The 72,089-nt window shown below is 32.4% G+C and overlaps 2 protein-coding genes across 5 annotated transcripts in view; both read left to right on the forward strand.

Annotated features, from left to right (window-relative positions):
- LOC129803849 (uncharacterized) overlaps positions 1–1,380 on the forward strand; it is a 1,595-nt gene extending 215 nt beyond the window's left edge. The window contains exons 1-2 of the mRNA XM_055850658.1: positions 1–34; positions 105–1,380. The exon at positions 1–34 is cut by the window's left edge and continues 215 nt beyond it. Coding sequence (XP_055706633.1) covers positions 1–34; positions 105–1,036 — 966 coding nt within the window. The 3' untranslated portion in view covers positions 1,037–1,380. The remainder of the gene's footprint in view (positions 35–104) is intronic.
- Positions 1,381–14,396: 13,016 nt separating this feature from the next.
- Positions 14,397–40,808, forward strand: LOC129803850 (glutamic acid-rich protein-like). 4 transcript variants are annotated; one of them, XM_055850659.1, is made up of 8 exons: positions 14,482–14,800; positions 22,473–23,239; positions 30,462–30,506; positions 32,940–33,790; positions 35,264–35,356; positions 39,702–39,961; positions 40,027–40,228; positions 40,290–40,808. In XM_055850659.1, exons 2-8 carry the CDS (start codon positions 22,483–22,485, stop codon positions 40,485–40,487), a joined length of 2,406 nt encoding a protein of 801 aa, XP_055706634.1. In that variant the 5' UTR covers positions 14,482–14,800; positions 22,473–22,482; the 3' UTR covers positions 40,488–40,808. The 4 variants fall into 4 exon arrangements, with proteins under 4 accessions (XP_055706637.1, XP_055706634.1, XP_055706636.1 ...); XM_055850661.1 differs by lacking the exon at positions 35,264–35,356; XM_055850660.1 differs by lacking the exon at positions 30,462–30,506.
- Positions 40,809–72,089: the final 31,281 nt, after the last annotated feature.

Consider the following 72,089-nt stretch of genomic DNA (forward strand, 5'->3'; position numbering starts at 1 on the left):
GACAAAATCAGGAGCAACGATAAGATCAAGCCTCGTAAGTGAGAACATAACCTCAATTTCTTATGTCCCTGAAAATACACGAATCAATTTTTGCTTTATTTCAGAAAAATCTTGGATGAAGTTGAAATGTCAGGTAAAGATGAGAGATATCGCCTCCTTCGGAGAGGCTGTTCGATATGAAAAAGCTCTCAGTACTGTAGACACTGAAAATGAGGCGGAAATAGTGGAACACCGCAAGGGGAAGCAATCTACATGCTCTCTCGGACAAGGTACAGCGTCGCAAGATTTTAACTTTTTGGTCTCTAAAACTGAGGGATGCAATGCAGTGCACTTCTCGGAATCAGCAGAAGATCACTATGAGACGTCATTAGCAAATGAAACTGGTCCTGATCCAACTTCAATCAAAATTGTCGAGTGTCTAGAACCGGAGTACTTTCCTGAAAGAGCAGAAGAAGACATAGAATCAGGAAACGAAGCTCCAGTCGAACAAACTTTGTCGCAATGCGACAATTGTGCTGTGTTTCTTGAGGAACTTAACCAGATAAAAGATAATTTGAAATATCTTTCACTTTTGCCTGCGATTGATGTAAAGTTGGACAGACTGTTGGAAGAGCAGGAAAATCCAAAAGGGGGTATAAAGAGGAAGAATACACCAAAAATAGATATTTTTCCAATTGGAGATGAATCAGTTCTGGAGGATTTTGAGGCGCACCTTGCAAATAAGACTTACAGGGAGCAATTTGTTCATCAGATGTCATCCTTTGGAGGTACATCAGGCAATCGTGATGGTAATAAAATTGCATTCCGGCTAATTGATGAAATTTTCACAAGGGATTTATTAACTAACTACTCATGGACAGGCGCTAAGACCAAATATATTAAGAAACAATTTTCGACCTATACTCACTTTATTGAAGCATTTTATGATATAGTCAAGCTTGCTGATGAAAGATACTCCACCATCGAAAACGAGAAATTTTTCAAAGAAAAGATCCTCAAACATAGTTTGGCTAGATCCAAGCAGAAGAAAAAGTAAAATATTCAGAAGGTTCGACAAACGCTGATTAAAAATATTTGTTTATGAGCGATCAATATCTATAGCAAATATACAGTAAGGAAGCAAGATTTGTGAATTATTTCTTGTAAAGGAAACAATAATGTGTGAAGTTATAAGATTTTATTTTTGTTCGGGATATTAAAGCTAATCAATAAGAGTATGAAGTAATGGAAAAAAAATTATTTCGTTTGAACTATGAATTGAAAAAAGTTTGCATTTCAAATCCTGGATTCTGTACAAACTTTGTCTTTCACCAGTAACAAATTTAGTGGAATAAATATTTAAATGAGATGATCTTATTGGTTTTTCAAAGCAATCCCCACATTTTCTAATCTCTGTGCCATATATATTTATCTCTCCATTGAGCTTAGTTGCATTAATCATTTGAACAATTTTGTTGCCCTTTGTTAAAAACCATTTGTTTTTTAAATCATTTTTCAAAAACAAATCATGAGTAATCAGGACGCAATTGAATGATCCACTACAATCTGGAAGATCGTGATCCTGTGATATTTTTCCTTTCAAAATTGGATAGGTGATTTCTGGTACGCTTTCATTTTGTCGACGAGATTTTTCAATAATTCTCTTTGCTGCTTGTGTGAGTGGTTTGTGTCCACCCCTTACCATTTGAGTAATTTGATGGAGGTAGCTCTCGAAAGGATAGGATGATATTTTATCCAAAGAGCCGTGATGTCTCACATCATCTACAAGATGAGTGAGGCCATGTAAGTTGCTCCCAATTGCATCTATTCCATAGACATTTATGTAAGTCTCAATGAATTCGGCGAATAGAACTTCAGCAACATTAAGCAAATTTTTGTAATAATCTGATGAACAGATGGTTACTGCACAAAAAAGCAACATAAAGTTGAAATATGCATCGTCTGGCAAAAGGTTTCTTAAAATCACTGGACCCAAATATAGAATAAATGTACGGAACTCTGTTCCTTTCCAATTTTTGAGATGTGAAAGAGGCCTAGCGCGTCTATGAATTTCTGATGGCATCGTGGAATTGACTTCCTTTAAAAAGGCAGACATTGCTTGAATGTCTCTGCAGCAAAATTTTGTGTTGTAATTCTTATTCGTGACAACCCAGGTAAGCAACATTTTCTTCATTACACCTAAATCAATTAGATGAAGTGAATCAGCTATAGGGAAATCACGCACCATATCAATTTTGAGGCGTTCAAATTCTGATATTTCCCTGTGATGGAACTCATCTCTTCTTCCACGAAAACTTTCATCTGTTCTCTTTCGGGCATTCGATCTGACAAAAGACATATGTCTCTCATGTTTGTAGTAAGTACCCTCAATCTCACATTTACCACAACCATGTGAATGATTGAAATAAACCGTCCCTGGAAATAAAAAAAAATTCAAAATAATCAGTGCAATAAATCAATATCAACAAAAATCAACATTAATTGATATTTAAATAGGCGAAACCAGGTTGAATAGCACACGTAGGAATCTGACTTTTTTGATTTTTATACTAGATGTAAATCTTTAGAAGGCAATTGTTCTAATGTGAAGTAAGTTTGTCAACATATTTTAAGTAGTTCAAGAAAATATGTATAATTTTCATTGATAATGTAATATAAAAATAGGATAATTTATCAAAATTACTACAGCATAATATTTTATTAATGTATTATTAAAGAATTTGACAGTTTTTTTTAAATAGATTTAGAAAACGATTCAAAAGGACAATTTTCTCACAATAATATATATGTAAAAGTGTTTGATTTTTGCACAGATAATTTGCTGTATAAGACCCATACTTAGCGATAAAATATGTAGCATTTTTCTAAAAAGTTCTAAATATTTTGTTGAAAAATATTCAAATTTGCAATTTCCGAATGTGTACCAGACAGTTTCTCTAGTTCGCCCTAAGTAGAACGAATAAAACAATAATGCCATGCACAATGACATTAATTTAGAAATTTTACCTTTAATAAATGCCCTTGCAGGTGAATCGCAGATGACACATTTTATTTTGATGGAAAGTGTGTGGTTGTTAACTACTAATCCATTGGCCATAAGTTCTTCCAGCTCATCAACAAATTGTTTGAGGAATACAGAACAGTTGTCTGGCTTTTTATCTCCACAATAAATAGCAACAACTTCCGGTGAAAATTCTGGCTTCTCTTCAATCATGTACAATATTGGCCAAAAATCTACTTTGGAGCTACGGTATATTTGTACACCGTCCACGTGAATTTTGAGGGAAATCTCTGTGTCTTCCCTTATGTCACAGAATTGCTTCTTCAAGTTTATCGCCAGTCCATTGTACCAAAATTCACCATCAGATCCCATAGAAGTGATGTCTACGTGTTGTGGAGATTTCAGCAGAGTTCTACTATTTTTCGGAAGATACTCCAAGCATTTATGAGTCCTCAACAAATTTAAAAGATGATCGACTGAAGCACGAGTCTCATTGTGCTCAATTGCCCAATCAGTTAGTCCCTTTTTAAAACAGGATTCCTCGTCTTCCGATGATACTCTACGAACTTCATCAATCTGATTCACTTCTGAGGAACTACAGTGGTCTGAAATGGGTAAAAGTAGCAGTGAAATTCTTTCTCAAGAATATAATTTTAGTACGGACCTATATTGCTTCGACTAATTGAAGAAGATATTGCGCAAATTTCCTCTTTCGAGCTGCATCCAGAAATCTCAGTGTGATTTTCAGAAAGTTTCTTTAATTTTCTATAATATGTTGAAGAGTATTTGAACGGTCTTTTACTCATTTTCAGAAGATTTTCTTTGTGTTTTGCGACGAAATGTCAATTTCACTGTTTGTACACTAAAATTACTCAAAATAACCGTTGTGTGACACCGACGTAGTCGGAGTCACATTACTCGTATTAAAGTTTCTGTGTTGACGACATTCTAACGCGTTAAATAACAGTAAGGCAAAGGACGTTCATTTTGAGTATTTTCGATTACTTTTTAATGAGTAATATTTTTCATATAAATCGGACGAAAATATTACGCACATTTAGTGACTCCAGTTCCAAGTACTTTTTTGACCACTTATTGTTCTCCAGAAGCGCGTCACAATTGAGTCAGAGTAATCTTTTGCCCATTGGGTATAGTCCATGTCAGGGGGTGGAATTAGCTCTGAAAAATGCGACCAGTTTTAGTGTAAATTTTCCCTGTTTTCGTACACATTTCACGAGATATACATATTCAAAACTACGTAGATTGCCAATTTGGAGTTTTCGGTTGCCTCTTCGTTATTAAATTGGCTTTTATTTTGTAATAGTATTTTTTCTAATTCATTCTACAATGACAGAAAACAGCTAATAAACTCAAAAGTTTTTTCGGCGCTCTAGAAACACATGGGAAGCATAGGAAATGTCATGCCCCTGGTCCATGTCATTTTTTAAAATTATCAACGACTTTTAGTGTTGAAATTGCTCGACGGCTTCCACTTTCTTTGCGATTGTGGTACTTGTCTTCGCTCTCTTCATTATGGATCACAATTATCACAACTACTCAATAAAGTTTGCCAAAAATATTAAAATAATTATGACAACATTTCATGACGCGTACTAAAAAACATAACCTCACTTTAAATCAGTATTTTGAAATCAATGGTCCATAAATTATGGACTACAGAGCGATGGCCTATAGCGGGGTTCTACTGTAATTCAATCGATTAGCCCTCATTTCTCTGACGGTTCTAACAGAATTATATATTGCAACGTTATTAGTCATAAATTTCTCTAGCATATTTTTCGAAATATTGATAGAAAATACTCTTGCACTATTTTATTCCCCCAAGTCACGTTGAAATGTTTGCATTTAACACTTCAATATTATTTTTCCTGTACGAAAATATTAAGTTTGCTCTTGGTACTCCTGCTGATGTAGAATTTTGCTATTTTCCTGTCATTTGCTTTACTTGTAAGCTTTCCTTCATCCATGGGAACTCTTGCCGTCCCGAAGACTTGTCTGGAATGCATAAATATGCAAAATTTGTTATAAATTGTATAACATAATATACCACAATTTTGAAAGTCATTTTTATTTGGAACTTCAACAAAATATCCAGAGATTTTTTCAGGAGCATTCTGTGTTATTCTCCGTACAAGTCTTTTGTATTTATAATGTTCACCCAGACATACCCCGAAGCATCTCCACAAGTTCATCCGGAAGTAAAGTTCTGGTAATTGTGTTGTATCAAATTTTAAAAGAGTAACTTCACAAGTTAATTGGCATTTCTCATATGACTTTTCTAAAATTGTTTTTCATGTACATCCACTGGAGCCTGAAGCTATTTTTCTGTTTTCTGTCGAAGAATTTTCTTTAGTATGTGAAAGCTTTAATTTTAGAGTGAGTTAAATCAGTTAATGCAGGCATTGAAGATGACTGATATGCGGTCCTATATCAGCAACGGTTATACTTTGGCCGTTTATGGATCTAGGGGATTAGAAAAAAAGTATCAGATCAATTGAGAATTAATAAGACAAGATGACATTGAACAAAATTACTAAAAAAAAAAAAACTGAATGAACTGCATAAGCTGTGATGTTCTATAGAAGTTCAGGATGAAATATTTTCTGGCGTGAAGTGATGGGGGGACAATAAAAACATTTCCAACCCTTGTTCCAACCTTCTGCACCATTCAAAAGGACCCTGGATGTCACTTATGGATGGTAAACACTTTAATTCTCGTGGGAAATTAAAAACTTTAATTACAACAGAATTGAAAATGTCTAACGCGAAACTTTCTGAATAAGAATGGGATACTTTATGGTACTCTCACAGTAGTACTACAGCATTATAGATTTGAAATGAGTTAAATCTTGAATTGTACAATACGGGCGGCACGGGCGGTCTACAATAGACTTACCAGATTCTTCCAATGCGAGAATTGAAATTGTAAAAACGATTACCTTGTATATTACAATATTTCGATATGATTAATAAATGAAATAAATAAATCCATTTTTCTTCGATTGTGTCATTTACATGCTGAAAATTCTGTCTTTCGTACTTAGGATTTGTTCTTATTCCTGGTCTTTTCTCCTTTCCCATCTAAAACAATAAGAAAATCTGTCCAAAAATATCATATTTCCGGGGTTTCCTGTTGAAGCATTTGCAGACACTTCAGAAAAACCATTTTTGTTCAAGAAATAGGTAATTATTTCATTTGAAAAGTTCACGTACCGTTAACAATAAAGATTAGCACTGAATTTAACTAAAATTAGCCAGGAATATAACATAAATGTCAAACAAAACGAATAAACAATAGTCAGCTCATTTTTTTCATTGGAAAACATGGTCGATCGATGAAAAATTTGATGGTGGAAAGGTACACTTTTAATTTTTCTGAGAAATTAACAAATTAAAATTTGTGAATATGAATGAATTTTCACTTTATTTTAAACAAACTTAACTAAATAATGAAACTGTTGTATATAAAATATGTAAATATAATTTAGTGCTGAATTTATCATGAAAACAGTAACGTTTCCATTTGGAATAGCTAAAAATTTCCATTTAGAGCAGGTTTTGAATTAGCTTAATTTACCCTATGTGGATTAGAAAATTTTCTGGAATGTGTTTTAAATTTTTGTCCATATTTCAGACAACTCATGCAATATTTATTTTCTTTCATTTTGATTTTTTGAATATCACATAAATTCTTGGAAATACTTTGCCGGATCAAGTTTAACGACACCGGAAGATGATTTTATTATCTTCATTCATTCAGTAACACATGAAGATCGGCGCTGTGGATTTTTATGGTCTTTCTGTCCTCTGAGTCGGAAACTCACTTTCGGAAGTTTTAAAACAATTTTCGTAGGTAGTTCTCGATAGAGCATGTTCGTTGTACGAAAACTCGCAAAGAGCCTCCGATAGGACAAACTTTTCGATGGCGACCTATGCCACATTTCTTGAACGATCTGACAGAGAGTCACCAGGACTGGAAGAGGTTAGTGCAAGAAACACCGTTCCTTAAAGGGTCGTTGCAGCCACCTAAGTAAGTAAGTTCTCGGTAGCGCAAGTTCGATGTAGGCCTTTTTATACACTGAGAAAAAACGGGTGCGATTAACTTTTTTTCCTCATAACATTAATACTTTTTAGGTGTAAAAATATTTCAACATTTTTTAATGTTAATTTTATACCTTTGTAAGGGTAAAATTAACACGAAAAAAGGTTACTTTAACTTCTAATACACCTAAAAAGCATAATATTTACACCGAATTCGGTTCAAAACTGCAGGGTAAAATAAACATTTCCGGAATGTTATTTTAACTTTTTCGGATTTCTCTCAGTGTACAAATGACGTGCATTAATTGATATTTTTCTGAAATTAAATTGCTGAAGCAGCACATCCCGCAAATGCTATTATTTGTCTAAAACTCAATATCTTTGTTTTTAGATTTTTTGAGGATACGTTATCTGTATTAATAATTGTGGCTCGACATAGATTGACATTTAGATAGATTATTCTTTCTTTTGGAGTCTGACGGGAAACTTTATGCTCTCAATTCTTCCGGTGTTCGTCAGAAGGATATTCCTCTTTCAAATTAAGCAAATCTGGTTTTTCTCCAAAGCTTCCAAACAAATAAATATTTTCTCAGCCCACTGAAGAAGACCCATACCAAGGGTTGAAAGCTTTGGAGAAAAACCAGATTCTTTTAATTTGAAAAAGGAATATCCTTCTGATGAACACCGGAAGAATTGAGAGCATATAGATAGATAGATTTATTCATCAGCAATTTTTATAAAAAACAGCACAATAAAGGCAAAAAGTACATTGTAGTTTTTAGCGACTACCACCGTCTTAGCGTTGATGACCAACCCTAAAAAAAATGTATTACAAGTTTGAAATACCAATCATCAAAAAGATGTAATGTAATACAGTCTTTATATACAAATTTACAATGTATATCAAAAAAGTAGAATAAAAACCGTTAATAGGGGAAAGCGCGCTACCTTAGTATGACTCAAGCTTCGGACACTACAATTTTTTCTATGTTCTTAAGGAATTTGAAGCCTGCATGGTCCTTTTCGGGAATTTTGGGGAATTGGACTAGCTATTAAAATGACTCATTATAATGGGTCAAATTCATTAAAGGTAGCGCGCTGTCCCCTACTGCTCTGTGTAATCTTGGAGCCCTAACAAGGTAAGAGGAAAAGGCTAGCTCTTGCTGAGCTGTGAGTCATTGGAGATAGAATAGAAAGACACAGGCTATCCACGAGTAGACTGTATCTATTTGATTCCTTACATTTAATAGTACTTCTCCGTTTGTTTTTCCTTGTCAATCTAAAACAGAGAGGAACATTAAAAATTTTGATTCAGAAACGATTTCAAAAGGGACAGATAATCCTAACCGGCTTATGTAGGTGAGATTCTTAACGTGAGCTAACTCGGAGTGCATGCAAATTCGATTTAGAGCTGAAGTTGGGAAACGCCATTCAGTTATCTTGAATCAAATTCGTGAAATTATACAAATTTTGTATTTAAACCAAAATATCAAAGATTTGGATGGAGTGACAGAAAAGTGATATATGGGTGAAATGTAGACCAGAATGTACTCTATAATTTTCCTATAGAACATGATCTCATCGATTACTCAGAAGCCAAGATAAGCGAGGTTTTTTGTTTCTTAACTCGTTTTTTCATCCAGAGTTCCCCAAGTAGTCATTTGTTGAACTTCAACTATATCAAGGAATTGTTGTATTTTGTGGGACTTTCCATTTAAAACCCTATTTTAAGTGTCTTGGTGGAGTAGAGGCAGTCAAATTGGCATCTGAGTGATTTCAAAGCGTTATTATGGGAAAAATCAATTTTTTCACACTTAAACGGCAAAATCGAAGTGATAGCGTAGTCTGAGCGGAAAATGATGTATGGACGAAATGTAGAGACAAATGTGCTCTACAATTATGTCGAAGTAATCATCAAAATCGGTTCAGCGACAGTCGAGATAATTGAGGTTATGTGATATTGAAATTGGTTTTTCGACTGTGGCGCCCCTGGTGTTGGTCCCACAAAGTTCAAATGTTCTAGAAAGTTGTAGCATTTGGTGAGATCTTTCGTTTAAGCCCTCATTCATCAAAATCGGTCACATAGAACCGGATATATGATTTTTTGAATTTTGTGAACTTTGACCCCTCATATCTCCGGTTCTATTGAAACCACAGCGCGCATACGCACCATTTTGGAAACGTCCTAGACTGGACTACAACATACTAAAATTTCATTAACTTGCACAATGCCGTTTTTGAGAAAAGTGACTTTGAATTTCGATGAATTTTGACGCTATCACAGCGCCACCTGTGGTGACTTTTTGAACTTCCATCTGAAAGTGCTCATCGAGACGAAACCAAAAAGGTAAAATTTAGGTCGATATGTTAATTAGAACCGGAGATAGAGGCCGGTCAATGTTCGAACTTTGACCCCTTATAGCTCGGGTCAGGGGTTATGGATCGACTTAAGGTTTTTTTTGTTTGATAGGTATAATCAACGGCTACAACATACTAAAATTTCAGCCCGATGCACAATGGAATTTTTGAGTTATTTAACTTATAAGATTTAAAAAATTTCTTTTTAATAATAGCGCCCCTAGCGGTGGTTTTATGAACTTGCGATGTTAGAAGGGAAAGTGGCATTTCACGAGAGCTTTCCAAAAAGCCCTCACTTTTTAAATTCTGACAATTAGAACCGGAGTTATGGCCATTTTAAGAAATTTTTTTTGGACCCTTATAGCTCGGGTCTGGGGGGTCGGGGGTCCTTAAGTTTGGTATTGATGGAAAGCTCTAAGGCCCAGCTATAACATACTAAAATTTGAGCTCGCTCGATGCCATAGGGGCGGAGCTATTGAGAAAACAAAAAAAGGGGGGTCTTCAAAATGGCGGAAAGAGGGGTGGGGGGTGGGGGGTCAATGCACCAAGTTGCAATTTTCACCCGATATATAACCTTTGCCGAAAACCGCAAGTCGATATCTTTTTTAGTTTAGGAGCTATTAAGCTCCAAAGAGCGGCCGGCCGGGAACGTAAATTAGCCACATATATTCGTGATCAGGAAGTGCTGAAACACATTTTGGCCAAATTTGAGGTCGATCGGACGACATGAAATTTTGTTAGGATTATAGTAGGTGAGATTGTTAAGAATCTCACCTAATACCCGTGCCTTAACTTCAACCTCATGAGATTGGGACTATCCCAGCCTGGATCATATTCCTATAAGTTTTTCGAAAACTTCTCATGTTATCTATTTTGTTTTATAGTTACCTCTATACAAATATTTTTCATTAGCATAACTTTTGGCATCCAGTCCTTGCCTGTTGATGTATGAGGAAATATACAAGGCAAACAAGAGTTTGAATACACCACAAATTGAGAGGAATTGATAATAGATGATTTATTTACCTAAATGGAAAACAGTGAAGATGTATCTCTCAAGTTATGTAACCGCATTTGCCCTAAATTGATTACTTTCTCAGCTGTGCAGCATCCTCTCCTTTCGCAATACCTGGGCAAAGTTGAGACGGTGAGTTGACTTGGGTGATGGTTTCATATTTATTTCACTTGGTGCATTGGGAGTAGTGGGTTTCATGGTGGAAAATGTGAACACAAAAGTCCGTGAATCAGCGAAATAAATTGAATCAGGCCAGTGCCATGGCGGCGATGTATCTCTTCGTTTGTGTATTGTTGCAATTTATCGTTGGACGCCCATTGATATGAGGTTGTTGTGCCCAACATTGGCATGGGGAAATTGACTTGAACTACACGAGACGATACATCGGGCTATATACACAATGTTGGGGAAATCAAGTTTTGGGGTGGATTGAACATCCGTAAAATTTATGTATACGGACTCATCAACAGAATTCGAGAACTTTTGGCGCGGGATAAGCTGTTATAGGGGAGAGGGGGAGGGATGAGTTGCGAATTCACAAAATATCACCAACAGGAACGTGTACCAGCCCTATTGAATGATGCACCCGATGCACCAATGCATTCCTCTTCCGTTTTCAGTCACATAAAAGGCACCACCCAGCTATAATTTGATAGACTTGTGTCCATCAACATGCTGCAGTCATGCTACGGAGGTCATCTTGGCGTGCTAAATGATCAATGGTACTGGAGAGACGTTGGAGAGATGCTCGAGACTTGCCAGATGTGAAATGGTGCTGGTTGTGAAATATTCATAGGACCTATGCATAACATCAATCAAATCTCTTGTCCATTCACCTCCCATTCATGCATTAATTTTTCAATGATGTCAATTTGATCCGAGGTCTTCATATACACTCTCTGAAAATTTCTCCTTTAAAATAGCCTTTTGTAGCTGCTGCACCATCGACAAATAAGGAGGAATAATTCCCTGTACCTTGCGGCTATCGCTGTCTTATCGTTTTGAGTTGCCGAGAAAAGACAATCTTTCAAAAGATTCAAGCTCAGATTCCAAATCTCTGAGAACCACTAACAAAAGCTTGAAGTACGAGCCTAAAGCTTCGGGAACTTTTTTCTGAAATACCTTAGCCGTCATCCATTCTCGATGAGATGGACTACCTTTTTTACATTCAATATTATACCTATACAGATATTTCCCGCGTATATGAGAAACAAATTAATTACTTCCGGTAAAATTAATCTGTCAGAACTACAATTAAATGCAAGTTTCTAAATTCGATCAATAATTTAGTTTTGTGCTTACAGACGTACCTAAATTTTGCCCAATGTAATTGACTACACGGAAATTGCATCCCCGAATGACTGAAATCGACAATTTTGTGAGAGTCTTCTGAGTAAATATGATCCAAATGCATTGTTACCTTTCATCTATCTAATTGATGAATGTTGGATTAGGGCTAATTCCCAGTTCAATTTTAAAATGCCAAAAGGAAGTACAGTATGGCAAATTTCTGGTAAAGTGTAAACGTCAGAGATGACTAAATTAAAGCCCATGATACAGAGTATTCGGTGAGTGATTTTAATAATTAATTATTGATAAAAGCATCGTGACAATAATGGTGATAATGTAAGGGATTTTCGTATTTTGGTGTGTTATCAAATGCAAATGAACAACTTGAGGAGGGCTAACATTTTAGCGGGATTTCTGTGAAAGACAAGGTATCGAAATTCTAGAGTAGGGGAAACTGGGGTACCACCAAGCACTTTCTGGGGCACTAGTAAACACCTCTTTTTTTCACCCATTGAAGCTATTTTGGTCATTCACCACACTTCTTCATTATAAAGAAGATATTAAAAATGCGAATAATTCACAAAAAAACACAGAAACATTTAGAATTAATGACTAAAAAAGCATAAATCTAAAGCAATGCATAACGAACATATTTTTCCATTGAATTTTTCGTCATTTTGACAACAATCAACTTCTTTTTGATAAGCAGCGCCACTAAATCGTGGCGAACATTTTAGGTAAATTATATTTCTCATTATACTATATTTCTTAATATATAATAATATTAGTCATTAACTAAGACTATATAATAATATTAGTCATTAAACTATACTTCTCCTGAATTTTGAATGCAAATTTCATGAATGGACAAGGAGTTACTCAAATTTGGAATATCGACACATTTTTTCGTTCAAATCCATAGAATCCACGGAATCACTCGTAAGATACTAATAGAATCTGAAATGATATTCCTTTAAGAATCACTGGAATCAAATGAAATCACAGAATCATTCTAACTGAATATTCCGCGATAGATGATAAGCCATGGTACATTACAGATTTCTATGGATTGTTTTTTTTTTTTTTGTATTTTCCAAAGAAGATTGGACATTTTCAACTAAAACAACAATTATAGAATATGTCTCATTCGAAAAGAAATACGATTTGTCCCGCGGCGGATACAAGATAAAAAATCCAGTCAGCAAATGCGGTTAAGGAGACCCCTGGTATACCAAGAACAAAATTGTGAATTGTGAGGTACTACATTTTGTACTATGTTCAATGCTTTATATAGATTGAGTTGTCCAATATTTAGGATTGATGAGAAGCTCTATTTAGAGTCAAGGATGCAGCCAGGATTTCAGCAAGAGGAGAGCCGAATTGGAGAAATATCCCCAAAAGTAATCGTATTTTTTTTTAACGTAAAGAACAAAAATTTCCTCAAAAAATTGTAAAAATAAGCTTAATTATTATGACTTTAAGCATAATTAAAAATCAGTAAAAAAAAGCGTTTTCATGGATCTGACTAGCCTTTTGTTCATGGCACTTGCATTTTAAGTTTGAAAATGGCACAATTTAGAATCACAGAATACCGAATTGAATTACTAAGAGAAGGACACATTTGGAATCATTAGAATCACATGGGAATTCCATGGAATAAACGGAATATATTAACACAAAATTTCGATCTTGAGTAACCCCGCGAATGGATATAAATTTCGGAAGTCGAACAAAGAGGAAGAGGAGGAGTAAGACAAAGAAGAGAAAAATTTTGCGATTGAAGGCTCGCGACATCTACAATTGTGAGAAATTTGCCTGTTTGGTGGTGCCCCAAACTCTGTTTTGTAATTGATTTTTTATTCTTTTAAAAAAATGTGAACATTAATTTCTTTAATAAATACATAAATATTATTCCATAACATGTAGGAAAGTACTGGTGTAGTGAAATTTTATTTAACATATTTTAGTTTCATTTTCTAGGTAGATATATAAGTGACTAAAATTATAAGAAGCTAAAACTTTAAATTTATTTAAAGTTTAATTTAGAACTTTAATTTGTTTTATGCTTCAAGAATATGTTCATTGTAGTTAAAAATCTTAGAATTTGTCTATTGAAAACTGTCTTTCAGTAAATTATGATACCTATAATAATTTTATTAAAAAAAGTAATAAAAACTTTTAAAGCTGATTAGATGAATTCAGGAAAAATGCAGTCGAAAACCAGTTCATATTCATCCAAAAACGGACGACTGGTGATCTACGACGACCCTTAATCAATTGGAACGTTCCGAATATCAATCGTAGTTTTCTTCAATTTACGTAAATAAATCTAATAATTTAGATATAAATTATTATATAATAATAATAATTCCTTTGGAACCTAAGAAAACTGGACGCAATAAAGTATTTTCTCTAAAATAAAATGAGACCATCAATATTTTTCCCACTGAATTAATATTTCCATCAAGACGTCGTGACACTTTTCCACCAAGTATGTTTCTTTTAATCTTTCTTGCTCAATTTATTCTCTATTGTATCTGAATTTGTTGGTTGTATTGGTGAATAAATCGGACACGAAAAAATGAGGTGAATGCCGAAAATAGCCCCTTGCGCATGATCATTTGGAAGATCGCCTATTCCTTTGCGCCACAGTGGAAAAGTCTTCGTGGAAAAGTGGTGACGATCTTTACAGAGGTCGACACGTTCTATGAGCCAAACGCCCACCAAACCCATTTCCACCCATTCTGATCGTGTCTTGGGAAATTTTTCATCAGTTGCCGATTCCTGTGGCTCTGAGCGAGAGTCCACTCGCGATCGGAAAAGAAAATTGTTCTGGGAAAAGTGCTCTATCTGTCTCTCCTTTTCTCTCCGTAACACCCAAGTGATATCAGTGTTGGTGAAATAGAGTTCAAGAAAAGCTAGAAAATTCTATGCATAAACTTTCTCAATTAGTGGAAAAGTTTTCACGAAGCTTTCCTTTCTTCTAGCGCAGTGGAAAAAATAGAAAATTCTCATAAGTTTGAATAAAACTGGAATAATATCAAGCAGGAATCTTCTTACTAGATAATCTTTAGGTAAATGAGAAGTGAATGTCACAGAAATCCCTAAGAACCATCTTTTTTTTTATCAATAAGCACCAAGATAAAGGATACCAAGGAAATGCTGATGAGAAATTACTAAGTGATTTAGAAAGGATAGATTATTGATAATACATATAATTTTATATAATCATCATCGTATATTTATGTCCATTGGGATACAGTGAGTTGCAAAAATAACCAATTGAATTTGAATTGGAATTTGTTTGGCAACAATTACAACAAGATTTACAAAAACGTTTTTTTTAATTCTAAATAATTAAGCACCACTTAATGCTTATTTTTTATAAATATTTATTTTTAATATTTTTTTTAATGTGATAAATTGATTAAAAAATGTGAAAATTAGTCACACTCTAATTTTTGGGTGCTTTTTGAAAGTTATTCAGCTGTTTGTTTACATCATTTTCCAAAATATTTTTCTAGATATTCAACGTTATGACCAGCGCACAATAACTTTTGTTTGTAAATATATTTTCAAAATTGACTGTGAGAGTGAGCGAGATGACTAGATCTAGATCTCACTCACTCTTTTTGAAATGTCAAAAACATGTTTACTAAACAAAAGTTATTGTGCGTTGGGCATTATTCAGCTCTAGAGAACATGTTTCTCAACCGATTTTGGCAAATAGGCCTTTATTTGAAAGGTCTTGGAAACCTATAGAAATTTCTGATAAAGTTTCAACCGACCGGATACAAATAATTATTTTTTTTTTTATTGAGAATTCAATTGCAAGTTCAAACATCTTCCAAAGTGTTCGAACTTTTTATTGAAATAATTTATTTGTGAGTGTTAAACCGTTACGAAAACCAATTTTTTACAAATTTGGAATGCTTTTGCTATTTCTTTATCTTAAGTTCTCAATCGCGTGCTTGCTCAATATTCTGGTTTCAAAAAATCATTTTGTGAATTTGAAAATGTTTCATAGAATGTACCATACTGCAATACTTAGCCTCACTCCTGATTCTCGGGGCCTCTGCCAGGGTCCGCGGATTCTTGGTTCCTAGAGCTAGCTCGAATCAGCTCTCCCGCACGCTTTTTGTCAAAAGGATAGTTTTATATAATTCTATTCCCCCGAATATCCGACTATCCGTTGACGGAATAACAGGCTACTTCCAGTCTCAATCCTAATAATTTAATTTACTTTTTTTCTTTTTTTCTTATTCTTTTGCCAAACATTGTAAGAGGGGCGAACCCTATTTGTTTGAGAAATTAATAAAAAATAATAATAAAAAATAATAATAGTCTTTTTCAAGCTTTTAACTTCGGTCGTTTATAAAAGTTTCTAAACATTTATTTAATATCGTTCGTAAATTCATGGAAAAAGAAAAAAAGTCATATTTCAAAAGTTAAATTAGAATAAATTTTGGATAATACAAGTTTATTCTCACATTTTAAAAGCATTAACGATTCAAAATATTCATTCATTCATTCATTTTCAACCGCTTATCCCTATTGGGGTCGCGGGCCCATGACATCCAATCTAGCAGCCCACGCCTGTCGGTCCTCCGCCACTTCAGGAAGATGTTCGGGTTCGATCCCGAGGCGTTCCAAGGCAAGATTCTGAATTTGATTCAGCCACCTTGTCCTAGGTCTGCCTCGAGGCCGAGGTCTCCTCACAATGGCTTGCATAGCTTTTCTGGGGAATCTTTCGATTCAAAATATTTCATAATAATTTTGTACAATGTATTTATTAATTAAGTCAATTGCACTATCTCAATGATTTTGCAACATACTGTATACATAATATCCAACTACGCAGTAGCAGTCTGAGAATTTTCATTTGGTGTTATTTTCTTTTCTGTTGCTGTATTTGTTTCGTTCCAAAAGTGCCCGTAGGAGAGAAATCTTAGCAATTTTTGCTTGCGACAGCAGCACACAACTATAAATTTAGAAATTACATTTTCTCAATAAAAACCACAAAGCTAGAGAATCCTCATGAAATTTTCGCTCACGAAGAATTTTCTCGAGACTTCCTTTTAGAATGCACATTTTTCTCCTTTCCAACCTATGTGAAAAATTCTATCATGAACAAAATTATTTTCATTTTTCTTCTCACTTTTCTTTTTGTTCATGAGCAATTTGAAAGATATTCCATTGAAATTTATTTAGAAATGAATGAGAAAAAAATCTTAGTGTAAATAAATAGTGAGAGAAAATTTTGTACTGGCTCAGTTGGGTGTGGATCCTCCCAAAAAATCATCTCAATTCACTGACAGTGTCTCTCTAAAATGATGATCTTTGATGACTGAGTGATGACGTTATTGGGAGTCAGTCTGAGGCGTTTTCCGAGCAAGTGTTCACAAATGCCAGTTAGACATAAAAATTTTTGTAAATAGCACTATGTGGACTTTCTCAAAATAAATCCCTCACACTCTATGTAGTCACGACCGCGAAAGTTTCTCCTGCTAACGTCAGGCGCGAAGAAAGGGTAGTTTATTTTGTCTCGATGAAAAATTAGCCTTACTTTCATCCACTCCAAATAGCATAAAAATATATGCTCTTGAGAGATCGATGATCTTCAAGTGAAGAACAAGAGCACAAGAGAATTTAGCAGACGAGACTTTTCATTATCAATAGTTGCGTATTCGCAATACCAATCGATTGAGTGACAAGTCTCACCTTCGGGCTAAAATAGCAATGGGAGAGGCACAAGTTTCATTATCAAATTGGCATGTCGTCCTATTTACATAGATTAGTTCGAAACTCTGACTGACAAGCTGATTGAATTTTGAGAAAGCAAGTAACAATTGGATCTCTTAAATTAAAAGCATCCATACCTTAAGCCGGTTCTGCATTTTAAATGGATTATTGTATTGCAAATGATTCTTCCTTGATTATTATTAGTTTAGCTGGATTGTAAAAAGAACCAGAAATGGTTTTCCAGGCTTTCAGGCTTCGAACAGTTCATATTTCTATCACACTCCCTTAATGAGTCTGAATAAATCTATTAAAATATATTGCCACTAAGGTCAAATTCAATAAAATAATATGGGAAAAATATAAAATGTTCGAAGCCAGAATACGTTCGAAGAGTAGGGGAAAGTACTCTCCCTTCGAGCGTTCATATCTTCGAGTAATGTGAATTTTCTTTTAGTTTTCCTAAGAGACTTACATATTTCTATTAAATATTACTTGGCTTATCATCAATTGTTAACAATTCCGTGATAATTTAGTGTAAATTCCTTACGAAAAACAATAAAGAAATTCACATTATTCGAAGGCAGGAACGTTCGAATGTAGAGCACTTTCCCCTAGCCTTCCTATTAGACTATTCTAGATTAGGAGTAATTTTGTTATTTTAATATTTGATGTTTAGAAAAGTTATGAGATAGATTGAAACTTTTGAATGCAATATTTTATATAAATAATGAATATGGTTTTTCATAGAATTTATTCAGGGTTCGTTGAAACAGAGATATTTCGAAATGAACTTATTCCATTTATTTATTAAAGGTACATTTACGAATATTTTTTTTATTCAATTATCGGTTATTTTAAATTTGAAATCTCTATTTCGTAACAAAATACTTTTTAGAGTTCCAACACGTTTTAATTCAGTCGAATTTTCGGGGAATTTATTTATTTATTTTTTTGTTAACGAATATTCGAAATATTTCGAAGATTCGATCTGGTTGTAATTAGTAAACTATCATAGAGAGATCTTCAATGTCTGAAGTCAAAGTCAAAGTGTTAATAATATTTTACGAATTTATTTATAAACTAAATATCCGATAATAATCAAAATTTTCATTTTAAGTTTCCAAAATAGGCTTAAGGGGTTACATGGGTCTCTCAGGTCAAAAAATATGCCTTTTTCTAATTATAATTTATTGTGTAGAAAATATTTTAGAAATTCCAACTTTTGGGATATAAAACAGTAACTTCAGAACAGAATTAAAAAAATAGAAAAATTTTGAAAATTCGACCGTATTGGTAGCTGATTTTTAGAACCATTCCTCGAAAAACAGACCTTGCGGTAGGTAGGATTTCTCCCAGTAGGTTCATCTGAAATCAAAAAACCGAATATACTCTGTTTAAGGATTAGTTGGACCAGTGGATGAACGAAGGATTTTACAAAAAAAAAAATAAAATTTCGATTTTTGGCAAAAGTTTTTGTAAAAAATTATCAATTTTACCTTATTATTCAACACATTTTGTATTGTAAAAATGGTTCTGATTGAAAAAAAAACTGCAAATCCTTCGTTCAAACAGTAGACAATACTTCTCCAAACAAGTATGCAAAATTTCAGAAAGATCGGTTCAGTAGACTCTGAGTAATCTTGACTACTGCATTGTAAAACGGTTTTTTGAGTTGAACGCTTTTAAAGTTTTACAACAATATGCGCGCGCGGGCGGAATGCATAACTAAAATTGCTCTACTTCCGAGAGCTTTACTCCGATTGACTTGAAATTTTCAGAAAATATTTTTCAAATGTTATACTATAAAATAAAAAAACAAATTTTTTTGAGCCGAGAGACCCATGTAACCCCTTAATACTCTACGGTGATGTGGGCTTAATGCAGAAGATGGAATAATCAGCCTTTCTCTTCCGTTAACATTGTTAAAATTAACTTAAAGTATTATTTTTTACAATACAAATTCGGCTGATAAAGCACTCTCTTAATAACATAAAATAATTTCGAAATAAAATAAAAAGTCTCAGAGTGTTTACAGCCGCAGTTTCTGCGAGAGAAAAGAAATTCGAAAATGGTGGCTGAAGTTCGAATCTCGAAGTGTATCGATTATCCACAAGTTTGTTGTAGCAAAAATCCACGTTTTAATTATTTTAACCGCATGTATCCGGACATCTGCCCTGAAAGATTCTTTAGGAATACCAAGACTTATCGCGACCAATTGCCCGGCAGCGACCCAGCTCTGTACTCCCATCCGAACTCTTCTAGGCCATGTTACCAGTTGACTGATAATGTCGCCGGTTTCACCCAATTACCCACACGGCGAGTAACAAAACAATACTGTCAGTGAAAGGTCTTGCTTGGAGTGTCAGCTTTTTAGTGTAATAACAACTTTGCTCGAAAATTTATTATAAAAACTCAAAATCCATTTGGTTTTTCGAACGTCAACGAAATTGTGTATAGATTACCATTTTCCTTTAGCAAAGACACTTGAAGAAACAAACTCTGGATGTAGGCGGTGACCATCTATAAGATTTTTTGTTTTTATCGTCATTATCTTTAAGAATTATAACAGACATTGTCCCCTTTTCCAGCTGGGAGTTTGAATCTTTAATAGTCTCTTGGTCGTCTTGGATAAAAGATAAATGAGAATTTATTTGCACATAATCTCGTTAATTTCAGGAAAATTCAAACCCAATTTCGAATTTTCAAATGAAATTTTCGTACAAAGTTGGAAATAATTGTGGAATATCGTACTAAAGGCTATCAAAAGAATTACTCACTCAGTGATTATGCAAAGAAATATAACGGACAAGAAACACTACGAACCTTGTTGCATTGATTTTCCTTACAATAAAATGAAGATTGACACATATGTTGACACTAGAGACAGTTCGAAATTGAAAAGTGAAAATACTTAAAAAATATCTTCTCTATGGCTTTTGAAATCCATCTTCGATTTTTGAAATTTGATCTGTGAATGAAGCAACTAGGGATATTTCATCTCAATAACGTACCCCTAAGTAAGACTTTATACGACATATTAAATATTGAGTGCATTTTGAAAAGTCCAATTTTAAACAGGCCCTCCCTTGCCAAATATAATCTGATAGACCCATTGTTTTATAATAATTCGAAAAGTTATGGGGTTGTACTTACGAAAAATTTAAAAAAAAAGCAAATAAATAAAAGGATTACTTGATATTAAAGATATAAAATAAGTAAGTAAGTTCTCGGTAGCGCAAGTTCGATGTAGGCCTTTTTATACAAATGACGTGTATCAATTAATATTTTTCTGAAATTAAATTGCTGAAGCAGCACATCCCGCAAATGCTATTTTTTGCCTAAAACTCAATATCTTCGTTTTTAGATTTTTTGAGGATACGTTATCTGTATTAATAATTGTGGCTCAATATAGATTGACATATGGATAGATAGATTTATTCAGATTTATTTAGATTTATTTATATTTTTATTTATTTAGATGACAAGATGTCACATCATTAATGCGACAACCGTAACACCTTAGGATTTTCTTATGCTGTTACTTTATTTCTCCTTTTTTCCCAATAAACAAAATTTTCAAAAATAAATAAAATTAAAAACATAAAGGATACCTAAAAAATCCTGGAAATATCGTCGTTAAACTACAAATTTTCCAATTACTCAACACACTGCGGAACTCTTGAAATACATCACACTCTTCTAATCATGTAATGGATCGAATTTTTTAGCTCTCGTATTCATTGCACTATTTGCACTTAATCATCACAGAAATTGCAGGAAATGTAGTTTTAAGCAGAGATAAAAATAACACATTGCAAAACTAGAAATTCTCCAATAATTCAGATGAAATTGCTCCGTTATAAAAACTAAGCGGAATTCACAACACGGAGCAGGTGATTCTAACAAACACATATTGCGGAAAATACTTCAAGCATTAAGCTTTTAGCTCTATGGAATAATAGGTGAGATTCTTAACAATCTTACCTGTTTTTATCACGAAATAGAAATTTTAAATTAAAATATCGTCAAGAGAAATGGCTAAGTGACTCTTAAATAAATAAGGCAATGGAAAAATATGCTCTACATATTTAATGTTATATAAACGTAAAAATTCTTTTGGTAATTAACTCATACAGTAATAGTAAGTGTTTACTTAAGTGCACAAATTTTGATATGAAAAGGTTTTTTGCAGGACATTTAAATGACTTGGGGTAGCCCTAAAAGGCCTAAACACAAGCGATTTTTGCATCTGAATTTAACGTTATTTGTATCTAAAATAATTAAGTTAGAACTGACCAAGCATAGCGTGTACTTTGACAGATTTGCTTGAAATTTCGTAAATTTCTTGAGGTATAGGGTAACAATTGCTCACACTGAATTTTCAACAAAGCAATTTTAACTCAAACCATATTCAAAATTTAACGTATTTAGTGTTAAAATCTTCTAAAAAGAACAAATATTTAGATAGAATTCATTATTCATCAAATATTGGAATAAAAATTCATAATTTAAATCAATTTATTTTTAGTGTCCAATTTTAACCTCAAAGTGTCCAAAATTATAAGCCCTTACCCTATTTTACGTAAGTTAAGCGTAAGTTTTGCACATTTCTAAAGAAAACTGGGCTCTGGGCTTCAACATAAACACAAATTAAAACTCTAACGGCTCTTTGAAGAGTATTTTTTAAATACTTTTAAACTTACTTTAGTTTTCCATAGTTCTGTATCATAGTAATGGCAAAAGTCATACATTTTAAATTAATTAAATCAATCACAGTGAAATGGCATCCCAAATGCAATAAAATGGAAATGAATTTATAGGAATGTTTTCATGATAGAAACAACCCAACTGCAAAAGTTATTTTCTCAATTTCATTCAATAAGTCCCATGTGCATGGTGCAATTTTCTTAAACTTTCTAATATGCACTATCTAATCAAAACTTTGACCACAAGTTCTAACACTCTCTTCTGTTTTTCATCCCACATCATTTGCACGCGCACCAGACTAAAAGGAATGCCCGTCAATGGTGCAACGAGCAAAGGCTCAAGTGGACCATCGAGGACGACATTCAGGCCACCATGGGTTAAGGATGCAGATGGTGATAAAGTTCCCTCACCGTCCAGGCTTAAGTCTGCAGAGAAGGGAGATGGAGTGAAAAAGACTGCTGCTGCTGCTGATCCCAAGGAGAATGGTCAACCTAAGCAAATGAGTGTGAAGCTGCAGTCGCGAGAGGTAAAGGTACCCGTGATGACTGAAACAAGACGACCATCTCAGCAGCTTTTGAAGCCCAAGAAGAAGGAACCTGAGCCTGAACCTGAGTCAGAGACAGAATCCGAGGAGGAGGAATCTGAGGAGGAATCTTCTGATTCTGAACCAAAGAAACCCCCTCCAAAGGTGGTCAAAAAGCCCGTTGAATTGAAGAAGGTGGAAGAGACAAAACCAGTTAAGCGACGAGAAAATGAAAAGTTACCACGGAAGGATTCAACGACAGATGCCACAGAGAAGCCTAGGAACAAGTTCATGGGAGAAGTTAAACTGAAGCCTGTGCTCAAGAAGACACCCAACATCGATGAACTGCCAGAGAGGCCAAAGTCAATGTTGCTAGAGACACCAGTTCTGAAAAAAGTAGTCAAGCCTGATCCCGATGAACTGCCAGAGAAACCACGAAATGTCCTTCCGGAACAACCAGTGCTGAAGAAGGTGGTAAAGAAAGAGGCACCAATTGTGCCCAAAACCAGTGATACCGAATGGAATAACTTCCAGCTGAAAGGTGAGTTTTCCACCAGCACAAGTCCATTATCTAAATGCTTAAATGTCTGCCTTAAAAAGCATCCCCAACATCCATTACTCTCATCCCTAACTCACAAATGTCACTCACTATGTAGAATAATCATTAAAACGTCTTCTACAGTGAGATTTATACGCTGTCATTGACACGTTTATACTTTTCCGAGGGCAACAAAATAGAATAAGTCATATTGTGACTCAGTTGGGGACGAAAAATAGCAGCAGTGATGAGCATTTTAGCAAGAGTTGGAATTTTAATTAACATTGACGAAAAAAAACATATTTTGGTTTCGGTTAATAAGGGGGTGGTACAGGTTATGGCCACTTCACAGAAATCTTCAATTTTTCATGGAAAATCTTATTACAAATAGCCAGACAATGAGATGTTGGCCACATTTGTTTTTGTGATTATTTTATGAATATTCAATGGATAAAAAATAAAAGAAAGCGTCTACTCTATGATGTAAATGCCCTGTGTTCAAACCCCTATTACCTCTAGGAAGAGCTACAATGTCGCCAAGGAACAAATTTTAGGAAATATTTAGTTATAAGGGCAGAATCACATTGGCAATAAAATACTTACCATAGCCTCACTGTATTTAGTTAATTTACGCATTTTCATTGCAATTCTTACGCAAATTTTCCATTACCGTATTACCTTATCTCATACTCGGTGGCACTAGGTGAAAATATATAAGGAAATTGAAGATATAAAACGAAAATTCGATAAATTGTGAGCAAAAAAAGCTAAGAGAAATTAATCGTACAGTTTTTTTGCTCACCGTTTATCGTATTTTCGTTTTATTTCTTCAATTTTCTTATATTATTTTCACCTAGTGCCACCGAGTATAAGATAAGGTAATACGGCAATGGAACATTTTCGTAAGAAATGCAATGAAAATGCGTAAATTATCGAAATACGGTGAGCCTTTTACTGTCAATGCGATTCTGCCCCAAAAGCTTTCCATATTAGGCCTCAAAATCATCAAAATAGGGATAGAATCAGGGACCCATCAAGCCTAATAAAAAGTGAAGCTATTTTTCATTTTTCCTTGTAAAAATTTTTGCAGATATTGCACTGCGACTTAAACAAATTTGCTTGTAGTTCTTGTATTATTTAGGCGAATATTATGAAATATGTATTTTTAGATAGCGTTTAATGCACAATTTCGAGATATATCAGACTGATAAATCAATTCTCTTTAGGAAAAAGCTTGCCATTAGTCTTCATTGCCTCTATACAAAACCATATGGAAAAATGAAATGTCAAGAGACCCTTGGCTAGAATATAATTTTTGAAAGAAAAACTGTTTACGACTTTAAAAACGTCATCTTTCAGTTCACTTTTGATAAAAATTTTACGCTATTTTCTTCAAGGAAAAGCCTTCTTGGTGGCTTAAACAAGCTTTCAGCTTACGAAATTCACCGAATAATTGAATTTTAATTAAATTTTTGATTTTAAACACGTAAAAATTCTTTTTTCTTTATCAAAATTTCCATCCGATTTTTTTGTAAATGTTTTCTTCTCTGAAAATAATCTGATATCATTGAAAAACGACGTGAAAATTAATTTATTTTGAATTTTAAACCAGAATGCTTGTTGAAATCTTCTAAAGATAGTTGAAAAAAACGAAAAGTGCTTTTAATTCCTTTTCCTTAAAACCAAAAAGCTAATATTTAATTTTGGGAATCAATTAAATCTGATTATGTACTGTCACTGTCTGAAATACTAAAATCATCAAAATCGGATTAAAATAAGATTTATTCTGATTTTTCAAGCATATAAAATCTAAAAGCCTTTTTGATCTTTAAGAACGTCGTTTTGGGATCCTCAAGTTTAAAAGGCAACTTTTTGGAACGGAAAGCTATTCAGATACATGAAAACGCTTTTGTACACTGAGAGAAATCCGAAAAAGTTAAAATAACATTCCGGAAATGTTTATTTTACCCAGCAATATTGATCCGAAATCGGTGTAAATATTATGCTTTTCAGGTGTATTAGGGGTTAATGTTATCCTTTTTCATGTTAATTTTACCCTTAGAAAGGTATAAAATCTACATTAAAAAATGTTGATATATTTTTACACATTAAAAGTGTTAAAATTTGAGGAAAAAGTTAATCGCACCCCCGTTTTTTCTCAGTGTACTCTTTGTCTAAATCCGGAAAAATCGTATAAATCGGCACGGTGATTTCCTAGAAAAACAGATCGTCAGTGGATTCCTTTTTCCTTTTATTGATTTTTAAGGAAAGCTCAAAAAGTCAGAATAATTGGGCTTACATATTTTCGAGAAAACTCTTGTTCTATGTATTCGAAAAGCGATTTCTCCAATTTGGATCCATTTTTGTTAAAATCCTGGCTGTACCCTTGACTTTAAATAGAGCCTCTAATCAATCCTAAATAATAGGCGCCTTAATTTATATAAAATATTGAGCATTGGACAAAACGTAGCGCCTCACCATTCACAATTTTGTTCTTGGTGTCCCAGGGGTTCGCCTTAACCGCATTTGCTGACTGAGTCTTTTATCCTGTATTCGCCACGGGAGAAATCATATTTCTTTTTAAACGTGACATATTCACAGCGAACAGACTGGGCTTTTCTACATGGTCATTGCTTTTTTACGCCTTCATTGCTTTTTTACACGTGGAAAAAATAATTAAAAATTGCGGAACCAAACCAATTTTTACACTAATTTGATATTTTTTACGCTTTATGAGACAATATTCTTTGAAAAGAAAATGATATATTAGTAAAATTTTCCGATTATAAGTACCTTGAGAGAAGAGCAAAGAGCAATTGACCGGTCAATTGCTTTTTGCTCTTAATTCGAGGTTTTTAAATTTGGTAAATTTTACTAATAAATAATTTTCTTATTAAAGAATATTGTCTCAGAGAACGGAAAAACATCAAATTGGTGCAAAAATTGGTTTAGTGCCGCAATTTTTTGATTATTTTTGCCACGTGTAAAAAAGCAATGAAGGCATAAAAAAGCAATGACCATGTAGAAAAGCCTAGTCTGTTCGCTGTGATTCTACGATTTTTATTTTTATTGAAAATGTGAAAAAATGTGCACTTATTAATCTTCTTTGGAAAATTTAAAAAAAAATCCATGGATATGTACTTCGACTTGTCATTATCTATCCCGGAATTTTGAGAAAGAATGGTTCTGTGATTGCATTTGTTTCTAGTAATCCCATTTGATTCCAGTGATTCTTGAAGGAGTATAATTTCTGATTCTATCAGAATTTTACGAGTGATTCCGTGAGTTCTAAAGATTCTAGCGGAAAAATGTGTCGTTATTCCATGCTTGGGTAATCCCTTGGTTCTTCCGTAATTAGAATTAGCTTTTATCGTTTATTAATTTGATTATTACATTTGAATGATTTCAATTTTCGACTGAATATGATTGAAGTAAAATTAGGAAAATAAATGTTTTTTTTTCTTAAATATTACTATAATATACTTGTGAATAAGTGCTTTTTTATTAAGAACACAGGTTTTCCTGAATTTCTAATTTCGAAATTTCGTTTAAAAATACTTCTGGTCGAAAACGAGGAAACTACCTGAACTATCAGGAAAAAAGTGCTCTAGGTCATTAAATTTTACAAAACTTCCTCAGAAATTCGTTTGAATATATCAAAAAGTCTGTTGATAATAATTTTACTCAAAATTATTTCAGTTGAACGGAAAATACCTAAACTACTGGAAAATTTGTATCTTAATTGGCCATAAGCTGTGACTCCATTATATGGGGGAAATGCAAATTAGGAATGCATAGCAAATGAAAATATTTCATGGTATTCTCATTCAATTAAAATTCATAGTTATGCTACTTTTTTTTAAATAATTTTCATTAACAAAGGTTTGGGTTAAAGTGTAACGTTATTATTACTACGATATCGATTTGGTTCTAGGAAGCCAAATCAAATATTGAATTTAATTTATAGTCAAATTGTTTATTAACAAAACTTTGATATATTATATTACTTCGAAAGAAACTTATGTAAGGGCAAAAGTACATTTATTTCCATTGTAAAAACTAATAAGTTCATTTTAAAAATGCAGGGAATGAAATATGATCTAGTTTTTGAAATAGTTCGTTTCAATTTATTATTTGATACAGGTAATTGTCAATCTGAACAAATCACAGTCAAATCATGCAATATTGTCTGGAGAAGAGATAGGAAAAATTCTGCCAGTTTTGATTTGGAGACCCATCGTATCAATTCTTCATAAAAGATTGGGCGAATTGGGTTTCAGATGTCACTTCTTCTGATTGACTATTTTCTGTACATAAATGCAATTGATATTGAACAAAAAGTTAGCAAAGTTCTCATATTATTTGATACAAAACGGCTAAAAGATACTTTAACTCTTTCGCGTCCATAGGGTCATATATGACCCGGGGAAAAAAGTTTCTTTTTGGCTATTTACATTAATTGAAATCTAACTGGAGTCTTGAGAAAATGAGCCAAGAATCTTACATCCTTCTATTATGATGTCGTGCACGAACAGATAGATTTCAATTAATGTAAATACCCAAAAAAAAAAACTTTTTTCCCCGAGTCATGACATTACCCTATGGACGCGAAAGAGTTAAAAGGAATAACTTTTCTGAACAATTTCTCATTTTTATTCCGTTTACGGTGACCAATGTTATTGGACATGTAACATCTTCTAAACAGACAGAAGACTTTTCAGAATCATATCTAGATACAAAAGTTAGATTTATTCCTTAAAAATAAAGGCAATCGACACTAAAGGCCTGTACACCTTATTGCGGGAAAGCACAATGGGCAAAATTGTCCAACCTTTCGTCACGAATGAGACCTGTACCATCGAATAAATATTAGAAAATGTATAAAGTTTTGTTCCGGGACCAACCCCAAGAATATGAAATCTTTTACAAAACTCCTTTTATACAATAATGGTTTATCTTATGTTGTCGTTTCAATGAACAATTTGCAAAGGAGGGCTCAAGAATGATATTAGGGGGAAGTTAGGCACCTTTGAATGTGAGGCAGCTTTGAAATTGGGATTTTTCTCTTATTTTTAAATGGAATTGAGCCATATCATAATTCTTTTTTTTTCATAATCTGTTCGTGCAGCTAAACTATATCATGATAAGGTTTAATTTAATTTAAAAATAGGAGAAATATTCCGATTTCAGAGGTGGCCTACTTTCAAATGTGCCCCACTTTCCTCTAAATAAACCTTTTTTATTTCTTCATTTTTCCTGCAATTTTCTAGATCCTTCTAATAAAACTTTGAACATATTTCAATTTCATAAAAAAAAATTATTGTATGTGGAGAAATATCTCCTGTCCAGAAATATTCTCTTTGAAAAAGGGACCTCTGAAGATAGCAAGGTCCTGAAAGATACCGTTATTCAAATACTTTGAATAATTAGTTTAGAGTAAAGATATTTTAATTAAACTATTATGCTTTAAAGTTTTTGATAAAATTCTTTTGATAACAGTACCTTTTCAATCTTATGATCTTCAGCAATTCTAGCTCCTTTTTTTACCCTTTAAGGACGATTGGAACACCGGTGTCCCATAAAGAAAATAATTTTTCCTGAGTACCTAAAGTTATTTTTTCCAATGTTTGTACGTAATTGCAAAGTGGAAGGTTGAAAGAATTTAGGATATTTTTTACAAGTCTCCAGCTATTTGCTATATAGTAAATTTTTGAGCTCAAAAATGACGAATTTTTATATTCTCATATTGATAAATTGATTTTAATTATTTTTTATACTTCCAATTTTTTAAACAATATTTTTAAGTATGCCAAATATTGACTAAAACATTTTATAATGTGTAGATGTTATAATTCCGAAAGAAACATATCAAACTAAAGTTTTACATCTTCTGTTTTGTTGAATTTCACTACGTTCCCTTGAAGGAACTTCCAAAATTGTCCAAAATGCTTCTGATTTCTTCTCTTGCTAGAGTTTTCTATTTACGTAATTTCTTCTGTCCTTCTCTCCCGAAGTATACGCTTAAGTGTTTATATACCTTTGAAAGCATTGAATTGCGGAAAGTTTCAATGTATCACTCTTCAAGTCCTTTTGGATTGATCACTGGGCATACCTAATAGCGTCTACACACTTGAGAAATTTATGTCCAAATTGAAGCAAATTCCCTACGCTTGTGCAGGAAAAATTCTTTAATATGGACATAAATTGCTCTAGTATGAAGAGGCCATAAAAGTCATGGTTTTTTTGAATAAACCCCTGATAATCTTTAATTTTAACTAAATATTGCAATTAATCATGTAAAAATAAAGATCAATGATAATTCAGACAGAGAACTTTTATCACTATTTTATAAATTTATAGAGTTTATACTGAAACATCACTTCTTGAACAAACAAAATTTAAAAGCCTTTCGTATAATTAATTTGACTTGTTCACTTATAAGTTTTAATTTATTTATTAAAACTTTCCTAAAGTCTCAAAGTTTGTGAAGCAAAAAAAAAACATTTCCGTAAGATGATTAAACTTAGACATAAATTGAATGATTCCACCATCAGAATTTCAATTTTGAGTTTTGATCACACACTTGGAAAGTTTAAAATATTTTGTGATAAAATTTCAACAAGCATTCTTGTTTAACATATATGCCTTATGGTGACATTTAGAAAACTTTCTACAAAGTCCCAAATGAAATTTTCAAGCTTTTCAACCTCCTGCAGCATCATATGAAATCGCAAATTGAGATGGCAATTCCACAATGTTCTATCAATATTGTTCAGCAACAGATACAATTTATAAAGTTTGAATAGGGACTTTAACAAAATACTTCTGGAACCTTTTGTCATATTTTTGTGTTGGTCTGCAAGTAAAAGTTTATGAAATGGTATATATATTGATTGTATTGTGCACAAAACCATTTAGAAAGCAACAAAGTAAAATAATTGGCACACAAATTTAGTGAAAATTCTACAAAGCATCTCATGTTGATTTTCTGTTTTGAAGCCAGGAAAATTGAATGAAGCGCACAAATTTCTAACGTGAACGTCATAAATTGGGTTATAAATATTTATACATTGACTGACATTCATTCCAGTTTTCAGTACAAGGTCGGAAAGATTTTCTATTTTCATAATCTCTGCTTTCCCAATTTCTCTTTCATTATAAAACACATCACACTATCAATTTGAATTATTTATTCAATCATTTTTGATTATTTTATTTTATTTAGAAAACGTTGCAGAACAAGAGCAGAATACAGCTAAAAAGCCAATAGGTCAGACAAAATCCCAAATGCCTTTTCTAATTTATTTCTTTTTAGAAACCTTTTCAAAATTGCTTGTTTTGATTTTAAGCATTAGAATACTCATTAGAAAGTTTGTTGGTACGTTTGGTACGTTTAGATTTGGAGTATTTGAAAAATTATGCTAAATTTTTTAAAGTATGAATGAACTTGTTTGAAACCGTAAAAGCGAATGAGTTTGACACCCTTTTGTTCGTAAGCTTTCCTTACATCTATAACTAAAGAATATTCTATACCGATCCGTTTTACCATGTCCGATCGGTGAGAACCATTCTTAAACATTAGAATTAAAGAAAAGCGTACGAACAGAAGGATGTCAAAGTCATCCGAACTTACGATAAGAAATTTTTCTGATTCTGTATAACAATCTCCTGAGGTGAATGTAGTGCTCTCTTAGAAAATTCCTATAATCGTGATAAGTTTCTTTCATACATTTTTCAACATCATGCAAAATCTTCCCAAACGCTTTCCATATTGACGTTGAGATCTTACTAAAGCGTAATACTAATTTGAGAAAATATACCTGAATAAATTATTTAACCATCTCTGCTCTCATGTACTAAGAAAATAATGAGATAAAGATTTGAGAATGTTATAGTTTACATCTTCATGTTATTCAGCTAATTGGACATACAAAATATGGAAAACATACAGCAAGCATCTTAATATCTTAATTCAATTTCATCGAAAATGAGGTAAAATATGCTGAAAATATTATAAAGGATTATTTTCCCACTAGAAATATCATCTTTTGTTAATTTAAGAATTTTCTAGACGCACTTATGATTTAAGCCGAGAGACGGCTTAACGTAATTATAGTCAAAATAATAATTTAACTAAGTTCCCATCAGTTTCTCACTGACTAAGCTGTTGCTTGGATTAAGCTGAGACACGAATTAGTCAGAAACTGATGAAACTGTAATCTGATCATTATTTTGATTATAATTACGTTAATCTGCCTCTCGGCTTAAGTTGTGGATGTGTTTAGAGCATAATACGTATAACTTTACGTTTATAATCCCATTATATTCATCAAACAAACAAATAATATTGAATATCACGTTGATTAAATTATAAATCCTACTTTTATATTCCTTACTATATCTTAATGAATAGCAAACAGTAACTTTTATTTTAAGAACATATTTCTTAAGCTGCATAAGTATGACAGGCTAGCAGAACTATATCTAACTAACTGATCATGAGCACTCTAACACAAAGCTTGTTCTGTGTATATCATATACTTTGCATTTTTGTTAAGTGAATTTCGAATATTTAATTTAAACTATTGCTTTAGGTGCCATCGTTTAGGTCATAGCTTTAATCATTGTTGCTGCAGTTGTACCTGCATGATTTGTGCTGAAGTGCATCCCACGTTTACGTGTTAGTTTTACAGTACTACAAGTGCTAGTCCTCTATTCAAAGTTTTATCAAATTTTCATGTACCTTCATCAGATTACCAATGCAGTTAACAATATTTATCATTGATTATGATAAGTTCCTCGAAATGTACCATATTTTCTTATTTGCTATTTAATTTCTACATTAAACACACATCTGAAAGTCCAAATAGACTCAGGCTGATCCTCGAGAATATCTAGGTTATAAAATTTGGCATTAAAGGTTTAGGTGAAAAAAGTTTAAGCAAAGAACCTCTATTAGATAAACCTAATGCCCTAGACACATTTACAACTTAAACCGGGAGACGACTTAACATAACTCCAATCAAAATAATGATCGGATTATATTTCCATCAGTTTATAACTAATCCGTATCTAGGCTTAAGCCAATAAACGGCTTAGTTAGTGGCAACTTGATTGAAATTTAGTCAAAGGATTGTTTTGATTAAGGACACCCAATAAGTCAAGTAGTAGAGCAATACTGTTTCTATGATACAAGTGTTCCGAGTTCGGATCCCCTTTAGATCACATGGATGCACATGATTCCATGGTGTATGGGACTAAAAACCCCATGCGTGTATAAAAAAAAATAAATGGATCTTCCAAACTCCCCTTGCGAGAACCCATAAGTTCCTCTACGGAACGTTGTGCTACCATTATATTATTATTATTATTATTTTTATTATTGATTTAATTACAATTACATTAAGTCATCCCTTGGCCTAAACCGCCTAAACCGTAAGTTGTCTAGGGCATAAGTTCACGCGTATAATAATTTGAGAAAAATATTTACTGTCAAATTTAACAGACTAATTATTCTCAAGGTTCAGCCTGAGTTTATTGTAAGTCCTAATGACATTTTTATTTCCTTATTTAACTGATGTATAAAGCTACCAATAGAGATTGCAAATGGAATGAGTATTCCTAAACATATTGCCTTCGTAGACAGAGGTTAGAATGATTTTAAGAACTTTAAACTTTACTAATTATTCTGCGGATCTTGCAGCTCCACCACCACCTCCACCTCCAGGAATAATGCCACCACCACCACCTCCTCCGCCAGGCCTGGCCCCTCCGGTGGAATTTGAAAAGAAACCGCTGTCGGAAAAGCAACAAAAGGTCCTAGATCGCCTACGAACACGAGCCCGACGTCGTCCGGACTGGTCTGAAATGATGGCCGAAGTTGAGCGTGGACGAAAACTTCGTCACGTCGAGTGCAATGATCGTTCTAAGCCAATTCTAACATCCAAGTCCATGACGAAGGTTAAGGGGCAGTTCATCTTTGAGACAGAGAAAGCAAATGCCCACAATGCCTTGCTGAATCAGATTCAGGTGGGCATCAAGCTTAAGCCAACTAAGTGCAATGACCGCAGTCGACCTATCCTCGAAGGATTGCGCAAATTCCGACGACAGATGACAATTGAGGAACAAATCCAGAAATCAGAATCACGAGCAAACCTCAGCGAACCACCTGCAGAAGAGGAAGAAGATGAAATGGATGACATTGATAAGCTTAGGGATGACTTGCAGAGCACGAAACAAATGTTGGCGCTAGAATTGAGAAATAAGGAAGCTCACGAGAGGGAAAATAAGCGTCTTTTAGCAAGAATACAAAATCTCGAAGCTGAGCTTGAAAGAGAACGATGGTCAGTTACTGGTGAACCTGTGCAGAGAATCAATACCCAACCAGCTGAAGAGCTCGTGCAGTCCCTGAAAAAGGAAGCTGAAGATGCTCAGAAGCAAGCTTCTATGCTGGAGAAGAAGTACCAGGATACAGCAGAACAACTCGATAAAGCAAAAAGTGAAATTGAAGAACAAAAGAGGAAAATCGCTATACTTGAGAAACAGGTTTCACAGGTACGGTCTACCGCACTTTGTCTACGGTGTACTAATTTGATGCAATCACTGAGTGTTTCAATGAGAAAGTTACGTGGTTAATCCTTAAAATTTGTAGGCGTTTCAGGGACTTTGCTATTGACGAACCTTAGAACAGTGTCTGATGACAAGGTAATGAAACTTCGAGTCGGTAAATTCGTTCCCGGTATATTCGAATTTGCATATATTAAAGTTTCGAATATATCGAAGCAACTGGCGTATAGTTGATATCGTAATAGTAAATTCCGGAAGTCGTCGGGAAAGATCAATCATTCAGGGAAAGCACATTAACTTATACCAGGCCTTGCGGCTCGGTCTCCAAGATCACTGATGAAGTTTTTGGAATCGATCCAATTGATCTTCCCCGACGACTTCAGGAATTGCCTATTGAAATTTTTAAAATCATTATCAAGAATTTTTGTTCCTGGTAAATATTCTAATCAAAACCAAAATTACGTACCTGAAAGACACTGAAATTTTGGTTCCTAAGTAATTTTTTAAACAGAATCCTTATATTTGGGAGATTATAACTGACATGTTCCGTTTCTGATCAACTAAGAACATGTGTAGTAAATTTTATACTCAGTAATTTTGTTCCTGTAGATGTTAGTTAAACCCTAGAAATGCTATGAAATCCATTGTTAAGAGGCGTCGATCCCTAGGCATACCTACGACAAGGTGCCTGAAGAAAATTCAGGATCTTGCCTTATAGCGTTTTCAGATCGAGTGCGAACATCTTTCTGAAGTGGCAGATGATTGGAAGCCATAGGTTGCTACCTTCAGTGTCCTAAACCTCCAATCCCGATTGGGACAAGCTTTTGAAAATGAATGAAAAAATAGATGGCCTTTTCCGATCCGATCTACCGGATCTACCATAAAAGCTTAAATCTTGAGAAAAGCCAGTGGGAGGCAAGGTTATATTCATCTACGGTACCGAGAAGGCTTCTATTTTCTCAGTAAACGGTATGTATCTAGGTGTTCTTAACCTAGGATATTTAAAGCAATTTAGTCGTGCAACAAGATAACTTAAAAAACTTATCGTATCAAAGGAATATTTGTATTAATCCTTAAATTCCATAGTCTATACAAATATATCGTACATCTTTTGTAAAATTGAGAATCTGTACTGTACATTAAGGTCCTGAATCAGTAATTCTTTTTCTTAAAATGTCTTCTGTTTGGCTCTTTATTTTTAATTATTTAAAAAAAAACTCATCTGGTTCACTCAAGTATTTTTTTCATGTTTATCCGACAAAGTTATGTCCCGAAATTGGCTTTTTCATTGAAGCACACCCAGTGACTATTACTGCAATTAAAGGGAAGCTTAATTAACATATCAATATCTGCACAATAATTAATTATTACATTATCTCTGCCGCTTTATATGCTTCGATTAACAACGATTGTGATTTGCACTTGGTTATGATGATGATACTCAATAAATACCCGAATAAGGGTTCAAGACCACAAATTCAGTGGCATCATTACTCATACGAGGACGATGATGAAGAGGATGATTTCCAACGAAGAAGATCATTCAGGCGTCAGGTATTACCAACATCAGCGCCCTTTCACCTCTTTCGTGTGTACTCACTTCCGCCTCCCATCGTCCCACTTCCTGTTCTCAAAAACACTTTATGAGACAATCACAAGGTAGAAATACAATCCTTCACATCCTCCACCTTCGCTCAATTTCAATTGTCGAACCATTAAAAAGTTTTGAACTCTGTAATTTAGTATTAATTGCGAATTAGTGGAATTCTAATTAAAAGAGTTGAATACGTATTAATTATTTAGTCACCTCTCCACGAGATCTATTCATTAGTTTAGTTGAAAATGGAATTAATTTACAAATGATGCTGCACATTTGTGAAATGAAATTTTCTTTTATGTAATGATTTTAATTAAACTATTCAGAGTAAAATAAGTAACCTAATAATACTGTACTCTTGCGAGATATAAAACATATTAAATTCTAAAGGGACGCAAAAATGATATCAAGATGTGTTTTTTTAATATAGCGAAAAGCGCCCTACCTTGAGACGAATTAAGCTTCGATTAATTCTTTCTTTTTAATATGTATGTTTTTAATGAATTTGACCCATAATAATATTATATTCTGAAAACTTAAAGAGTCCGACTCTTTAAGTTTTCTGAAAAGAAAACAATGGGTCAAATCCATTAGGAACATACAAAAAGAATTGAGTTGTTCGATTTCGAAGCTCGAGTCGTCTTAAGATAGCGCACTTTCCCCTACCTGTTGCGACCTAAAGACACAATGGTTTTGAATTGCGATCTAGAACGATCCTTTCTAAAAGTGTTCCCAAAAGATGTATTTTTCGTTTTATTTTTAAAATAATACAACCAATAAAGTTAAAATGTAAATTTTCATACAAGAAATTACAAATTTAGCACATCCAGATCATAAAAAAAAAATTATAAAATATAAATTACTAACACTTTCTTTAGCAAAGAATAAGAAGAAAATTGTAACAATGAGGAGAACTGATGTTTAATCAATTTGTGAACGATAATCCGGTGTTCATCGGGCGGGAGCGGACTAGCCCAGAATAAAAGTCTTTTCTTCCCAGAGCTTTCGGTTCACTACACACCTTCTTCAGTACAAGAAGTAGTGCACCGCAAGCTCTAGAAAAAAGACTTTTATTTGGGCTAGTCCGCTCCTCCCCGATGAACACCGAATTATCGTTCAAAAAAAGAAGAAGAGTGCGAAAAAGTGGGACTGGCATATTGTGTAATAAGTTTCAGAAAGGAAGGAAACTTTTGATTTAATAAAGTTTTTCTAATCGAGAAAATATGGCAAAGGTATTAGATTTTGTTTTTCGTTTAAATATATTTTATTAAAAAATAAAAAAATAAAATAATAAAGTTTTAAATATCAAGTGCATCACATAGCAAAAACTTAGCTGCCCGAACAGAATAGCTTATTGAGATTCACTGAACATTCAACTTTCGACTGTACCAAATACTAAATCATGAGAATTATTTATTCACAATTAGGGGAAAGTGACCATGCTTGATACGATCCAAGCTTGATAATAACTATTTTTTTCCTATGTTAATCAATAGTTATGACTCATCGCAATATATTTCAATAGCTGGTGCTAAGCCTCACATTTCCTAAAAAAATTAGTTTCCTAGCTCTTTTTTCCTAGTTTCAGGAAGCAAAAATCAAGAATAGGCCCAAAACTGTAATTTCGATACATGATATTTCATAAGTATTTCTTAATTAATGTCGTTGTTCACGAAAACTACTATCATAGGCACATAGAGGGGTCATCAGTACTAATATTTATGTAAAAATATTTTTACTTGGTGGACACTGTTTTTGTGGGTGGTAACAAATTCATAAATTCTACTTGTGTCCATCCTATATTTTAAGAAGGGTCCATGAATGATAATTTTAATGTGGCAACTATATCATTAGATGGGATTCTTTCATAATTACACATATTGCAATCCGCTAATTTTATCGACAATTGACATAATCTTCAACCCTGTTGCCTGAATTTTAAGGTTGCAGAATGACATTTTCATGGACTCAAAGTGAAAAAAACGGTTTTCGCTAGCGCCCTAATGTCATAAAAACATGGCTTAGAAAAATTACATAAAAGTGATTTTAAAACTAATAACCAGTCATATAAACGATTTAAGCAGATAGATTAGAGATCCGTCTAAATATTGATGTGCAATTTTTTGTATCCGGTGAATTTTTTGCAGTGAAAATGGGCCTCCGAATTGTCGAATCAATTATTATACAGGAAGGCCCCGGACCCAACTTGTATAAAAATCGCTACTGAATTTCCATTTTCTTCTTGAGGAAAATCTAAGGATTTCCAGGAACTATTTGAGGTTGGATTATGAACCTAATAAGTGAGACATTTTTTTGTCATAGTGCAAGAATCGCTTCGGTTTGTGTGTTAATCAGAAAATAATCACAAACCTTGGACATCATTTTACAGTATCAAGCATGGTCACTTTCCCCTACGATTTAAGCTTCAACACTAATTATGTGAAAAATCGAATGTTAAAATTACGAGTAAATAAATCTTATGTGGCCTCAATTTTGTCTTGCTAACATTTAATACAAATTCTAATACATTAATAAGCCCGATAAGTATATTTAGTACTTCTTGTACTAAAATTAAATATGTATTAAATTAACATCTTCGTCGAAATTGAAAGGGAATAATTTAGGAACGGAATAATTAAAATGAATATCTATTTTTTTTCTTTATTCAAAAAATTAAATTAATAATTTAAAAATTCAATAATTCAATTTTAAAGCATGATTACTAAGTAAGTTTTATTACATGTACTAAAACTAAAATAATAATATGAATAACATATAACATCAAATAGACATTTCTGTTTATTTTTTACATTGTTTTTTTTCTGACTATAAACATAACACATATAAACAAAATATTTTTAAATAATTTTACCACATTCCATTTTATAATTTTAAAGCTGTACTAAAAAAAATAATTCGTAAATTTGAAGAATGCGTTCTAGACAAAATTTTCATCATGAAGATATTTATAAGGCTATGATGATTTATAAGTTGAAAAAATGCTGGATACTTCTTTTTTGGGCTATTTCAAATTTTTTTTAAACATTTTAATATGATTTAAATTTAAATTTTAATGGTGCTGTCACATTTCTTCAATTTTGTTAAATTTATTTAATCGATTGAAATTTTACTTCTCACTTTTGTGAAATCATATAGGGGGGGAGCTTTCAGGCTTCGCACGCATACTAGCTTCGAACACTTCCTATTGTTCCCATATTCCTTTAAGAATCTGACCTAGCGACTATTTAAATAGGTAGCCTTACAAATATGGAATCATGAGGAAAATACGAAAATTTGAATTTTAAAAATTTAAAAGGTAAAATTCCAATCGATTGAATTTCACTAAATTGAAAGGTGTGCTAGCTCCATATTTATCTGAAGATCTGAATTGAAAAGATAGTTTCAAAATCGAATTAGGGTAAGTGTGCCAAATTCCGGCCAGCTTGCAATTTCGGCCATCTTTTTTGTTCCTCGAATTTCCATGAAATTTTAGATTTTACGTAGGTACTCTAGAGATTATACAATACAAAAGAATAACAAAAAATGTAGCTTCGACAAACGAGATGACGTGAAAAAGATATTGGAAGAATTCCCGAAGGGCAAGGAACTATGAGAATGAAGGTGGCCGAAATAGGCCACCAAAGCTATGTCTATATTTTTATTCATTATAAAATGTATTAAGAATTATTTTAGAGTAAATTAAGACGGTAAACTCTTTACAAGGCTCCAAGCAACACTCTTTCAGAAGAAAGAATAAAAAAATCATTTTGAATTTAAAATATTACATTTCAAACTTGAAATTTGACGCTTGCATGCAACTATGCCGAAATTTGGCACACTTACCCTAAATGGAAATTAAACGATTTAGTCTACTTGCATTTTATAGATTATTTCAATGCCTGTATTTCAAAGCTTGCAAAGAATTTGCAAAGAACACCCAAAAAAAAGTATTGTACAAATTTTAAAATTCACTTAACCATAGTTTTTTTAATTATTTATTTTAAAAAACAAACCATGTTCTTTTTAGATCGATTTTGGTGTAACATAATCTCACATTTCAAAATACTAAAATACACTTTTGTTTAAATATGAACGAAAAGAAATTGTATTAATTTTTAGCACTGTTTTTACTTTATATAAATTTATGGCTCATTTCTAACCAGTTCATCCATTTACTCAATTTAAGTTTGCGGTACTTAAAATTTTATTGCAAAACCCCTTATTTCACATCCTTTTGCCAATTAACTTTTTCATTACATTGCTTATGGGAATTGGATGGTAAATGTTATTTTTACGGAGCAGGGAACTGGCCCAGGAGGTGGATCGAGACGTGACAGTGAAGCCCCACAAAAGGACAGTTCTCCAGAACCAGAACCCGAGGTATCGGAGAGTGATAGTGAAGAGGATGAGGCGACCAAGGAGGAGCGCCGGAAACGTCGCCTGATGCGTGAAGTGAAGATGCTCCATACGAAATTGACTCGGCTCAAGGATAAAGAGAAAGTGGCCAAGAAGGAGCGTGAAGGTCTAAAGGACGCCATGAAGAAGGCTCAAGTGGCTCTCAAGTAATTAACACAAAAACTTGAAATTGATTGCAAAGGCACTCAATCTGTTATTCTATGTCTTGAAGGGATGAAAAGAAAAAGTATCGTGGTCTGCAGAAAGAGGTTGACAAGATGGCCAAGCTCATGAAGGACGTTGATGTGGATGAGGATGAAGAGAAGGAGGAGGAAGAAGATGCCGAAGAGGAGGAATCTGAGGAGGAGTCCGAGGAAGAGTCTGAAACTGAATCTGAGAGTGAAGAGGATTCTGAGAGTGAATCTGAAGCTGAAGTTCGTACAAAAATTCCTGACAAGTGATATCCTTTTGCTTATATTTTGTAATTGTTTACAGGATGCCACAGATGAGAAGAAGAAGGCAAATTTGGAGCCAAGGGTGAAACGACACGAAGGACTCCTGGCAGCACTTAAGAAGGGCAACTATCTCCATCAAGCCAATGTGGATCGTCTCAAAGATGAGGTCATCAAACAGCGTGAAGCCTCTGAAATACTCCAACGTGACCTTGACTCAGTTCTCTCTGAACTGGGTTAAGGTCAGGAACTGAGGAAGACCCAGAATGACATTAAGATATGCCACCTCAGCTGCATTATACAGAGCAAATGAGGAAACCATCCTCCTTCATCGACAGTGAGGGAGTTATCTACTAAAGAGATTAAGGAATGGAGTAAATCGCTTTGGAATTTCCTTTATATTGCTTTCATCGAGCTACTATATTACTTTTTGCATAAAGGCGTTTTATTATTTAATTTCTTATGCCAGCATTACACAACCAATTAACACCCAAACCATTTTTTTCTAGTATTGATGGTGGTGAAAAAGAAACGTTTACATTATATACAATTTTACTCTGTACATTACTTTTTTTAATTCCTTAAAGGAGGTCATTTCCGAAAGTTTAATTTACTCCGCACATAAGGCACATTCACATTGAAAGCATTTTTGAAAGGATAAACTGTTTGAACTCCATCAGTGATACTGTAACTCAATTAGAAGATGAACTTCTTGAGAATTGGAAACAACTTCGAGGATTGATTTTGTGTTTTACACGAATGATGGATCGGAAATGTTTCTTTTTTATAAATTAGTATACAGGTAAGTATATAACTTTACAATGATTTTTGTAGTACCGTCTTAATGCTTTATTTATGATATCCCTTATGTATTCCATAGTTTTTCATAATGCCCAACGCACAATAACTTTTGTTTAGTAAACATATTTATGACATTTCAATGAGAGTGAGTGAGATGTTAATCTAGTCATCTCGCTCATTCTCATGGGAGGCTCCGAAAACATGTTTACTAAACAAAAGTTATTGTGCGTTGGGAATAATGCTAAAATGAATAATTATGAATTAAGAAAAATACCAATAGAAAATAAGAGTCAGATTAATTTTGAGTAGTTTTTTCAAAACCATAAATTTTTAACGGATTTGGTTTTAGAGATTATTACATGAAATTTGTACGAAACCAGAAAGAAATACTTTTAAAATGATTGCATTTAGAGTAGGGGAGACTGGGGCAAAATTTGTAAAAACGAAAATTTCAATATTCACTATTTTCTAAAATAAAAGAGACTGAGGCTTGAAATTTTTATTATAGATAGCCTTTATGAACTTTCTTAAACTTACAAAGTTTCAAAGGATTCGAGGAAGGATTATGTAAAATAAAAGATAATGAAATTTTGAGCCCTATTTTTGGAATATTTGGCTTACAAAAAATATCAATACTGATTAGCTCAATTTAATCACTTTTCTCGTTAAGATAGAGAAAAATTATCTTCGACAAAGTTGTAGAGGAGTAAATTTCCTATAAAAATTTGTCTATTTGACATTTTTAACGTTTGCGAGATTAAAACGTCACAAATTATCCGAAGACTGACAAAATTTTCCCCAGCAATTTTGAGAATGTCCACAAAATCGACTTTTATAAAATAGTTCAAAAATCACACTACTTTCGAGATAGAGGAAAATAGTTTTCTGCAATGTTGTAGAGCAGTAAATTTCCTATAAGAATATGTTCATTATAAAACGTTTAAGTTTTCTCAGAGCTCGTGAAAGAATTAAATATGCGTTTTGACAAGTTTTGCCCCAGTCTCCCCTAAATGTCGGGCCCCTGTTTTTTTTATACCAAGTTTGCTTATTTACTAACCAAAAATGTTATTTTTCTTACTTGATTTTATTAATCTTGTCTCATTTTGGATTTAGGAAAATTTGAATTATAAGGGAAGAGTACCCCGGATCGGAATGTTAAGAAACATGCCTCATATTTAGTTGAAAATATAATACTCAAAACATTATTTGATATATTTATGTATGCTAATTGATACATTAGTTTGTAAACTGTTTGTATTAGCATATTGGACGCACCTTTTTAGGATCAATGGTTCAATGTCTCTACGGCTTATCAGGAATATATCGCTCCCCTGAATTCTGAGATAAAGAAAGCTCAATAACTTGAAATAAATATATAATGTCGAAATTAAAGATTTTTTTATTTTAAACTGAAGACAAGTAAAAATGCTACGTATCCTTCATTTAATTCAATCTTACCTTAAAATATTCTTTATTTTTTAAATTTGAAGAGCTTCTCCTGACGAGCTTTAAAATTAAGAAAATCTTATAGTGAGAGTCTCATTTTTTAAATCTTATAATTTTTCAATTACGCCTGGGTCGCTCCGTAAACTATCAGAAGATTAGTCAGCCCAAAATCTTTGTTTAATTAAGAGGTTACGTTGATCACAAAGACAGAATATTTTCATTAACACTTCAACAACGAGTGGGACATCGGTGCACCAAAAACAATTTTTCTTAACTATAGAAAGTTATCAAGTCCTCGAAATAATTAGAAAAATGTTTTTTTTTTGTTTCTGGGACACCAGTGTCCCACTGGTCCTTAAAGAGTAATATCTTTTCAACATAAAACATAATTATTATTTCAAGTTCTTAAACATTTGAATGTACAACATTTAATCTATTTATATTTTCTAAAATTTTCATTTAAAAATTTAAAAAAATCAGCCTTTTTGGAAAACCTTATTTTTCGATATCCATAAATACTTATTAGAGTAAACTCATCTGAAGTCAAAAAACAAAATATTTCCTATTAGTTTATGCGTTGAATTAGTACATAAAGGAATGTTTTTATTTGTTTGTTTCTTTACAACGTATTTTACATTACGAAACGCGGTCTAAAATTGGCCAAAAATTTTAATATTTTGCATAAATTTTTTCTAAAAATATGAAATTTGTTGTTTTCTAAAATACTTCGCCCATGTACGAGTTTGACTTTTCTGCTAAAAGTAAATATTTTAGACCTTAGATAAAGTTACTCTGAGTAATCGTGAAAACAGCATTGTATTTTTTTTTTAAAGAAAAGTCTTCGAAAAACAGGTCCTAAAGCTTGAATTTTTAAATTTTTAAATGAAAATCTCAGAAAATATAATTTTAATGTTCTCCTTTCCATGCCTAAGAAGAGCTTATATTAAGCAAATTTTTATTAATGAAAAAAAAAATGATTAAATATTGTGTTCTTTTTTAGTCTTCGTTATCCACATAACCCCTTCAGTGAATCTGAATTGCAAGTTGTTTTTTGTTGTTTATTTTGTAATATTACTGTTGGTAGATCTTGAACTTTTCTCAGAAAACTGTCAAAATTTGAATATTTGTTACACCTGCAGCATATTGAGTAGATTTTGGTAAAATAAGTGAAAATCTCTGTCAGAATATAAATAAAATAAAACGAAAAGAAGAAATTGTAACTGCACAAAATTAGTGAAATATTCTTGGCAAATGGAAAATGAAAAAGTTATGAACTATCTAGAAAAGGAAAGCAATGATCACTTTGTACTTTTTTACTAAGCAAAATGGATCTTTTTATCAGGCAAAATTGATTTTGTTCGACCATTTTTTTTTTCTTTACAGATTAATGTATTTTTATTAGTCCTCAGCTGACTGAACCTTCGCCAAAGCTATTTTTGCCAATTCATATTTTTCGGTCAGAATTTTCTTAAATTTATTTAAGTATAAAATGACATCAAAATATATATTTTTATTATTCTTGTTGGCATCTACTAATAGGGATCTCAATATAGGGCCACTATTTTCATCTTTTACTTTATATAAGTTACATAAATAGAATTTTAAACTGACAAAATCTAATAAAACATTTATTATTAAGTCTCAAACATTATTTATATATTTATTCAAAATTTAAATTGAAACATTTTAAAAAGTATTTGTCAAATCTGTCAATTATGTGTATCCCTGGAAACTTTTATCGGGAGTGGATTATGAGTAATTCATACACTCCTCCCAAAAATATATCAAATATCAAAAACCCTATATGAATATCAGCTCAATCATTGAGATTTGTTAGGTTATTTGCACAAAAAGGCAAAAGATGGGCCACTTAGGACTAAGGCTCCAGAGCATTCTTTACGATCCATTTCGTATTATTAATAAGGTTTTCATGGATGAAAGGCAAAAGAGGATTTTCTGAGGGTGTTACACTGCAAATTGGCTATGCGAAAATTATTTTTCATCTTATCCTTCCCACGTACAACACTTGGCTTATTTTTTTGACAGACGAAAATGCAGAGAGAGTCTCATTTTTTGCTCAAAAAAAAATCTTCAACGGAATTCCTCCAAGTGGAGAAAATGCAAAAGGAGGAAGTACTGAAGGTAAGTGCGTATGAATAAAATTCTAAATATGCTTATTTTCTTGCTGAATCACATACCATACCTAAAGAATGTGTGAGATTTCAACTTTATATCATTGGAAAGTACCGTGTTCGTATTCTTGAAGGCGAGATGGATGAGAAGGATGTTGGAAGAAAATAGGGATGAGAGATGTGAATTTTGTATAGTGGAAAATTGTATTTTCAGGGCGACATCCGTATTAAATATTTCTCTCATGTCACATGGAAGAATGCCAAAAGTAAAATCATTGTAAAACGGTATAAAGTCAGGAGAATTGTCATAGTGAAAATTTACTCCTTTTTGAATTCCTGTATTCACAAATACGTTTCCCGAGAATTCCATCCAATTGAGTTGCCTACCCCATCCCCGATTCGAAGATAATTCAGAGAAAAATTATTAAGAAATCATTGAGAAATCATTGAGAAAATTTGATAAAAGGAGGAGGTCAGAGATTTCGTCTTTAGACAGGAGGGTCACTGAAAACCGTAAGTTAATATCTCCAACCTATTGGAGTTCCGACAAATTAAAATAAAACGAATTAGCTAACTGAATAGCTCTATCTTAGAGTTCGAGCAATAACATGTCACATAAATAATTTTTTATTTGCAAATGACTATTAAAATTTGAATTAGCCAAATGTTAAATACATAATGAGAAGCAGAAAAAATATAAAACCTCGCAATAGTGTGGAATCACTAATATATTTAATTTTAATATTTGAATTAATATTTCTTAAGTAGTAATGTTTTAAATTGATTTTACCACCTGTCGCCATTGCTTTTTAATAGGCGAAGCTAACTTCACTTCGTAGATTCTCAGTTGCCAAATCTGTTTTGTTTACTTTCTGCAACAGTCTAAGGGCCTTGACAGACCTGAGGATTAGCCGAGAGACGGCTTAGCGTAATTATATTAGAAATAATGGTTAAAATACATTTCCATCATTTTCCACTAAGTCGTCTCTCGGTTTAAGTCGTAAGTGTGTCTAGGGCATAACGGTGCTATCACACCAGGATTTTCACAATTTACTTTTAAATTCAATTGAGCCAATTGAGCATTATAAGATTTCTAGAATTTAATTGAAAATTCTCATAGCCAGGACACATTTTGCAAGAAATTTGCTCAATTTTAAATAGTGCCGCGAGATGTTTAATTGTGAATGACTCCGGAAAATATGTGATAGTACTTAAAATGTCTTATAAAGTCACTTATCTGTTATGCAAAAGAATCGCCAAAGCCAGAAGAAAGGATTGTAACCAAGGGGGCTCATGAAGAGACTCCCATACAGTCTTGTTAAAAATCTGTATGAAGTCATCCCAACTGCGATTGCTTGACACAACAATTTCCTTTGAATTGCTTTGGAGGAACTTAATGAATTACTCCCAATACTGAAGCTTCACTCGCGTACAAGTTTATCACTAAATCACTGTACTTATTTTGTGTCACAAATAATTAATTACGAGTGAATAAATTTAAAAAGAACAATTTGGTTCAAAAGGCTACTTGATTAACTGCAGTAAAATTGAAATTATTGAGCAATTTTAGCATTTTAATTTGCTGAATCCAAATTTAATTGCGCAACCACATTTATGCTATTGTAGCATGTTCAAACATATTTTGGTGGGTCAAGAATTAGTTTATATCAATAAATAAGCGAAAATCCATCAATTCACATGTTTTTTAATGCAAAATAACGCATAGGAACAATTCATTTGAAAATTAAATTGAATTTACAAATTGAAAAAAATCCTAGTGCGATAGCACAGTAATAATTTTATTTCCTAAATAAAACCGAAGAAAATTCATTTAAAATATGAGTAATAATATGGTGGTCATGAGGAAAAAGAAATGTTGAATGTATTCTTTGCATAATATTACCCAAAATAATCGAGCTTGGACGTTTTCAAGAGGGTGGCGATAAGTGGTTACTCAACCCTACACACTTGATAAGTTATTGAAAGCGAAAAAATCAATAACTTGAGTTTTCAGACAAAATCCATGAAGTAATTTTAGAAATGTACAAGTTGTAGAGCTTAGAAGATAAATACGTGAACTGCACTTTAGATTTCCGTTCCATTTTAGATTGGCTGTAACTTAAAAAAAGGGTTTTTGCAAGAGATACACCAAACCCTTTCTCATACGGCATTTAAAGGAAATGACACTGATTGACAAAATATCCACCTTTTAACCTCTTCCGCAGACAATTAAACAATGCTCAAGTCAAGGATGGGCGTAGACTTTTGACAATTCCAAGTAAAAGTCTCGTTACGATAAATAATTCCATGAAATTTCTACAATGCTGTTTCTGACCTTGATTAATAGTTGAAGCTTTGTAAGAAATTGCCACAATATTATTCCACTGTGGATGGTAAAGTTGGGTGCAAAGTCTTCAATAGAATGTTGAATTTTCACCCGAGCATTAGCACAAAGTGCAGCTTAAGGAAAGCTCTATAGTGAAAACTTGCGACATTCACTCACCATAGAGTTCCGGAGATGAATTGCAAAAGCAAGAGAGAAGTCACTTCTGCACTGTCTTCCGCGATGGGATACAGATGCTTTTGGGAAGATGTAGAGGGTGTTGAGTACCACAAGTGATTGTCCCTGACAATCCTCGTATTACGTGAGGATTCACAGTTTCTAGTATAATGAAATAGTTTACAAAGTTCACATTTTCATTCATTTTAGAGCAATATCATAACTATAGACCATATTAAGCTAATACTTGTTCAGAATTGAAAATCATATAAGATTTTACTGAAACGTACAACAGGTTACTCAAGTAGCAAAAAGTAGTATTTACGATGGAAATTTTAGTAAATCTGACCTTATTATGGAAGATTATGGTACTTTTCTTGATGGTAACGGTGGTAACCCTTTAACCCATTCAGTCAATGTACTAGAAATACTTAGGATAGAATGTTCATATTTTGGAATTAGTTTCTTACATATTAATAGATGATTTTTTTGAAAAGATTTTTTTTTATCTATTATGGGGGCGCGGGGAACCGCTCTCAAACACGCGTCTTAACGGTCATCGAATTTAAATTCTGTACATTCATTCATTAAAAACCCTACTGATTTAGATAGAGTAACTATCCAAGAAAGCAAATTGACGACCAGAATTCAAATCAGGAAATAGGAAAAAGGTCAATTTTAAAAAATTCGACGGGATGTCGTATTTCCCGTCCGCCATTTTGTGCAAAAAATTTGCATGATTTTCCGCGAAGCGAGAAAGAACAACAAAATGTATTTCCATCTCTGTCGGGCTATTTTTTCTAAGTAATTGAAGGACTAAAGTAACTAAAAATTCATTCCGGATAGCAATTTGAGTATCAGTTGCTCAGGAATAAATCATCTAAAATCACTCAATTTGCGTATGATATATAATACTATGGCAAGGAATGGGTTAACCAAACACCTCTCTACCCAATTACAGAATACAATACGGGATCGCCGGGTCATGTGCTGTGGTTAAACGTGTATGAAGTCTTTGGGGTAAATGGCAATGAAGTAAAAGCGTGTGGTGCATAGGGTCTTGAGAATGGCCTAAAACAAAAACATCTCACTGCTCTGACCACTATCCTGTCCGATGATCTATCTTTTTGACTAAACCAAGGGGTGTGGCTGAGAGAAATTTCTTCCACACTCTATAGTAAATTCCGAAAGATGGTGAACTTCACTTATGGAAGATCTTGTCCATAAATATCAATGATCTGGATATTAGATACCATACTAAATTTTATTATAAATCATTCTTTATAATATTTCGAATATTATTCTGAGAAAAATATCATTTTTTAATGAATCTCTGTAGCACGTTTTATAGAGTTGAATTTTTTCAAAAATTAGTTTAGAATCTATTAAAAAGCATTGGAAAAACTTGTTATTTACCATAAAACTTATTTGCAAATTTTATTTACAATACTTTGTATGTTGACTGAAAAGTGTTTATTGTGAAAATATTGAAGAACTTGAAAAGATATTGAGGAATTCGATTTTTCTTCACCTTTTCCATCTTTGTCGTATTTGAGGCAAACAAATAAATAACTTTTCCATCGCACCTTCACTCGTGGCTGTCAGACATCAAAAGTTAATACAGTTTCCTCCAAAGAAATATAAATAAAAATCACATACGACTGGCAACTTTTGCCCTGCATTTCAAGAGATATCTAGAGAAGATGAGTAATTGGAGGATGAGAAATGGAAGTTTGCAATAGTAAAGGAATTCATTATTATCGTGCAATTTTATCATTTCTGGCAGATAATTTAGAAGATGAAAATTTAAAATATTTTCTTATGAAGTATATCGAGAAGTGATTTTTGAATCGAGAACCTTTCGACTTATATGACAGGAAATCTTTAAGAACTTCCTAAACTTGATTTATTAATCATTAAAATGGTTTGATGTACGTAATAGTTGTATTGATATCTCTTAGCTCTCAAATAAATCTCAAATTTTTCATTTTAATTGAAAATTATATACCCTGAAAAGTTCATTGTTTTTTCGAAAATTTATATTTAATTATTTAGATTTCTTATTATGTAAAATGGTTGGTAAGTTTAAAAATTCAGCTTTAATTCGCTATTTTTTAGATAAATTAAATTGGATTCTTTACAACATTTTTCTAAGAAATAATTTATAAAACAGATTCGTTAGTTAAACGTTCGTATGCTGTTATAATATTTGAGAATTTATTTTAGTAAAGTTCTGATATATATGTTCTGAAAAAAAAATATTACTTCCTTCGTTCCTAAAAAAGTACGTCTGCTAATACATTTTGTATGCAAAATATACGACCTTTTTCGGAAGAGAGCCCGTAATTTTATATATATATTTTATTAATAAATTAATATCGTTAGCTAGAAAAATAGTTTTAGAAAAGAATATTTATCTACATGGGATAAACTTAAAATTATTTACTAATTTTTCATTCTTGGCGGTGAATTATAATGTCAATTTAAGATAATCACTTTACATTAACATTCAATTATTTCACTGGATGAATTCGAAACCGACATGTCAGAAAAAGCCAAATACGACTATTAGGATAAAAAAATTATAAAAAAGAAATACAAATTTATCTGAAAATGATCTCATTTGTCTTCAAGAGATTTTTCAATGAAACATCAAAAATATCTTCTTCTGATTCATCGATGATGGTCCGGAAATTAATAACTTTATGACGATTTCTTTGATGTTTGCTTAAAAACAAGAACCACTGCTGCAGGTGAATCCATGGCGCAAGTCATCTTAGGCGGTTTTGCCTTCATCTTTCATCTCAAGTCTCGTTTTTTTCGTACTACATATCACCCGCTTATCAAAGAGCTACTTAAATACCTCCCAATTAATACAATTTCGAATGGAGGATAAAGAAGAAACGATGAGAACTCCCTTGTGTATCTCACTAATGTTAAGTCTTCAATCAACCATCACTGTCTTGTGACTTCGAAGTGAGCCAAAGGAGAGGGATATGAAGAACTCCAGACAAAAACAAGACATTTCGACGGAACACGAGACACCAGAGGAGAATAACAATTAAATAAAGATCTTATCTTAGCTTTCCTCCACGTCTTTAACCCTTGATTTAATTTTGTATGTTGGAAAACACGTTTTGAACCGCAGTTATTGACTTTATTAATGAGAAATCAATCGCTTCTGTGTTTTTTTTAACACAAAAATTTAATTAAATGCCATGATGCGTGGTTCGGAAAAAATGTAATATAGTGTGCTGAATCTGAATAAATTTGAATTTTTGCGGCAAAAAGGATCGGAAATTGGGAATTCTCGAAATACTTGAACTGTGTAATGCAAAATTTTGAAAATTGCTCTTTGCGTTATTTATTCGGTTAATGAAAAATAGGGCAGTGTTAGGTGGCAGCACAACTAATTCGGTCTGTCCTAAATTTTGTCAATTACCCTTCCGGTCTTAGATTACAGTATCACCTCTTTTTGGAATGTTCTTCATGTGAGCCTTATGCTCTAATTGCTCTCGGCAAGGCTCCCGGTTCTTATAACAACATTTCTAACTATTTGTGTGGTTACACAGGTCTGATCATCATCCACCTGTGCCTCCTCAGATGGAAATCACAACAGAAAGTATCAATTCAATTTGAATATTTCGATATGTTTTATCTTAGTTGTAGCATTGTAGGTAATTCAAACGACTTAGAACCCGCATATACTCTGGCTGATCCTCGAGAATATTTATATACTGCTGCCACTGGTCCAATGGAACTTGGCCGGATTTCCTGGTTTCTTGTGGCCCGGTTGCCTATAATTAGAATTTTTCTTGTAGGAGGGCGGCTGATTTGAGATAGCATGGAAGTAATCTCACGCCGTTGCTCGCCTATTCCCTTCGTCACCTAAAATTACTACTGAGCTCAGCTCAGTCCCCATATTCTTGTCCCTCCCAGGGCTTAAATGGTCAGAAAAAAAAATAAAATTCTGATATCACAGATCTGGGGTTATCACAATTTAATCACTTATAAATCTAAAATAAAATGGACGTCACTAATAAGTTAATTAAAAATATGTCTAAAAAGTCGGGATATACACATAACAGTTAGAAAACTATTAAAACTCATCTAGAAGTTAGAAAAAACCTGTTGTTGTATCGTAAAATCTCTCTTCAACTTTTCTGTATAATAAAGATACCTTTTTAAAATAGCTACTTTTAGTACAGTGAGACCTCGATTGAGTCAACTAATTATTTCCAATCTTGTTGACTCTATTGGATTCATTGACACTATCGAAATCCGAAGAAAATAAATTGAGAAATTCTAATAAAAAGGGGTATGTTTTTATGTTCGTATTAGATCATTTTAATAAATTTAATACGATATTAGAATATTTTATTTAATTAACCCATAAATTCTTTATAAAGATTATTGTAAGTCGCTCACTTTTAAACTTTCATTGACTCAAGTTAAAGAGAGATCAATATATAATTATCGACGAATTTTAAAGTTTCATTTAATTTTAGTTCAAAGTTTTATAAAGTTCTACTAATAACTGTAAAAAAATTAAATATGATCAGCAAATTTAAATGGCAAATATAAATTTTACATGTAACCATATTCGATGTTATTTACATAAATTATATCCTTTTTGTAAATATTTTAGAATTTATTGAACAAAATTCAATAATTTACTGACTAGACTTAATATTTTATTGACCAATATTATTAATTTATTTATATATGTAACATTATTTCTTTTGCTGATCTATTTTAATTTTCTGTTGCTTATTTGTTTTTGATCCAAATTTTCTTTTGAGATCCTAATGGCGCTGGCACACCTTTTCAATTTAATGAAATTCAATCGATTGAAATTTTACCTCTTACTCTTTCAAACTGAAATCAGATATAGCTGTCTCTTTTCTTTCAAATGTAAATTGAAATTTCAATTTCAATTTTAAATTTCATTTGGCAGAAAGAGACAACTATATCTGATTTCAGTTTGAAAGAGTGAGAGGTAAAATTTCAATCGATTGAATGTCACTCAATTGAAAAGGTGTGCCAGCGCCATAATCTTTTAAATTGAAAATGTAACTTAAAATAAATTTATACATTTTCGTTGGAAGGGTCATTTTTATGGTCATGTAACATTTACATATTTTAAAGATGTAGGTTCTTTAGAAAGTTCCAATACATTTAGGTAAAGTGTCTTTACTGTATTCAAAATATCTAGCATTCTATACGTTTCTCCTTTTATAAGGCTCAAAGTAACGAAAAGAATTTTATTGTAAATAATCATTTGAACATCAAATGAATTAATGGTGAATTATACGAATTTTGTCATAAAATTACCATGTCGTTCGATAAATGTTTCTTTTTTGTATCAAAAATGTTACGTTGGTACATAAAAAGACTGATTATAATTCCGAAAACATCACATTAAGCGCTAGACGATGCACTCTGTACTAATACTACACTTAAATATCTATACTTAGTACTATACTTAAAAATAAAACAAAATTAACTAATTTATTTAAGGTTGTATTAAATGAATCATGGAATTGAAGGGTGTCACCCTCTTGTAAGAAAAACTTGTAGGACTCTTTTATCTGCTACACAATAGATATGAGAACCATGGATCATTTTTTTTATTATTATATTTATGTTGTATAAAAATATATTTTATAATGTTTTGTTGCACCTCATGCGGCAAGTTTTCATATTTGGAGTGTAATTTGATATTTTCAACATCTTTCCGGGACTATTAAGTTTGTACAAAACGAATAAGTTGGTTTATTGCAATTGTAATGTTACTTGAAAACGAAAAAAGGATAATAAACGAGAAACTGGATCAACTTCAAATAAAACAAATCGAACAAATACAGAATCTAAGTTCAAATTATCATTGGTAATAATTCCTTCCAACTGTATACCCAAATATACTTAACTAGTACATTCTTATGTTGGAACGGGTGGAACTATATTAGATTGACGTTATGTTATGTGTTATAAGATGTCGGTGCATATAATACAAGAGAAGTTAGATGTTCCTTTAATTGGGTTCACAAAATGTGGACTGCGGAAATAGGTTGATGTATCAAATGACCAAAGTGTTTCCCCATCCCTTAGACGGATGACAATTGTCAGAAGGCTCTATCTTAGAGAGATAACAATGTGCCAGGAAGATGAAAGAGAAATAAACCGGATGCCTCTAGGATGACAATAATATATCCGGATCGATTTATGACTTGACAATAACTATCTGTTGATACATCTTGTGTCTGCATCATGAGAATACACCATAGAACTTGCTTATGTACCAAAATATGTTCTGGATTTAGGCTTATTAGATGAATTAATATTCCTTACATAGAATTTGGAATTGAATTGAAAATTTTCCCATAGTATGATGACTTCTAATTCGAATCAACCACTTACGATTTTAGGCAAGCTTCTACATCTACATAATGTACAATGATAACTAGTATCATTTCGGTTAATCATTTAATTTTCACTTAAACACAAACTACTCTGCATTCGTAAAGTATATTGAATTATCATAGGAGGAATAGTTCAACTTTGATGCCAATATGACACATAATTTCATATTTACTCATTGCCATGAATCCTTAATTGATTATTTTTATAAATTGGAAAATTCTACTGAAAATTGTCTGTTGAAAAAACTTAGTTTTCAATGATCAACTGTCCTTAACTTCAACACAAGGCGGTATTATGTTTGAATTTAACCATTTCAATATAGAAAAAAAAGAGTGTCTCAAATATCAATCATTCTACGGTTAAAAGTTCAGAACTTTAAAAGCTTTTTAATTAAATCAACTTTTAATTCTGTATATTAATTATAGCACTACAGAAGAACCATATATTTGATTTTGAAATGGTTAAATTCAATTTTTTTGGCTTGTAATTGAAACTAATTTAGTTATATTTGAACTGATAACTATTGGCGAATTTAACCAAAGGAGCCCCACTTCACCCTACAGATCCTGATGTATTTAGTTTGTTTTCCAAAATTTTAAACTAAAAAAATATTTCTTTATTTATCAGTTTAAGACATGGTTTAAGGTTTTAAAAGTTCTAGAATATGACCTCATTTTTTATATTTTTTGTAGATATTTTCGCTCTATAAAACTCGGTTAAAATTTAGCAATTCTTTATTTAATAATTTCATTATTATATAGAGAATTTGTTTATCATTATCTAAACCTTGATTTAAGCAAACTTACCGTCTGTCATAAACTTATTAGATTGCTTTACTAATATCCGCGTGAATTCTCTATTTAAATTGCCCCAACTATAGAATCCCTTTGAAAAATAATGGGAATATGTCTTTACAGAAAGCATTCATGCCAATTATAATGCAGACAAATTTATTCTTCTCACAGAAGGGATATCAAGTGAAATTACAAATTCGCCCTAGGTATATCAGGATATATATGAACAATGGTAATAACGTCCTAATTAGTGCATTAAAGTCTATTGGAAGCGACATTGGAAGTCTGAAACGACGCAAAAAAAATTATGTTGGAAAATGGATAACAATGAAAAAAGTTATACACATAAAACTATAATAAATAAGTAATGATACTCAGGTGACGGTTTTTTTCACTTTAAAACAGTAAAATTTAATATTAGCCAAGAATTGATTTACCTCCGAAAAGTACAGTGATATTTAAATTAAAAATCAGTCGTTTGGTTAATTTTGAGGCATTGCTATTTTCATACATGGATAATTTTGATCTGTATAATTACTCTGTACCAAATAAATTTCACTAAATTAAATTGTTTATTGACACGAATCACTCCCGATAAAGCTTTACCAAAAAATATACATTATTCAATCGATTTTCATATAAATTTGTATTGATAGGTAGGTACCAGAAATGTGGTTTAAATTAGTTTAGGTATTAGATTTTTTGATAGAGAGATTATGTCAAATTTCGATCTGTCTAGAAGTAACCGTAAATCTTCTGAATTTAGAATATCATAATTATATTAATATAGCTTGAATTTTTGTGAAGGCTGGGACAGTTTCAAGCAAGTAAAGTATTTTCCATAACGTGTTTCTAACATATTTATAAATTACATTCAAGATAACTAACGGCGTTATCACACTTGCACATTAAAATTTTAATGTGATTCACATTAATTGTCGCTTGTGAGCGTCCAAATATGTTATTTGTGTCTTTGAGTCACTTAATATTTGGGGTTTTTCTATTTATTGATAAAGAAGTGGACTTGGCCTGCAAAAATAAGTTTAAATTTACCTAAAGCATAAATATTTTTCACATTAAAAAATTAAAGAGAAAATCGCATTAATTTTTCGCATTAATGCTATAAATCAATTTATATCAAATTTTGTGGGCCAAGTCTACCTTTTTATCAACAAATCGATCAAATTTTGAATATAAAATGATTCAAACACACAAATTACACATTTGGACTCTCACCAGCGACAATTAATGTGAATCATATTAAAATTTTAATGTGCAAGTGTGATAACATAGTAAGACAAAGTAGTTTCTCTTAGATACTGAGCATTTGACATTGCATTGTCAAATACTGCATTTGACATTGCACTGAACGTCTTGTCCTACCGATACTGATACCTTTTTAAGCCTATACTTCCACAGCATCTCGTTCACAGAAGCTACACTTTTTTCTTCCTTTGATATTGCACAATCTTTTAGTATGGAAGAAAACCTAAGAACTTGTAAAATTGTGATAAACATTTTACATCACTTCCTTTTTTGCTTAATTAATAAATAAAATTATGGATGACGTGCTTACTAAAATGAATTCAATAACATTTTGAGTTAGAAAAAGTGTGATAACATTACGAAATACGTTTTAGAAGTAAAGGCTAAAAATTTTGACTTTATGAATTTTTTCGGAAGTAAGATAGTGTAACAGAAACATTAGAAAATATATTTTTCTAGTTGTTACGTGCAAAAATTTCTCTAGCAGCTGATAAACTGATTTTCTCATTTTACTTTTTCTTTTGTATACTCTTTTTGGGTGATGCAGATGACTCATACAACCTGTGAAAGAGTATTCAAAAATTTTTACTCTCAAGGTTGGTCACCAACGCTAAGACGGCAGTGGCCGCTGTTATTCAAATATGAAATTCTTTAAACTCTGTACCTCTGAAATATGGTTTTAAGAGCACTAGCTCAAATGCAGTTATATATATATAATATATATAACAATAATAATTATTATTATTAATGTAATTTCCCGTTGTTAGTTAAAAATTGATTATTTGACCCTCGTTTTGCATCTCCTTTCCATTGGTTTTTAGTGTTTTTACTCTCCGTAGAATTGTCCGAAAATTGAGTGTGCTTAACCCTTTAACGACGAGATACTTCTTACAAACCGAAAATCAACTACTAAAATTTAACCAATAAACAAAATCAATGAAACGTGTTACATCCGACTTTGGAAAATCCAACAGAGATTTTTTACCTCTACGAGCGATAGAGACAAAAATAGCTCAAAAATTTAAATCAATTTTTTGACAATACCAATTAATAATAATTTTCAATCTAATGAAAAATATTATGTATGAGTATTGTAGTTTCTTTTTCCAAAACGGTTTTGCTTAACAAAAATTGAAGGTAAACAAAATTAGGGCAGAATCACATTGTCAGTAAAATGCTCACCGTCACCGTCAAAGTCCTCACCGTATTTCGTTGATTTACGCATTTTCATTGTAATTTTTACTCAAATTCTCAATTAACGTGTTGCATTATCTCATACTCGGTGGCACTAGGTGAAAATAATATAAGAAAATTGAATAAATAAAACGAAAATGTAATAAACGGTGAGCAAAAAAACTGTATGAAAAACTGTAGCAAAAACATCCTACAGTTTTTTTTTGCTTACCGTTTATCGCATTTTCGCTTTATTTATTCATTTTTCTTATACTATTTTCACCTAGTGCCACCGAGTATGAGACAAGGTAATATCATAATGGAAAATTTGCGTAAGAATTGCAATGAAAATGCGTAAATCAACGAAATACGGTGAGGGCTTTGACGGTGACGGTGAGCATTTTACTGTCAATGTGATTCTGCCCTTAAAAACATTTTTCAATAACCGAATTTAAAAACTCGTCATTTTTAAGCCTAAATATTTACTATATAGCAAATAGCTGGAGACTTGCAAAAAATATCCTAGATTCCTTCAACCTTTTGCTTTGCAATTACGTACAAACATAATAAAAAAAATAACTTTAGGTAGTTGGGATAAATTAATTTCTTTATGGGACACCGGTGTTCCAATCGTCCTTAAAGGGTTAACCCACCACACAAAAGAAATATTCAATTGACGTAACATAGCATTTGTTATAATAATTTGATGTTATGTTATGTTATAATAACATAAAAACATCAAAAATTGTTTTTATTCATAAAAATTCTAAGAACACTAAACATCCTTTTTGCGTTGATGATGATCAAACTTCTGCAATTATTTTGATAATTTTGGCTGTTTACTTAAAGGGGGTTGCCCTAGTTAGGAGGCCAAAAATTAACTGATTTTTGCCTTTGGTTCCTGGATTTTTTTTGTATATTCTTAGATAGTTTGTCTATCGATTTAAGCCATAAAAAATATCGATTTTTTGACATTGTTATTAAGGTAACCCCCTTAATTCGATCTCAAATGGATAATTTTATTTTTTTTCCTGAGCGAAATGGAATGCTTATCTTTGACCATTTTGAATTTTTTACTTACTGGCTTTGTTAATTAACTTACCAAAAACGTTTCATACTTTTTGTTATGAATGAATTACGATAGTGCCCAATGCACAATTACTTTGTTTAGTAAACATGTTTTTGATATTTCAGTGAGAGTGAGAGAACATAAATCTAGTCATCTTGCTTGTTCTCATGGGAAATTTTGAAAACATGTTTATAAACAAAGGTTATTGTGCGCTGGTCATAAATATTTTGGCAGAGTTTGTACCTGATCGTAAATATATTTGATAACATATGAAATTTAATAATAATAATATAATAATAATAATGCTGGCACAACATTCCATGGAGGAACTAGGCCTTCCCGCAAGGGGATTTCTAGACACGCATTATTATTTTTTCTTGTACGGGATGAGATTGTCAGTCCCATGCCCGTGGAATCAAATGCAGTGAAAGCTCACTGGATGCAATCCGAACACCTTTAACGCCAGAAAAATTCCTGGTGACCTAAAGGGGATTCGAACCCGGGACACTTGCATCATAGAGCGAGTGCTCTACCACTTGACCCATTGAGTGTCCAACATATGAAATTTACACTTTATAATTCTTAGTATTCATTAATCCTTATTAAATCATTTCCTCACAAATAATCAAAGCCTCAACATAGTTAAAATCACGTTCATTGGTTTCAAATATTACACACTTGATACAAAGGTTTTTATAGAAAATTTACTATATTTTGCATAAATAAGCAAGTGCTTTGCAAATGATACAAGTAATATGACTGAAAATCCATCAACTGTCAAAGAATATTGTTGAGATTTATGATGAAAGCATATTGGTGAATTTTAGAAAAGTTTCATCCTGTATAAATTAATTTCATTTCATTATTTATGGTTTCAATTTTTTCGCTCGTATTTCATTTTCAATTTATTTGATGTGCACATCAAAAGCACTTGTTCCCCATGTTTTTTTTTGTTCTGCTGGAAAATTTATACGTGTACGTAAACGTCTCCTGCGAGAGCTCTTTTTTTACATATATATGTACAGCTTAATTCGAAATGAAAGCAATTTTTTGGTTAGTAACACAGTTTTACGAAAATTATAAATAATTTATGATGATGGAAGCAGGATATGTGCAATATTGAAAAGGTTACGTTATTGCTATAAATAAAAGTAGAACGGTAAATTTATTATTCTAATTAAACGATGACATAAGTATAGGGATTTTTTATAGATTAAATTGAAAATGCTAATTGATGTCGCTAAATTGGGGTAATTTCTGTTTTGAGAATATTAATCAATTATAAAGTTATTATGTTAGCGCTTATTCTTTATTAAACATTAAGTAGTTTAGTTATTAAAATTTTAATATGAAATTCTAACACATTTAACTTTATTTAAAGGTGTTGTAAATAATTTTGTGATAAAAAAAATGGAAATAAGAGAGACAAAGTTAATAATCCAGTAGTTTGTATAAGGAACGATAAAACTTCTTTTACTGTAAGTGCTTTATTAAGTACTTTGAACTAAGTAATAAATTAAGCACTTAATTAGTACTTTAATTTTAATATTAATATTTAATTAAATTAATTAATTAATATTTAATTAAATACTTAATTAAGTAATTGTCCAAACGCTTATAAAACTTTTAATTTCAGTATATTAGAATTTGACATTACGAGTATTTCCTAAGAAATGCCTTAATTAATAACTTAATAAGTACTTATAATGACTTTTTTTATGCACCTAACCAAGGTCCTTATTTAAAAATCCCTTTAGTAACACCATACCTTCCCCGGGGTTATTTTCATTAAAACACTTGTATTACTGTTGAGGATTATCGAAATTGGGTAGGAATAGGGTTAAGACAGTTAGTAGCAGATTAATATTATCACGTCCAAGACATCATTTACGTTACATTTTGTCTCTGTGAATTTTGGACATTGTTCTTAAGTATCATTTTCTTGTAATTGAATATTTTCAAGACATATTTCACTTTTGTAAATAACGCTTTAGTCAACATAAAAAATGACGTATTTGTAGTTGGTTATCCCACCAAAAAAATTGTTATAACCTAAAGTTGTTCTTATTGTTCATTGAATAGGACTTTAACTGCTACTTTAGGCAATAGTCTGAACTTTAACCCAATATTTGTCTGCTATCGACACAACACAACACATAGACTTTGAAAGCAGATAGATCAAAAAGTCAAACAATTCAAAGAGAAGTTCTTTTGTATTTTCCTCGAAAGAAATGTTCTGAATTCGACTGTTTCATGCTTCATGTGAAATGGTATATTGGCTCCTTTTTATGCCATTTTATTTGACTGTCTAGTGAAATAGGAGAAAGCTCTTTGGTATGTAAACATGAGATGTAGGAGAGGGTGTGCTGTGTGGTGTTATATTCTCTTTTTCGATATAATGTTAGTATTTTTTCCTCTGTCAGTAAAGAATGAAATTCCATAAAGTGCCTGAAAAGGGGAGGAAAACCAATTGCGTGCCATTGAACATAAATGAATGACTCGTGGGTGGAATTACATTGCCAAAGTGCAATGTGCAATTTTCACAGTCACTGAAATATTTGTTGTCGTTTTGCTACAACTGCATTGAATAATTCAGTGAATAGTGGGTGAGCAGGTTTTTATATCTTCAGTATTCATATCAATTGTATTTGGCTTTTTTTTTGACAATATGGCAAAATTGATTGATCTCCAGAACATATGTCATTCAATGGTGAGAATTCATTGGCAGTGAATGGCAGTGATTGAGAATAGGAAAATCTTTTACTGATGAGTATCATTTGATAAATGCCTAAGAACTTTCTGTATCGATCAGTCGAATGGTGAACTTCAACGTGCAATCTGTGATCCAAGTCCAAAAAAGTGTAACCATTTCCCGTCTGTACGTGATTTTCCCAACAAAATTCGATACCTGATGAAGAGGACATTCATCCTCGAAACGTCGTAAAGAATAAAATTGCGAAAGTCAAGAAAGGTCTAGTGTTTCCGTCAATTCTTGCTACACCCCATCGGACCGAAATTTTTCACAAATGCCTAAGAACTTCCTTTAAAATTTGAAAATTATCAGCAGGGGAAAGCGCGACCTTCGAACGACTCAAGTTTCGAACAACTTATTTTATCAATGTGATTTTATTAAATTTGACCCATTATAATAATTAATTTCATTAGCTAGTTCAACTCCTTAAATTTCCGGAAAATATCTATGGGTTAAATCGGTTAAATCCCTTAAGAACATAGAAAAAATTGAGTTGTCCGAAGGTAGCGCGCTTTCTTCTAAGCTCTTGATAAATTTCTTTAAATAAGCATAATGAAATTAATCTCTTTGGAATATATATAGGGGAAAGTATTCATGCCTTAGTATAATGTGAATTTTCTTTTAGTTTTCCTAAGAGACTGACACATTTTTATTAAATATTACTTGGCTTATCATCAATTGTTGATAATTCAGTGATAATTTAGTGTAAATCTCTCACGAAAAACAGAAAAAAGTCACATTATTCGAAGGCATGAACGTTCGAAGGGAGGGTACTTTCCCCTATTAAGAAATTATGTAGAGTATGGTAAATTGGGTGCATTCGTATTAGTAACCATGGAGTCTTAAACTTTGACTACTTGACTTTGCTTCTTTTATACTACGGGCTCCTGTAGTATCAACTTGGACTCAAATTGACTCCTTTCAGTCAACTTTTATTTTATTATTGAACTAACAATAATAAAGGATTTTATTATGATATTTTGAAGTTAAAATGGGTCTTTTGGTTGTAGATAAAATCACTGAGTACCAGAGCAGTACTAGTCAGTGTTAAGATTGGAGAGATGAATTTAAAAGAGTTTTTCATTAAAGACAAAAAATAAATTTCAGACTAATCAATGTATGACAATGTCATATGACAAATTTAAAAAATTTCACGTAGTAAATTCGGAAAAATTAATGAAAAATCAGATCCATATCATTTACTAAGAACTTCATTGATTCGATCATTGAATCATCATTAGACTTTAATGTTGTCCTGCTTGCGAATTTAAAACGAAAATTGGACAGAGCCGTCGTCATATCGTTACAGAATTCACTACCTAGTCTCCTCTACTGGTCAAAATCGATTTTTTTCGTTTTTGCGCTTAAATTTTTTTTTCATTTCTAAAATTCCTTAAAATTTATGGAGCAAAATCAAATGAAAATTCAATGTTATTGGTTAATAAAATATATTAGTCTCTCATTGATTTTGATCAATGAAAGTCCAAGATAAAAGTGAATTTCATTGAATCTTAATAGAATTTATAGGTTAATTCAATGAAGTATCTTAAATATTGTGTTGAAATTATTGAACAATATGTATATAAAATAATACGCCTTCTCTCAAAACTATTCTGCTGCTTCAGGACAAAATTGTCCTTCCTGTGAGCGTCGGTGAGGTGGTTTACTCCATAATTAAAACACTCAAGGTTCCAGAGCTTTCGACACTATATTGTGTCTTCTTCAGTAGCTGTTTGGAGGAATTTTTATTTGAAATTTAAGAAATTTTTCAATTTGAAATTTGTCTTCTACAAGGTCGTTTTCTCAACTTACTTCTTAGTTAGTCTATTATCTTGGATATTTTTACTATTTTTGTCTAACTTTACACTGATCAGATTGGAAACAACAGTTGGGAGCTCTAGAATTAGGATTATTACAATTAATTATCAACAATTTTCGGACATAAGTAACTTACATTAATGAACAAATCACAAAAATTTTCCGGCAAAAATATTTCTCTCAAAACTTCCGATCTTAATTGATTTTTCTGGATTCCAATAATGGCAAAAAATTCAGTAGAGTCAATAGGTCTGGAAATAATTTGTTGACACTATTGGAGTCGCACTGTAATATTAAACTTATATATTAAGAAAAATTATGTCATTCCATTTGGTAGCAAAAAATTCCAATTTCGCCCAGATTTCAGATTTACCCACTCCATCCTACTAATTTAACATTTATTATTTTTCCCTGAATCCATCCGAATTCCAAACATTTTGTTTTAGGGTAGAGGCAGTACTTTTTCGCCAGTAAGCACTTTTTCGCCACCTACAAATAAAATCACTTTTTCAGGGAATTATGAGCTCATGGAACTACGAAATGACTATTACTTCGTAACCTCTAGTCAAACGGATCAGAAAACCATATAAGGTGCTCCACCGACTAGACTATTTGCAAGTTAATTGAAAAAATTGTCGACAAGGTGAACAGTCACCAAAAAAATATGGAGTTCTTAATAAACTTGTCAACACTCAGACAAATTGTCTTGCATTATTTTATGTTTTTCAGTACAGTATTTGATATTTTTTCACTGAAAGTCACTTTGTTATTAACTAAGCTTCGCCCTAATATCATTATTTAATAATGTTTTCCAAAAAAATAAAGAAATGCGGATGTGGTGAAATAGGGCTTACTTTTTTCGGTTGTGTAAGTACTTTTCGCCACTCATTTTTCCAAGCATTTTACAAGTTAGTAGTATTTAGTTGAAACAGACGTAATTGTCAATTGATTTTTGTCGCAAACAAAAAATGTACAAAAAATCATTGGAAATACTCTAATAATTGTCTAATATAGGTGTTAAATAAGAAAAGTACTGTGCAATGTACTTTTGCGGGTTTTCGAAAGCTGCTGTTTCTTAAAAATCAATTAAAAACAAGTGGCGAAAAAGTGCTTACACAGTGGCGAAAAAGTATTTACAAAGTGGCGAAAAGTACTGAAACATGCATTCTTGCAGGAAATGTATTTTTTCAACTAGATGCCCAAAAATTCCCGGAAAGTCTCCTGGTTCATTAGAGAGACAATGCTTCAAAGCACTTGTACACAAAATTTCTTATTATTTCGACAAAAATTGTAAGAATTACAAGGATACAAAACCTTAAGGTGGCGAAAAGGGCTTACTCTACCCTATAATAAAATTTACAACAATTGACGAACTTGTCTAAAAATTATAACATACAGGGCGTCCCGGGATTATATCTATTTTTAAGACCGAGAAAAAGCGCACGAAACGGCTTTATACATACAGAAATTTTGCATACTTTCAGGAGACTTCTTTTGCATAAGTTACGGAAACGCTGTAAAATATGCAAAATATTGTTGGGGGTATTTTATTAGGCTATTTTCAGCACCAATGGTATTTAAGTAACGTATTTAATATTACCGCATCGAAAAAATTGCATACATTTTGGAGTATATCAAAAATTATTTCACAAATGAGCTCCTAGTGATAGGCAAAGATGCATAGGGGAAAGTGGCCTGCCTTTGAATGCTTCAATTTTTCTCTTATTTCCCAAAGCTAAAATTCCATTTTGTTAATCGACGTTAATAGTATTAATTATAGTTCACAGAATAGAATTATTGCTTTCAGAAATAAGAGAAAAATTGAAACATTCAAAGGCTGCCGCATTCAAAGGCAGACCACTTTCCCCTAGATATGTTTGCATAGTTCTGTTTATGCATAATCGCGATATGCATAATCACGGGACCCCCTGTAATTACTTCCATCTACAGCTGCAAGTTAATCAACATCAAGTAATCTTTTTTATAATAAGTTGATCTAGGCTAATCACAGGCTTTACTGAATTATGCTTTGAAATTTATCCATCTGCAACACATATTTACCTCAACATGGGTTTAATAAGCATTTACTGAATATTAGAAAAAAAAATTTAATTATTATTTTCTTAGACATTAAATAGTTTTAAACTGAGAAAATTGGGACAACAAAGTGCTAGAAAATGCAGCTTAGTTATACAGGACAGTTTTGATAGTTTAGTTTCTCATAAAAAGTTTGGATATTAAATAAAATTACTGTTGCTCCAAATTCAGTGTTATTACTCCATTTCGTTTTGATGGGCCATTCTTGCAATGCATTGAAAGCTCAAAACTGCATATAACCATCGGGGAACTGTAATAGTTCTCGCAAAGTTCATGAAAGCCATAATAAGCATATGAAACAATTGTGGATAGTATATTGGCAAATCGATGGCACTTGTGATAGAAAAGAATATGAATCATCTTAAAAGTGTAATATTTCCCAACCATGGTGAACTGAGTCAGGAGACGGAGGAAACTAAAAAGACCATAAGTATCAGCACTAAAATGAGCACCATCCACCACTTTGTGAACTGTATTTGATACATAAAAATTTCTTGATACATTTAAATTTTATTTAAAATCGAAATTCATTAGAAGCGCTTGTTATTTATTTTACAAATTCTGCATACTTTTAAATGCGCTTTAACAAACAGATAATTATTTTTTGCTCCAACTCCAAAGAGATAGAGTTATTTGTAAATCGCATTTGATTATACCAAGGGTCGCAAATTTTGGAGCAAAATTTTGAGTTTTTAATTGAGAAGCTGCCCTTGACGAACACCGGAAGATCTGAATCTAATATATTCCGCCAAATACCCGACCTATGGAATAACCGCGTTTCCAATACTGAAATCATATAGGGGAAGCTAGGGCACCACTGTACACAGGGTAGCACACAACACTGCGATTTTTACTAGATATTAGATTTTAGAGAATAAAACCTATATGAACTCATTGATACTAGGGTAACATGTGGTATTTCTGGACCATTTCTGCCCCATTTCACTTTTTACAAGACCTTCAGTGTGGTCAATTTTGCAGATGTCAACACAAACAGTGCTTAGTTTTTTTTCGATTTAAGTCATTTGAGAAGTGAAATTTAAACAATTTTTTTATGAAAGAGTGAAATTTAGAACTTCTACTTAAAGGTAAATAATCAGGCTCGGTGAAATTTATTTGCATAAGCGCGACTTTTACCTGTTCCGAAATACCAAACTGTCCCGAAATATACCACTGTTACTTCTTTACACTTTTTGCTATTTTGTATAAAAAATGATGCATTTTTCAACATTTTTCAATAAGAATCTTATTCTTGATAGCATAAGGAATATAAATATTTGTGTCAACAAAGAAGAAAATTATTTGAGAAGACATTAAGCTGTTTGAAACTTGAAAGTGCTAAAAAGTGTCCCGAAATACCACACGTTACCCTAAAGGGATACTTGTCTAATGAAGAAATATTTGTCACAGTCCAAGTACTTCAGAAATAAAAATCACTGTGTCTTCACATGGGGTAGGTTCGGTGCTGCCTCAGTTTCTCCTAGGCTAGATATAGAAAATTACGATCTTCGGGATCTTTCGTTTTTCAGTCATTCATCTTCAAGTTCCTCGAAACAAACCTAAATAGAGGCCATATTTCTTAACCAATTGTAAGAAGCTTTGGTATGTTGGACAGGTATTATAAATTTTGATATTTCTGAACTGACTCTAAATCAGTCATGAACCCGTTACGATCCTATGAGCAATTTTCGTCTGAAAATCAACTATTTCGAGGGATCATATGATAAAAAAAAACTGTTGAAATCGGCTGTGGATCGGCAAACGATAAGTAATGTGATTGACGATTTTCCGGTTATTGCCAGTGGGAATGAAGTTACCTCAAGATTAAGAACACTTTTTAAATCTTTTCCAGAGCTTTCGGTCCGGATATGGACCTTCTTCTGTTTAGTCGATCACTGAAGAAGGTCCATATCCGGACCGAAAGCTCTGGGGAAGATTACAAAAGTGTTTTTAATCTTGAGGTAACTTCATCCCCACTGGCGATCACCGGAAAATCTTCAATCATATAATAATGTGAAAATTCTTTTAGTGTATGCTAGAAATTTAAAAAAAAATCGTGATTAGTAAGAAATTAGAGCAGTTATTCTATACAGGTCTGAAGCCTGTATAAGAGTCGAGGAGTTGTTTCTTTGTGTTTAGAGATCACAATTCCGATGGTATGGCCATGATTAGCGGATGACTCGAGAAAGATTTCATAGAAAAGATATGCAAGGCATTATAAGGATACCTCGACCTCAGGCAGACCTAGGATGACTGAATCAAATTCAGGATCTTGTCTTGAAGCGCCTTGGAATTGACAGTGAACAACTTCCTGAAGTAGCGGAGGATCGGCAGGTGTGGGCTGATAACCTACATGTTCTAAGCCCGCGACTCCGGGTTAAGCGGTTGAAAATGATGATGATTCAAACCATTAATCACGAGACTTTTCTCTATGAATTAGCCCGCTAGAAAGCATAAGCTCAAACTAATAAATATAAAACAACATTTTTACCAAGTCACAAATTCGAGCGTTCTGCAAAACAATGATGCATTGTCACCCATCTGCTGAATAAATACATCGTCATAATATCATAAAATCATATTCAACATTTTGATCTGAATTTCCCTACAGGTGTTAAATTTTTTTATTACTTTCTCAAGCTTCATTTATAAATAATCATTTGTGGATGGATGCAAATGTAAAAAAACTGCGGTATTTAATTAAAAATCATAATTTGTAGGTTTGCCGCAGTGCTGATATATTTTTTTGTGGAAATTCGATTATATGCTTCGGAACATTTATTTCTCGAATACTTGTGTAATAACCCAACAAAATTTTATAAATATATTGAAATTCGGGTATTGTTTGAAAGTGCAATTTATTTAAAGCAAATTGAAATTGCTAATTGCATTATGCTAATTTATCACAATAACTGGATTTATAATGTTTGGTTATGTATTTATTCTGTATTGATTTGTTTGTCACACATTTTCCAATGTCCTGTTGTACACTAATATGGTAGAAGTATTTTACTGTCAGCAATTACTAACAAAGCATTAGGTTTGAACTAATACTCTGTAGTTATAGAACTGCAAAATATTAAATTTTTGTCAAAAATTATTAAGTCTTTATCGAAATGGGTGTAATTGAATCAGTACATTCCGTGAAGATTTCAATGCTTTTAACCCCATTTACATCTATCGAATTTTATGTACATCATATGTACGTAAATTAAACGATTTTGGATATTTTTACTCATACAATTATTATCTGAATTGTTGGCAAAAAGAACTTTTTTTTTACTTTATAGACATTCAATGACATGGAAAAAAATGGTTCTACAGAAGTAGAAATAGATTTTGTTGCAATTTTCTTACTTCGCGGAAAGTCATGCAAAGTTTATGCACGAAACTATACACGGATTGTTTGACATGATATCAATTTTGATAAGAGTTTTTCTACATCTCTTCTAATTTTCAAATTACATCATTTGAAAAGCTAAATTGTGTATACTAATTCGTGTAATGGGTCTTAGGTATACATACATGACAAGAAAAATGTCTGCCACATTTTTCACAGAGTTCAAATCGGTTAGAAATAGGTTTATCAATAAAAATATGCAAATTAGTTTAACCAAGTATCAATAGATAGATTCGGAAGTAATTATATAGAACAAAAAAAAAATAAACAAAGTTACTAAAATCTACAAAAACTTTCGGGTCTTTTAGTACTAAATCTACCAAGGCCGGTCAAATTGTCTGGTTCATAAACTTTTCAAAATTAGCACATACTTAAAAGGTACAATGTCACTATCAAACTTTATGAATTTCTTAAAATACGCATGTAAGGCAAAGCGCGCTACCTTCGGACGACTCAAGCTTCGGACAATTCAATTTTTTCTCTATGTTCCTTATGGATTTCTTCACCTATAGCTCTTTTCTGAAAATTTGAGACATTGGACTAGCTATTAAAATATAATACTATAATAAGCCAAATTCATTTAGGGTAAGTGTGCCAAATTCCGGCGAGATTGCAATTTCGGCCACCTTCTTTGTTCCTCGAATTTGCATGAACTTTTAGATTTTACGTACTCTAGAGATTATACAATGCAAAAGAATAACAAAAAATGTAGCTTTGACAAACGAGATGACGTGAAAAAGATATTGGAAGAATTCCCGAAGGGCAAGGAACTATGAGAATGAAGGTGGCCGAAATAGGGCACCAAAGCTATGTCTATATTTTTATTCATTTTAAAATGTATTAAAAATGATTTTAGAGTAAATAAAGACGGTAAACTCTTTACAAGGTTCCAAGCAACACTTTTACAAAAGAAATAATAAAAAAATCAATTTGTATTTAAAATATTACATTTCAAACTTGAGACTTTGACGCTTGCATGCAACTATGCCGAAATTTGGCACACTTACCCTATAACACAATGAAAGAAATTATTTGTGCGAAGCATAAATCATCCGAAGGTAGCGAGCTTTCCCCTAATATAATTTTAAGTGTTTAAATTCTATGTTTTTCCTCTTTTCTAATAAATATTTGTTGAGTATCCTACCTACCGCGATCTGTCATTTAACCGAGCGTGCTAGGAAACACTATCAAAAACGGTGGGTAGATTTAGTGTTAATATAATATATCCAGTAGGGGAATTCTGTGACAGTATGGTAATGCCATATGACAAATTCAAATTTTTTTATGTGGTAAATTCTAAAGAACAAATCCAATATCCCATTCATGTAAATTACTAAAAGCTTCATAGAGGTCTTTGTAATGATCTTTTGATGATCGCTGGGCTTTAATGAGGTCCTGGTTCTGAATTTCACCACGTAAATTGTCATATGATATTGTCATACTGTTAGAGAATTCCCCTTCAGGACTTTGAAAAACTCCCATAGTCGACCACGTTAAATTTTTCAAACATTACAAGACAAATAATATTTTGAATATTCCACAAAAATAGTAATTATTAAAAAGAAAATTATAAAGAACGACTCTAGGAAGAAGGCCTCTAGAGTTCCCGTGATACCAACTTTAAGTTTTCGGGAACCCCTTTATAGATCTTCCCAAAAATTAGTAACATGGCTTTAATTTTCCACCAACCCCTCTTCTTTCCAAATATTCTTTTAAATACGAATAAACGTTGTATAAATTATGAATTGGACGGATTTAGGTGAAAACACCGAAAGCCAAAATCTCGAAAAAAAAGTTCCATAACTACTCCCAAGCTTGCATTCGTACTTGCTGGTGAAAAGGGGGAATTATCTGTGTTTTCCATACAATATCCTCGTTATAAGTTGGATCGGTTGGATCCCTTCCAGAATTTTGACCATTTAGGAATTTGGCTTTCAGGATTTTGGCCATTTTGGCTATCACAGTAATAGGACATATTTGGATTCATTGAAGACGTTTCTGAGTCCTCAACAAGTGACCATTGAGAATTACCCATGCGATTAAACTGGTTTTAATGATACCGATACATATCCTTATCCTTAATCAAAAATAAACAATACAATAAAAACACTTGAGACAATACAATGCTAGAAATTATATTAAATCACATTTTTCTATATTGAACACGGATGACCAATGTGATTGAAATACTAAATGTATTGTGAATTGACTTTATTGTCCTTTAATTGATTTCAGGTAGACTTTCCACAAATTGATGAAACTTAGGATATATCATAATTAACAGTTACCATATGACTCACCTGACACAAATCGTATTCAAATTCAACCATAATAGACCTGACATAATCCTGAACAAACTTTTAATTGTGAAGGTCGCTAATAGGAAAACTTTCGAGTATAAATTCACATACAGAAGATTTTTTTTTTAATTAAAAACTCAAATTATTCAACTTGTGATATTTTTTCAGATGTATATAGTTCAATCTTTTTTACGGTGATAAAATCAATCAGCAAAATATTTTATAAAATTATTGTAATTCTATGAATAATTGTTTCCTATTGTAGAAAATATGTCACGCAATAACAAATCTTGATTGAAATAAATTCCACAATAATAAAGACACCATTCTTTCTTTAGAATGTTCTGCAGAATGTGGAGAGAAGAAATGTCGTAATGAATATTAGAAAATTGCTCAATTGCTGCGTTACTCAATTAACTTTTAAATATCTTGAGGAAAATTGCTGCATTTTTGCAACTAAGAATAGACTAGAAATTGCAGAGAATATTCCCCTGTAGAAACTTTCTTAAGATACCATCTTCTCTTTCACCATGCAACAATTCTATACTACAATTCAATTAGTGCAGTCATTTGAGTAATCTAAACAATTCCTCATCCCTCTTTCAGACCATTCAATACTGCTGATGTGTTTTAAGGTATTTCAAAATTGAAATGTCTCAATAAAATCGATAAGGTGAATTTTGTAAAGATTTTTCTCTCTCAACCTGTGGACTCCATAAAAAGACACCCGAGAAGAATTTGAGATGTTGGACAAAAAATTCTCAAGATGTTGAGCAAATGGTTTGCAAAAATTGGAGCTCGTATCTAATTTCAAATGGAAATCAAATTCACGGCTATCCTCAGTCATTTTCGCCTTCACAACTCATACTTTGTAGAGTTGTGATATTTTTTGGGCTCTTTGGCACTCCTAAGATGGAATTTATTGTTTTTCTCGTACCGCATCCAATGTTCAACGTATACAATAGAATCGATATTTAAAAATAAAGAAAACAAAACCAGAATTCTCTTAAACAGAGAAATTGAGAATATAACTATATTTTACGCCAATTTCCTGGAATTTTTGCACCTTTTTTCGATAGCTCTCACAGTTTTTGCTCATAATTCACGTGAATAAGAACAGAGGAAGAATGATAAATTAAAGGACAGGAAATTCCTTTTTTAGGTTAAAATGGAAATGACGGCATAAATTTTGAAGATAACCTATTTATAGTTTTTGTGTATAATTGTGAGAATCTGAGAATAAAATAATAATGATAAGGTATAGGATAGGTTCCTAAATTAATTTACTAATATCCCTTTTATCGGAGGCAGCCAAAATCCCGAATGCTCACATTACATTACTATAGTGAGTTTTTCTAAGAAAAATTTCTAAGAAAAACTTGAAGATAATAAAATAAGGATTAAATCACAAAAGGGCAATAAGGAGTTAAATAGAACGAAAGAATGGATTATTAAAGAACAAGACGCTTTACCCAAGCAGCAAAAACTAGTCTAAACAATGTGATTTTGTAAAGTCTTGTTCTTTTCTGAACCAAGCATTTGTAGCAGAGGTTGGGGTAGATGTGAATAAAATTCAATTATGCTTTGTTGCGTCTGCCGCCGAATTACCACTACCGATCTCGTAGGCTAATCAGCAAAAACCACTGACTCAACCATCCTAGGGGAAAGTGGAGCACCCTTGAAAGTGGGGCACCTTTGAAATTGGGATTTTTCTCCTATTTTTAAGTGGAACTGAGCCATATCATAATGTAATTTAGCTTCTCAAATTGTTTGTGTACCATAATTATATCACGATAAAGCTCAATTTTATTTAAAAAGGGAGATATAATCCTAACCGGCTTATGTAGGTGAGATTCTTAATGTGAGCTAACT

Source organism: Phlebotomus papatasi, chromosome 2 (assembly GCF_024763615.1).
Source record: "Phlebotomus papatasi isolate M1 chromosome 2, Ppap_2.1, whole genome shotgun sequence".
NCBI classification, from domain to species: domain Eukaryota; kingdom Metazoa; phylum Arthropoda; class Insecta; order Diptera; family Psychodidae; genus Phlebotomus; species Phlebotomus papatasi.

Coding starts and splice junctions, on each gene's coding strand:
- LOC129803850 (XM_055850659.1), top strand. CDS start 22,483: ATGCCCGTCAATGGTGCAACGAGCAAAGGCTCAAGTGGACCATCGAGG. Junction 23,240..30,461: donor GAATAACTTCCAGCTGAAAG/GTGAGTTTTCCA, acceptor TATTTTATTTAG/AAAACGTTGCAGAACAAGAG. Junction 35,357..39,701: donor GAAGATCATTCAGGCGTCAG/GTATTACCAACA, acceptor TTTACGGAGCAG/GGAACTGGCCCAGGAGGTGG.